Source organism: Peromyscus eremicus, chromosome 1 (assembly GCF_949786415.1).
Source record: "Peromyscus eremicus chromosome 1, PerEre_H2_v1, whole genome shotgun sequence".
Taxonomy (NCBI): Eukaryota; Metazoa; Chordata; class Mammalia; order Rodentia; family Cricetidae; genus Peromyscus; species Peromyscus eremicus.
This window is the reverse complement of record NC_081416.1, coordinates 52,248,387-52,318,644: the sequence shown is the minus strand read 5'-3', so window position 1 is coordinate 52,318,644 and position 70,258 is coordinate 52,248,387. Positions and strand designations below refer to the sequence as shown.

At 47.6% G+C, this 70,258-nt stretch overlaps 2 protein-coding genes across 4 annotated transcripts; both read left to right on the top strand.

Annotated features, from left to right (window-relative positions):
- The first annotated feature begins 33,242 nt into the window (after nucleotides 1-33,242).
- On the top strand, nucleotides 33,243-49,222 carry Slc22a8 (solute carrier family 22 member 8). 2 transcript variants are annotated; one of them, XM_059248589.1, is made up of 10 exons: nucleotides 33,243-33,575; nucleotides 43,250-43,353; nucleotides 43,828-43,982; nucleotides 44,474-44,642; nucleotides 46,400-46,523; nucleotides 46,712-46,827; nucleotides 47,709-47,923; nucleotides 48,249-48,357; nucleotides 48,492-48,695; nucleotides 48,782-49,222. In XM_059248589.1, the coding sequence occupies exons 1-10, from the start codon at nucleotides 33,243-33,245 to the stop codon at nucleotides 48,873-48,875; spliced, it is 1,623 nt and encodes a 540-aa protein (XP_059104572.1). In that variant the 3' UTR covers nucleotides 48,876-49,222. The 2 variants fall into 2 exon arrangements, with proteins under 2 accessions (XP_059104572.1, XP_059104577.1); XM_059248594.1 differs by lacking the exons at nucleotides 46,400-46,523; nucleotides 46,712-46,827.
- A 6,893-nt stretch (nucleotides 49,223-56,115) lies between these two features.
- On the top strand, nucleotides 56,116-64,075 carry Slc22a6 (solute carrier family 22 member 6). Of its 2 annotated transcripts, none has more exons than XM_059248580.1 (10): nucleotides 56,116-56,484; nucleotides 56,835-56,938; nucleotides 57,208-57,362; nucleotides 59,009-59,177; nucleotides 59,635-59,758; nucleotides 59,890-60,005; nucleotides 60,725-60,939; nucleotides 61,080-61,188; nucleotides 63,435-63,506; nucleotides 63,798-64,075. In XM_059248580.1, the coding sequence occupies exons 1-10, from the start codon at nucleotides 56,116-56,118 to the stop codon at nucleotides 63,886-63,888; spliced, it is 1,524 nt and encodes a 507-aa protein (XP_059104563.1). In that variant the 3' UTR covers nucleotides 63,889-64,075. The 2 variants fall into 2 exon arrangements, with proteins under 2 accessions (XP_059104563.1, XP_059104554.1); XM_059248571.1 differs by having other exon boundaries at nucleotides 63,303-63,506.
- Nucleotides 64,076-70,258: the final 6,183 nt, after the last annotated feature.

Below are 70,258 nucleotides of genomic sequence, written 5' to 3'. Positions count from 1 at the left end.
AAGTGAGTTCCAGGAAAGGCGCAAAGCTACACAGAGAAACCTTGTCTCGAAAAACCAAAAAAAAAAAAAAAAAAAAAAAAAAATTTCTTAAAGAAATTGAGGAAAAGACAAACAAAAAAATTAGAAGAAATCAATAAATCTCTTAAAGAAAACCAAGACAAACCAATTAAACAGGTGAAGGAAATAGTTCAAGACCTGAAAATTAAAATATAAGCAATGAAGAAGACACAAACCAAGGGAATGTTGGAAATAGATAATCTGAGTAAATGAACAGAAACTACAGATGCAAGCATAACCATCAGAGCACCAAAGTTAGAAGACAGGATCTCTGGAGTGGAGGATACAATAGAGGAAACAGATTCATCAGTCAAAGAAAACACTAAAGCCAACAAAGTCATAACACAAAACATCCAGGAAATCTGGGACACCATGAAAAGACCAAACCTAAAAATAACAGGGGTAAAAGAAGAGAAGAATACCAACTCAAAGGCACAGAAAATACATACAAAATCATAGAAGAGAACTTTCCCAACTTAAAGAAGGAAATGCCTATGAAGATACAAGAAGCTTACAGAACATCAAATAGACTAGACCCCCCCCAAAAAAAAGTCCCCTTGCCACATAATAATCAAACCACTAAACATACAGAATAAAGAAAGAATATTAAGAGCAGCAAAGGTAAAAGACCAAGTGACTTATAAAGGCAGACCCATCAGAATAACACCCGACTTATCAATGGAGACTCGGCGAGCCATAAAGTCCTACACAGACATAATGCAGACACTAAGAGACCATGAATGCCAGCCTAGACTACTATACCTAGCAAAACTTTCAATGATCATAGATGGAGTGAACAAGACATTCCAAGACAAAACCAGATTTAAACAATATCTATCCACAAGTTCAGCCCTACAAAAAGTACTAGAAGGAAAAATCCAAACTAAGGAAGTTAGATGCACCCAAGAAAACACAGGAAATAGACAACCCCACAGCAGCAAATCCCAAAGAAGGGAAATACACACACACTACTCCCAAAAGATAACAGGAATTAACAATCACTGGTCATTAATATCCCTTAATATCAACAGACTCAATTCACCAAAAAAAGACACAGGCTAACAGAATAGATACAAAAACAGGATACATCCTTTTGCTACATACAAGAAACACATCTCAACTTAAAAGACAGACACTCCCTAAAGTAAAAGGTTGGGAAAATACTTTCCAATCAAATGAACTTAAGAAGCAAGCTGGTGTAGCTATCCTAATATTTAAAAAATAGACTTCAAACTAAAATCAATCGAAAGAGATCGGGAAGGACATTGCATATTCATCACAGGGAAAATCCACCAAGATGAAGTCTCAATTCTGAACATTTATGCCCCAAATACAAAGGGCACCAACATATGTAAAAGAAACATTACTAAAGTTTAAATTGCACACCAAATCATACACACTAATGGTGGGAGACTTCAGCATCCCACTCTCACCAACTGACAGGTCTACAAGACAGAAACTTAACAGAGAAATAAGGGAACTAACAGATGTTATGACTCAAATGAACTTAATATATATATATAGAACATTTCACCCCACCACAAAAGAATATACCTTCTTCTCAGAACCCCATGGAACTTTCTCTAAAATCAACCACATACTTGGTCACAAAGCAAATGTCAACAAAACCGAAAAAATTGGAATAACCTTCTGTATTTTATCAGACCACCATGGTTTAAAGTTAGATTTCAACAACAACAAAATTACAGAAAGCCTACAAACTCATGGAAACTGAATAATGCTCAACTGAATCACCAATGGGTCAAGGAAGAAATAAAGAAAGAAATTAAAGACATCCTAGAAGTCAATGAAAATGAATGTACAACATACCCAAACTTATGGGACACTATGAAAGCAGTACCAAGAGGAAAACTCATAGCACTAAATGCCCACATAAAGAAGTTAGAGAAATCTCACACTGGCAATTTAACAGCACACCTGAAAGCTCTAGAACAAAAAGAAGCAAACTTGCCCAGGCAAAATAGACGCCAGGAAATAATCAAATTGAGGGCTGAAATCAATAAAAAAGAAACAAAGAGAACAATACAAAGAATTAGTAAAACAGAGTTGGTTCTTTGAGAAAATCAACAAGATAGACAAACCCTTATCCAAACTAACAAAAGGCAGAGAGAGAGCATCCAAATTAAAAAAATCAGAAATGAAAAGGGAGAGATAACAACAGACAATGAGGAAATCCAGAGAATCATCAGGTCATATTTCAAAAACCTGTATTCCACAAAATTGGAAAATGTAAAAGACATGAACAATTTTCTGGATAGGTACCACATACCCAAATTAAATCAAGGTCAGATAAACAATTTAAATAGACCTATAACCCTTAAGGAAATAGAAACGGTCATTAAAAGTCTCCCAACCAAAAAAAGCCCAGGACCAGATGGTTTCAGTGCAGAATTCTACCAGAATTTCAAAGAGGAGCTAATAGCAATACTCCTCAAATTGTTCCACACAACAGAAATGGGAAGAACATTGCCTAACTCTTTTTATGAGGCTACAGTTACCCTGATACCCAAACCACACAAAAACACAACAAAGAAAGAGAATTACACGCCAATCTCCCTCATGAACATTGATGCAAAAATTTTCTTTATCCATTCTTCAGTTGAGGGGCACCTAGGTTGTTTCCAGGTTCTTGCTATTATGAATAATGCTAATATGAACATAGTTGAGCATGTGTCCTTGTGGTAAAATTGAGCATTCCATGGGGGGGGGGGTGGCAGAGGGCGAGGAGTGAAGGATGAGAACATAGGGAAATGCGAGGATCAAGCTGGAACAGGGACAGAGTGGGAGGGCAGGGAGGAAGATACCATGATAGATGAGGACATCATGGGAATAGGAAGAGGAAGGGTGCTGGAGAGGCTCTCAGGAATCCACAAGGTTGACCCCACCTTGGTCTGCTGGCAGAGGTCCAGAGGGTGCTTGGACCGGTCTACTCTGGTGACCAGCCTAGCAAATAACCTAGCTGTCATCATAGAGCCTTTGTCCAGTGACAGATGGAGGCAGATACAGAGATCCACGGCCAGGCACCAGGATGAGCTCCGGGAATCCAATTGATGAGAGAGAGGAGAGATACTTCAGGCGAGGGACGTCGAGATCATGATGGGAGGATGTGCAGAGATGACTGGCCACACTAGTGGAAGCCCATGAACTGTGGACTGATGGCTGTGGAGCCCCCATGGGACTGGACTAGGCCCTCTGGACATGGAAGACGGTTGTTTGGCTCGAACTGTTTGGGGGCACCTGGACAGGGGGATCGGGATCTGTCCCTGGTCTATGGGCAGGCTTCTGGAATCCGGTGCCTGTGGTGTGACACCTTGAACAGCCTTGGTGCAGTGGGAAGGGGCTTGGACCTGCCTAGGCTCAGTGTGCTGGGCTCTGCTGACTCCCCATGGGAGACCTCAATTTGGGGTATGTGAGGATGTGGGGTGGTTTGGGAAAGAGGGCTGGGAGGTGGGAGGAGGGAGGAGGGGGTCTGTGGATAGCATGTGGAGTGAGTAGAAAATTTCTTAATAAAGAAAACTGAAAAAAATTGGAAAAAAAGAAAAAAGAAATTGTTCAACATCCTTAGTCTTCAAGGAAATGCAAATCAAAATGACTCTGAGATACCATCTTACACCTGTCAGAATGGCTAAGATAAAAACACTAATGACAACTTGTGTTGGAGAGGATATGTAGTAAGGGGAACACTCCTCCACTGCTGGTGGGAATGCAAACTTGTACAGCCACTTTGGAAATCAGTATGGAGGTTTCTCAGAAAATTGGGAATCTATCTACCTCAAGACCCAGCTATACCACTCTTGGGTATATACCCAAGGAATGCTCAATCATACCACAAGGACACATGCTCAACTATGTTCATAGCAACATTATTCGTGATAGCCAGAACCTAGAAACAACCTAGATGTCCCTCAACCAAAGAATGAATAAAGAAAATGTGGTACATATACACAGTGGAGTATTATTCAGCTGTAAAAAAACAATGACATCATGAAATTTGTAGGCAAATGGATGGAACTAGAAAATATCATCCTGAGGATCTTAGACTCAGAAAGACAAACATGGTATGTACTCACTGATAAGTGGATACTAGATGTAAAGCAAAGGATAACCAGACTACAACCCACAGCTCCAGAGAAGCTAGCTAACAAGGGGGACCCTAAGAGAGACACATGGATCACCCTGGGAAGCATAAGTAGATAAGATTTCCATGAGTAAACTGGGGGTGAGGAGAGAGCAGTGGAGGATAGGGGATGAGGGATGAGAATATAAAGGAACAGGATGGTCGAGCTGGAACAGGGACAGAGTGGGAGAGTAATGAAAGATAGAGGGAGACATTTTGGGATAGGGAGAAATCAGGTGCCAGGGGAGTTCCCAGAAATCCACAAGGATGACCTCAGCTTAGACTACTAGCAATAATGAAGAGGATACCTGAGCTAGCTTACCCTGGTAATCAGATCGGTGAATACCCTAACTGTTATCATAGAGCCTTCATCCAGTAACTGATGGAAGTAGATGCAGAGATCCACAGCCAAGTACCAGGCTGAGCTCCAGGAGTCCAATCAAAGAGAGAGAAGAGGGATTCTATGAGCAAGGGCATCAAGATCATGATGGGGAAACCTACAGAGACAACCAAACCAAACTAGTGGGAACTCATGAACTTTAGACCAACAGCTATGGAGCCTCCATGGGACTGGACTAGGCCCTCAGCATAAGCAAGACTGTTGTGTAGCTTGATCTGCTTAAGGGGCCCCCGGCAATAGGATCAGGATCCATCCCTGGTGCATGAGCAGGCTTTTTGGAGCCCAGTGCCGAAGGTGTGACACCTTGTACAACCTTGGTGCAGGGGTAGGGACTTGGACCTGCCTCAACTGAGTGTACCAGGCTCTCCTGACTCCCCATGGGAGGCCTTACCTTTTCGGAGGAGGAATTGGGGGCTGGGTTGGAATAGGAATGCTGGGGGTTGGAGGAGTGAAGAGAGGGGGATCTGTGGTTGGTATGTAAAATGAATAACAAATTTCTTAATAAGAAGAGAAAAGAAAAAGAAACCCCTCTTTAGGAGTTAAATTACCATCTAAAGAGGTGGAGGTAGCTGAGTTTCCTTGAGTTCCCGTAAAGGAGAGTTACTTCATTCTGCCTAAAAGAAGAGAATGCAACTTCTACCTCAGGCCTGGGTGAGTGGGGATAAAACATTCTTATCTACTCTGAAGATTAAAACATTGCATACCTTTGTGCTGATCTGAGTTGTCTATGGTGTCACCAGGATTGTGGTGTCATCAAGCCCTGAGTTGCTGCCGAGGGCCATTTCTGGGTCCGTGGTCCTGCTACAGCCGGGGTCTGTGATGATGTCCATGGCCTGTGTTAGCGCACGGAACCATGCTGTGCTGAGCCAGCCCCACCCTTCCCTGGTCCTGGGTGGCTGGTCCTACCCTTTGCTGGATATTGCAGTAGGCAAACTGGCCCTACCCCTCAGGGAGAGCTTGCCCCTGCACTCAGGAAAGCCGGCCCACCACTCACCATAGGAGTGTACCTTACCTGGGAAGCACACTAGAGCTGACCCTGTGGCCAGGGATACAAGTGAGCCAGCCCTGGGGGCCTGGAGCAACAGAGCTGACCCTGCCCACCCTCGTCTGCCATGTGGCAGCATGGGTAAAGGAAAGATGCACTCCCCTCCTCTACCCCTTGCTACTTATGGCATGTGAGAGAGCTGGTCCCAGAGTCACAAGAGAGAGAACTAGCCCTGCTCCACACCAGCTACAGCACACAGGAGAGCAGGCCCTGCACTCCGCCTGGGCAGCACACTAGAGCTGACCCTATTGCCTGACCTCCCTGGGCATCAGGCACACACATGATGTACAGACGTACAGGCAGACAAAACACCCATACACACAAAATAATTTTTTAATCTTCAAAAAAGCTGAATGTAAAAATATTCCAAGAATTCATAATCACAAATGAAAAACTTTTACAAAGTATGCAAAAATGGGTGTTAAAACACACAAAAGTGTGAAGGATTGATTTTAGTTGATTTGGGGCCTTTTGTTTGTTTTTTGGGTTTTGATTTTGGTTTGTTTTTGAGGCAAGATCTCACTATGTAACCTTGGCTGGCCTGAAACTCACTATGTAGACCAGGCTGGCCTCAAACTCACAGAGATCCTCCTACCTCTGACCTCTGAGCACTGGGATTAAAAGTGTGTGCCACCACAACTGACAATTTTAGTTCATTTTAAACAAATATATATTTGAGCTTTTGTTCCATTTATTAAGGACATATCAGTCTGTAAGTACTTAGATGCATTTGTTTCCATGTGTGGATATAGAAAAAAAAATGTGCTTCATAGCCTGGAAAGCAGGGAGTATATGGAAAATAGAAAACACAGAGCCCTAACAGTGAACTGGCCCTGGTGGCTTCACAAAGCCACCAAGGAGAAGGGGTAGAAGTCAGCAGTGTTTTCCAAGTAAGTGATTCATCAGCCGTATGTAACAAGGAGACAGCTACCACCCAGACTTCATCCCTCATCTCCTAGCAGATGAAGCTTCCAGTTGGCCCTGGAAGCTAATGAGATGATATAATATAATATAATGAGATGATAATCAGGCAAACAAAGATTCCTAATAATGCAACAGACAAATTCAGCCTAAGCCCACTGATAGGATGTCAGCCAGAGACAATGCTAAGATAATGTCACCAGGGCAGGCATTGAGCTGCCAGCCCCAAACATTGATGTCACCAATTAAGTTTAATTACAAACAAGGGATGTAAAGGTGGCTTGAGTCTGGATCACCTTTGAAGTCACTGCCTTCATTAAAAAAAAAAAAAATCCATTTATAGGTCAGACTATTTAACCGCAGCTGCTTTGATGATTTGGCGCAGAAACTGCCAGGTGATTCCCAGTATCCGGTTTTCATTCTTCTATAACAGATTTTTGGCCGGGGGGGGGGGGGGGGGGGGGGGGGAGTTGGGTTGAGGAGTGCAGTTCTCAGCCTGTCTTGCAGAAAAGCATGGCCTAGGGCTCCCCGGCAGCAGTGTTTTCTGGACAATGAGGTATGAGCATATGTATAGTGTGCAGCCTTCCTCCTCTTCTCCTTCTGAGCCCCAGTGGAAAGGTCTTAACCATCGAGGTACATTGGTTTGGTTTGTTCTGTCATCTCTAGGATACTGCCTTCATCACTGTGGTCCAAAATGACTCACCTTTCAGCCTACACTCCACTCAACTGAAAGAGAAGGTGTAAATGCTCAGATCCCAGGCTTTTCTTTTTTCCTCCCAGATAGTTTTTAGTGATTTATTTTTTATGTCCATTGGTTTCCAGGTGAGGGTGTCAGACCCCCTGGACCTGGAGTTACAGACAGTTGTGAGCTGCCATATGGGTGCTGGGAATTGAACCCAGGTCCTCTGGAAGAGCGGCCAGTGCTCTTAACCACTGAGCCATCTCTCTAGGCCCCCCAAACTTTTCTTTTAAATTTTTATTTTTAATTATTTGTGTACTTGGGAGTGGGTATGCATACAAGTCCAATGCCTGCAGAGGCCAGAAGAGGACACCAGGTTCCCTGGAACTGGAGTTACAGGCAGTTGTGAGCTTCCAGACGTGTGTACTGGGATCTGAACTCAGGTCCTCTGCAAAAGCAACAAACACTCTTAACAACTGAGCCATGTCTCCATTCCCTAAACATTTTTATTTGCTTGGTTGTGTGTGTGTGCTCACGCACACGACACATGCATGCATACCTTGGAGCACATGTAGAGGTCAGAGGACAACTTGCAGGGGTCAAAAGAAAGCTTGGCTGCAGGTGCCTTTAATCCTGCAAACCCGGATGCCAAACTCTGAACACTGTGTTCTACTGCCCTCTGGTGGAATCATCTGCATTTTGCTCATCGTGGGACATCATCTGCCAGACAAGAGTCATGTGTGAAAAGGGCCACCGAAGGAGTCAGCATGAGACAAGAACAATACAAAGAGGCAAAATCTCAATCTTCTCCCCCCCACCCCCACCCCCGCTACAGACTCTCACCATTTCCTTAGGGAAAAGAATTGAAAGTCAATACAGAACTGGGTGCAGAATGACCACAGTTCCTTGTCTAAATGTCTGCATACATCATTTGTATTGTAAACATGTTTGTTGGTTGTAACAGAGTTTCATAAAGCCCAGGGAACTTCCAACTTGCTGTCAGGCTGGTCCTGAACTCTTGATTCTCCGGACTCCACCTCCCAAGGGCTGGGATCACAGGTGTTAGCCAGGTCATGTGGTGCTCAGCTCAAACCCAAAGCCTCATGCGTGCTAGGCAGGCAGCCTACCCACCGAGGTAACCTCCCCAGCCCTGCATTGCAAATCTCTTGACTATGTATCCACAGACACCAGCCAGGGATCTGACACTGAGGTCCAGATCAAGTCTTAACTCTGAAAAAAGAATTGTTATAATGAGACGAGGAAGAGCAAGAGCAGGGGATGGCATAGCAATAACAAATAAGGAACATATCAAAACACAGAGCAGAGCAGAGCCGAAAAGAGACAAATAAGAACAAAGTAAAACAGTGTGTGAGAGAGACTGCCGTAATGACGCTCAGTGTTCAGTACTAACTTTTGAAATAAATAAATACGTCAAACATGAAGGTTGACTGATAAACAGGAACCAGATGTGTGCACAGCTTTCAGTGCTGAGGGAAGCAATTGTGTTGTGTTGTGTTGTTTTGCCACACAACAATGTCTTTTACATTTTACAGGAGATCGACAGTTATTTTCTTAGTCTCTCTATACAGGACAAAAATAGTGTGCTTCTTAACATATTGGAACTTAAAACTGATTACTGCCTAGTGAAGAGAAAATTATCTCCAAAAGCAGGCTGAGCCAGGGGCTGAGTCATCTTCAGACCAGCTATCCCAACCTTCATCCGCTGTCTGCAGTAAATGCCCAGATCAGCAATGCCTCTTGGTCGCAAACCCATGAAAACCAACAAGATTTCCAGGAAAATTCAGTGCTGCGTCTTTCCTGGGTGTTACAGGGAATATACTGGTGCCAAGCACACCTGTCATGGAGCTCCCACGGTGGTTATTCTCAACAATTTGAGAACATCTCACACTGGAGAAACAGAGGCAGAAGAGGCAGATCTCTGTGAGTCTGGGGTCAGCCTCATCCACATGGCAAGTTCCAAGACCTTGTCTCCGAGAAATAACTTAAAATGTATTTTGTGCCTGTAATCCTAGGACTGGACAGGCTGGGTGGGAGGATCGCCGGTTTGAGGATAGCCTGGGTTACGGGGTGAGAATATGGTCAAAATACAGAAAGAGAAAGACAGAGACAGAGAAACCTGACACTTGAAACGAGAAGAGGAAAAAAATAACTGATTCTCCCCTATAATCTCCATAAGGGCCAGCTCCCCACACACACCCAACCTAACTCTTCATCTGAAACGAAGCGTCCTCAGCAAATGTCAGTGTCACCGTAACCTGTTAATGGATATTCAGGAAATATCATTTGCATAAGAGTCTTGTCCCACACATATCCTTTCCAGTCTACTGAGCCAGCCCCCAGCATCCTCGTTGTCACATGACTTTCTTCCCAGCCACAGCTGTTCCAGGACAGTGACACCTTTGGCTCACTTACCCCGTAGAGACCCCACAATTCCATACTTGCCACAGGATGTCGCTGTCGAGCCAGTCCCGCAGGGCTGCGGCTGCGTGACTGCGGAGGCGCTCCTAGCCTCAGCTGGGCACACAACCTGCCCTGGCCTTCCCCAGCACCCAGCACAGTGCAGGAAGTTGTCACCCCCACCCCACCCCCCCACCCTCGCCTTGCTGCACTCTACACACTGGTCCTGTGTTCAATTGGTGGAGCAGCCTCTTGAACTACCCAGAGGGTCAATAGCAGTCTCTGCAAATCCTCTCCTGAGCCTTTGTCCGGGAGTGAACACTTCTCAAGCCCTTTCTAGGGGAGGCTGCCCTGATAACCGCAGGGCGGCTGACCCTTCCCTGGAGGCCACATTAGACATAGGGGCCCATGGGACCTTAGCGAGGCTGGAAGGAAACGGCGCCATTTCTTTCTACAGAAAAGATGACACACAAGCACACATCTCTGGAAGGGGCACACACCATCTGCCAAGGAAATACAAATTAAAGAAAGGCACAGTCTCCTGGCAATCCAGAAAGTATCCTGCAGAAGAGGAAGGGAAAGAAATACCGAATAACCACTAAGCCAGAATGTGCCATTCAGCAAGATACCGAGAGACTGCAAAGAGAAATACTCTCCCCATTTTGTGTAGCCAAGCAGAAAGTTCCCCATTGTATTATACACCTAGATAGATAGATAGATAGATAGATAGATAGATAGATAGATAGATAGATAGATAGATAGATAGACAGACCGATAGACAGACAGACAGACAGACCGATAGATAACAATGAAGACTTAACAACCCTGTCTTCACACAGAGTTCATCCATCCAAGCCTGGTGATAACGGTGGTCACCTGTGTTTAATAATTCAAATGAAAATCCCACTTTCCCTGCTAATAAGACAGCAGGTAGGTAGGAAGGTAGGTCTGCCGTTTTGGAGCCAAGACTAGCTGAAGTTAGGCTAGGTTGCTGTAACAGAAACTGGGCAATAGGGCTCTGGATTCCTTGCTGGTTACATTTCAAATGGATGTTTCAGGGGATCTTGTGAAACATTTCTGGGGAGCAGGGCTGAAGAAGGGCTTGCTTTGCTTCCAAAAGGATTTGCAAACATTTCCCAGAGGCAGGTGATTACCATACTTCTGCCAGGAAGGTTTTAAGGGAGCTGGAAAAGGCTCTTTGCTTCTTTCCAACAGGGACAGTTGAACTGTTTTTTCTCCTTAGGTGTGGTTTGGAACTGCCCCACACAGCCTTGCCCTTCCCTTTCCTGAAGAAGCAGGAACAGCTGCCTGCAGTGAACTCAAGGGGGAAGAGACACCAACCACAGTGCCACTGCTCACTGGAAATCTGTCCCCAAGAAATCCAGGCCTTTGCCAAGCTGGCTAGACTATGCTGGAGGAGAGACAGATATTTAGATATTTAGCTTACTAACGTAGTTTCTGTTTTCACTCAACTTTTTCAAAGAGAGTTTTCAAACATACAAAAAAAATTGAAAGAATACTATAATTGAACATCCATCTGGTCACCACTTAGACCTCAGGATGTCAGCAGTATCCAGAGCACTCACCACTGCACAAGACATGAAGGAACTGGACGAGAGGGAGGATGAAGTGATGGAGATGCAGGTGCACTTTGTGTGTGCGTGTGTCTTTGTGTCTGTCTGTCCCCATCGGTATCCATGTGCATCTTGCCCCATGACCCCCTCAGATATCAAAATCTATGAATGTGCAATATTTAGAGTAACATTTGCATAGAACCCACTCAGCATTATCTTCACCATACTTTAAATCACCTTTGAATTATAATACATAGTGTAATGCAAATACTATGTCAACGTTTTCATTTTTTTGAGAGAGGGTCTCACTGCATACCCTTGACTGGCCTGGCACTCTAAAGGCATAAACCACCATGGCCTATATTCATATTTTTTTAATATAGGATTCTATATGGCCCTGGTAGTCCTGGAACCCACTATATAGAGCAGACTGGCTTCAAACTCATAGGGATCCACCTGCCTCTGCACAACTACACCTGACCCAGTGCAATTTGTTAAAATACATTTAAGTGAGATTAGTACAGTGTTTCTCATGCCATGGGTCACAACTCCTTTAGGGTCAAACAACCCTGTCACAGGGTCACATATCAGCTATTTACGTGATGCATAACAGTAGCAAAATTACAGTTATGAAGTAGTGATGAAAATAATTTTATGGTTGGGATCACCACAACATGAGGGACTGTATTAAATGGTTGCAGCATTAGGAAGGTTGAGAACCACTGAGTTAACAGAATAGAGGCTGCAGAAGCTGCAGGTGCAGAGGGCCAGCTGTCCATAGTTTTGCTGAAGCATTTGAAAGCTAGCCAAAATAAGCCCAACTCAGAAAGACAAATATCAAATGTCTCGTCTCATACATGGATGCTAGACTAAAAAAAGATATGAAAGGAGAAAGGCTATTTGTGAAGAGGAAGGGAAATGGTGGGAAAGTGGAGGTAGGATCTGAGAGGGTACTGAGGGCATGAATGATCAGAATATATTGCAGACATGTATGAAAACGTCATGATGAAAGCATTATGTTGTAAAACTAACATAATTAATTAAATGTAACATAATTTTGTTGTAACAAAACTGGGTGTGGTAGCACATGCCTATAATCTCAGCACTTGGGGAAGCCAAGGGCATCAGGATCTAGTCAAGGCCAACTCCAAAGCCATCTGACCCAGATGGTAAATCCCAACACCTACTCCATCTATGAGCTGCTGGACCTCAAGAAGGAGCCAATGATACAGAACCAGATCCAGAAGCAAGTCATCAGTACCAAAGATGAAAACCTGAAGCATGGCTGTGGTCAAAGAAATCTCTGTGATGGTCTGGTATTTATGGTGCTTCAGAGACCAGAGGCCTTGAGCCAGACCCATGATTCGTGGGAATGAGTATTTGCACGGACAGCTGTGTGGGCAAAAAATATTTGCAATGACATGCTGCAGTTTCCAATGCCACTGTGACAAATAAATTTGTGGTAGAGGGACGGGAAGGATGGAGGAACGGAGCAGTGCCTGCAAGGTGGAGAGAGGCTGAATCGTTTCAACGTCTGAGGCCTGAGCTACTGCTAAGAGGCCGTGTTGATGTCTGTGATCCCTGCTGCCTCTGGGAGCCATGTTTGGATCTGTGGTCCGGCTACAACCCAGGAACGTGTTGATGTCCATGACCAGTGTTACCACCAAAGGCCATGTGAATGTTCATGATCTGTGCTGCCCCCTGAAGCCATCTTGATGTCTGTGGGCCAGGCTGCTGCTGGGGTCCGTGTTGGTGTCCATGACCCATACTGCCACTGGAGACCATGCTGAGATCCATGGCACATGCTAACACCAGAGGCCAGGTAGGTGTCTGTGGTCCATGTTGTTGCCAGATACCATGTGGAAGTCCATGATCCATGTTCCTGCTGACTATAAACTGTAAAGGAAGCTTCTTCTGCAGTCACGTGGATGACTGCAGACTCACAAGTGAGAAAGAGAGACATTGAAGACTTCTGTGAAAACCCCTACGCAAAGTAAGAGCGCCACATAGACAGGAAGCCATTTAAGAGAACTCTTAAAAATTGTGGTAAGGATGCTCTCTACAATAGATGGCTACTGGAAGGGGTGGGGTAGGGAAGGACTCACTTTTCTTTAAGGGGTTGACCACAGGGAGTTTGACCATGCTCCAGTGACTATGTGGACAACACAAATTGAACTTGGTTTTGTTTTTTGTTTTTTTTTTTTTTATCTTTTTTTTGGTGCGGAGGCCACAAGGGCTGGAGGACAGACCTCCCAGGACTGTCCTCCCAGGTAAAGGTGATGGGGTACATTATGTGAAAGTCCCAAATAATCAATAAAATATATTAGGTTAAAATAACATTAATTAATTAATTAATTAATAAAATCAGCCAATTGGAAAACAACAGAAATATAATAAATTCTAGAAGACACTCATTTAAAAAAAGACATTGTGGCATCACTGCTAAAGTCCTCAAGTGTGCACCTCTGAAATAACTGAGCTCTTTAATGGATGGACTCAGAGTTGCTCTAACAGCCGCAGGAATATAGCTGCACTCCTGAAGTGTTTTCAAGGAAGTCAGAAGCAACCGAGCCAACGCAAGTGGGGGATGACTTCCTGCTGTGTGCCCTACAAAGTTCAAGCAGCTAAACAAACCACGTTCATAAAGATAAGATAATGCAGTAAGGACAGCAGCCCTGCAGAAGAAAAAACAGGACAGGTGAGAGAGACGCTGAGGAGGTGAGGCACCAGGAGCTGACTGAGTAGTGAAGGCCCAGGGGAGAGCAGGTGGCATCTGAGCTCACTTGGACGACAGAGAAAACCAGAGAACATGATCCAGAGAGTGGCCTGCGAGGTCAAAACCCGGGAGTCAGAAAAGAGCCTGGAGTGACAGCTTGATAGGAGAGTGTGGGAGAAGGTGCTGGGGGAAGGGGGGGGGGGGTGATGGGACCGGGGGAAGGGGGGAAGGAGGGGGCTTTAAGCAGAAATTGACCTGTCTTAGTTTCTTGGATACCCTGGCTGCCTAGCTGAAAAAGACCTGGGAAACAAAATCCGGTCAAAGTAGATGAACACTTTCAGTAAAGTGGCAGGATGCAAAATTAGCACACAAAAGTCAGTTACCTTCCTGCACACCAACAGCAAGCACGCTATAAAAGAAATCAGAAAAACAATTCCATTCACAATAGCCACAAAGATGAAATAAACTACCTAGGAAAAAGCCTACCCGACGAAAACGAAGACCACTGTGATGGAAGCCTAAAGGTGCTCACAGAAGAAATTGGAAAGGACACCAGAAGGTGTAAAGACCTGCCGTGCTCATGGGTCAGAAAAATTAATATTGTGAACATGCCTGACTTACCAAAGGCCATCCACCGGCTCACTGAAATCTCAGTCAAAATTCCAGGGCCATTCTTCTCAGACATGTAAAAAACAATCTTAGAATTTATACGGAGTCCCAAAAGACCAAACATAGTCAAAGCAACCCTGGATAGCAACAACAAAACCTGTTGGAGGTATCACCATACCTGACTTAGTTATGCTGTGGAGCCGTATAACCAAACGGGATAGTACTGGCATCTAAATAGACATGTAATCAGTAGACTAGAATACACACGGCACCCAGATGAGTCCACACAACTACGCTGCCTGATTTCTGACAGATATGCCAAAAATACATGTTAGAGGGAAAACAGCCTCTTCAAGAAATGGTACTGGAAAACCTGGATATCAGCATGTAAGACAATGAAACTAGAATCTTTCTTCCCACCCTGCACAAAGCCCAATGCCAAGGACTGCAGAGATGGCTCAGTGGTTAAGAGCAATTACTGTTCTTGCAGAGGACCTGGGTTCGCTTCCCAGCACCTTCACAGCACCTCACAACAGTCTGTAACTCCAGTTCCAGAGGGTCTGGTTCCCTTTTCTGGTCTTCACAGGACCAGGAGTGCATGTGATGCACATACATACATGAAGTCAAGCACTCAGACACATAAAAATTTTAAATAAATATATAAATTAAAAATAATTTAAAACCTCAACTCCATATGGAGCATGGACTTCAACAGAAGAAGTTCTAAACTCTGAAGCTCCTAGAGGAGAAGGCAGGAAGCACGCTTCAGCTTGTGGGCAGTGCTAAGGGCTGTCTGAATAGGACTCCAGTGGCACAGGAAATAAGAGCAGCAACCAGCAAGTACGGTCTCCTATAATGAGAAGGAAACTGTCAGCTGAGTGAAGAGGCAGCCTACAGAGTGGAGAAAAACTTTGCCAACTATGTAGCTGATGCAGGACTTGTGTCTTGGAATAAACAAAGACCTCAAAAAACTAAACACCAAGAAAACAACCAACCCAACAGAAAAACAGACAGTGGAACTGAACAGAGAGTTCTCGAAAAAAGTAAAAATGGCTAATAAACACTCTTAGGGCTTTTATTATTTATTTTTTGTGGGGGGGTGTTTTGCCTGCATGTGTGGCTGTGGACCACATGTGTGCTTGATGCCTGCAGAGGCCAGTTGAGGGTGTCTATAGATCCCCTGGAACTGGAGTTAGAGATGGTTGAGAGCCATCACGTGGGTGCTGGGAATGGAACCTGGGTCCTCTGGAAGGCAGCCAGTGCTCTTAACTGCTGAGACATATCTCCAGTCCCTAATAAACACTTTTTTAAAATGTTCAACATACTTGTCCATCAGGAAAATACAGACTAAAACTAAGGTTGCATCTCGCCCCAGTAAGAATGGCCATCTTCAGTAATACAAATGGCAACAAAGGCTGGCACAGATGTGGGGAAAGAAGAAACCTTTATACACTGTTGGTGGGCGTGTAAGTGGGTGCGGCTACTGTGGCAATCAGACTAAAGAGAGGGACACCTTATGACTCAACTTCACCACTCCTAAACAAATACCCAAAGAACTCCACACTCTTCTGCTGAAATACTCATACAATCCATGTCCACTGCTGCTCTATTCACAATAGCTGGAAAAGTGGAAACAGCCTAGAGGGCCATCAACTGAGGAACGGATAGTAAAATTTAGTACATCTTCACAGTGGAATATTACTCAGCTATAAAGGAAAATGAATCATGAAATTTGTAGGTAAATGAATGGAACTAGAAAAGCATTACTCTGAGTGAGGTGACCCAGGCCCAGAAAAAAAAAAAATCACAGCTCTCTCATATGTGGATGCCAGCTCCTCATCTTCTGCTGTGTGCCCTTAACCTGGAGTGCATGTGGAAGCCAGGAAACTGCAGACAGGCCACGGGGGGGGGGGGGGGGGGATAATTAAGTGAAAGTAAAGGGGGAACTACTGGGGGGCAGAGAGGTTCAAGACACAGGTAGGTAGGGGCGGGAAATGAGATGGTAGAAGGCTTAACCAAAAGGAAGGATGCTCGAAAACACCGTATGGAGCCTCCGGTTTTCTATTCCAAGAAACAAAATTCATTAGCAGGAACAGTAGAGCACAGGCAACAGGAAAGGGGGAGACAGGCTTGCTTGAGGTTAAAGGTTTAGGTGGGACTGGGGTTCTGGAAACAGGACAGGGTAGGGTGGGTTAGCCAGACTCAGGATACCTAAAGAACCGTTATGGAGATCCATTAGTTTATAAGCTAGTTTTTAAAATACAATAAATATAAGAGAGTAATTTGAACAGAAGTATCCAGCTGTGGTGGTTTGAAAGAAAATGGCCCCCAAAGGGCATGGCATCATTAGGAGATGTGGCCTTGTTGGAAGAAGTGTGTCCCTGTAGGGGTGGACTTTGAGGACTCTTTTGCTCAAGCTTCCCTCAGTGTGACAGTTAGTCAACTTCCTATTGCCTCTGAGTCAAGATGTAGCACCCTCAGCTCCAGCACCATGTCTCCCTGCACACCACCATGCTCCCCACCATGATGATAATGGACTGAACCTGTGAAACTGTAAGTGAGCCCCCTCAATTAAATGTTTTCATTTATAAGCGTTGCCATGGTCATGGTGTCTCTTCACAGTAATAGAAATCCTGAGACACCAGCATAGGTGGACAACACTTCTCCCGAAGGCATGCGTTTGAAATGTCTCAGTGCCAGGCATAAGATGTCTCCCTATGTGTTACTGTCAGCCAGCCCCAGAGACATCCAGAACATAAGCTATTGTCATTGCTCTTGGCTTCCCAACAGAACTGGATGGCAAGACAAGAATGAAGGTGGGGGGGGACCTCTATTTCTGAAGGTACTGCTCATGTGTGTGGGAAATGTAAACAAATGTACTATCTTTTCTATCAAAGGGTTAAATGAGACAAAACTCCACTTTAAAAACATTGTAAAGAAGCCACTTAGCAAAAATTCAAATTCCTCTGGGTCAGCACTTCTTGAAATCAAAATATATGCTCTAGTTTCATTTCTCCCTAGGAAGTGTGCTGTTCTTATGTTAGAATGTTAGACCCAGCTCAGACTTCTCAGAGTGAGGCATTTGAAATAAAAACCCAGCAGGACCACGACTGGGCGCATGTGCTCACTTAAGTACAGCTAAGCAGTTAGTAAAATGCTTGAGGGCTTGGGTTTGGATCCTGGCACCCATGGATTGTAAAATAAGGGTGCAATGGCATGTATCTGTAACCCCAGCAGCAGGGGGCAGGGAGTGGAGACTAACAGATCCCTAGGCTCACTGGCCAGTCAGCCTAGCTGCTCCAATAGAGACTCTCTCTGTAGGTGGATAGCCGGAGAAAGACACCCGACATTGACCTCTGTCTGGCCGCTGCACATAAAAGTACACATACGCAAACATGCAAAGAGACATAAAGTTGCCCATGATTAAAATGGAAAACTTTATTCTATTTATATTTATTAATTTTAATAACATTTAATTTATTCTTTGACATTTTCATACATTTATATTATATATGTTTTTATCATATCCATCCACCCTTACCACTCTAAAATTCCTGTTAGTGTCCCCCACCCTGCCTCTTTCCCAACCCCATGTGTTCTTTTTAAAAATTTGTAATTAATAACCCCAAGTCCAACTAGTGCTGCCCATATGCTCATGAGGGTTGGGGGGGTCCTCTCCACTGGGGAATGGGCAACCTTCCCGAAGAAAGGAAAGTGACTCTCTCCCTCAGCAGCCACCAACTGCCAACAGCTCCTCTACTGGGGGCGAGACCTCAGGGGCCCTTCCATCCATGCTGGAATTTTGGTTGCCTTAATAGTGTGCAGGTAACCACAGCTGTTATGAGCTCCAGGAATCTGCTATCTGGAGCAGATCCTGTCAAACCAGCACCCTGATTTTTACAGTCCCTGAGTGCTGGGGACCCGAACCCAAGTCCTCGAGCACTTTACTGAGCCCTCTTCCAGCCCTGTTTTGTTTTTTGAGACAATATCTTATGTTTCCTCCTGCCTCCATCTCCTGAGTGCTGAGACCGCAGGCATTCACAGACACCACGCCATATTTGTGAGTACATCTCGGTGGCATTCTGCGTATCCACAGTGCTGGGCAATGCTCACCCATCTCTAGGATGTTGTCATGGGAAACGGAATTCTGAACTTGTTAAGCAATAGCTCTCCTTCCAAGCCCTCTCATCCTGTGAAAACCTCTATTCTAATTCCTGCATGTCTTAATTTTCCTTTTCTAGTGCTTCCTAGACGCAAAATTATAGTTATCTGCCTTTTGTATCTTGTTTCACTAAGAAAAAAGTGTTGAGGGTCCATGAATGTTGTAGTATGTGATGACATTTCCCTCATGTTTAATGCTTAATAAATAATCCAACTGTATACATATATCATAGTATGTTTTTTTTTTCATGCATCTGTTGCTGATGGAGGGCCATGATTTTGCCAAAATGTCTAATTTCAACCCTACGCTAAGCCCGATGCAGTGACTCCTTGAAGCCACCAGAGGGCGCATAGGGACCACCAGGCTGGAGCGCTGTTTGTGGCAGAGGACCAAAAATCTAGTTTTGTGCATATTAAGTAAGGGCAGAATCCCGCACGTGAAAAGGAAGCTGGCCGGGTCTGGACATGGACCAGAGAGGTAACCGATCTTTCAGATCGGTTGATTGGACTCAATTGGAGGAAAGAGGCATGGAGCTCTACCCGAGAGAAGCCACTCATGTAATCCTGATCCAACCCCCCAAAAATGGAAAGACTCCACCGGCCACCCACAGCTTTCCTGCAAGCTGTCCTCCAGTGTGAGCCGCCCACACACAGGGAGCTCGGAGAGAAGGGTGGGGGAGTGAGTCCAGCGAGGCTTGAACTTGGTTCCTGCCTTTCCCCAGCAACCATGCCGCGTCCAACCTGTAGCTCTGATGTTTCACAGATAAGGAAACTGAGACTTGGTGCTGTTACTATGGTGTCCCGAGCAAATGCAAGAGGCAAGGGCTGAATGCCACCACATGCCTCGGGAACTTCTCCAGGACCAGTACCTGGATTTCTCTGTGGTGTGGGTCTTGGGCCTCATTCCCCACTTCATCTGACAGAATGGTATGCGGCCCTTGAGAGCGGTCCACGGGGCCTCTGGTAATGCCACCAGAGCTTGCCTTGGCTGTTTTCTGGCAGCCACCTCACATTGGCCAGAATCTGTACCAGGGTAAAGCCCTCCACTTTCCTCACATATGCTGGTACTGAGACCGCTCTCCCCCACTGCATCCCTACAACTCTCCCCCCACTGCATCCCTGTGCAGCTGGGTCTTTGGATCTGAGTGCAGGAACTGACATTTATCCCTGTCAAATTCATCTTGTTCGTTCATCTGACAAACATTTGTTCAGTGCCCACGCAGTACCAGGTGCTGGTACAGAAATGAGAGACAAGTCCCCTGCCCTTAAGGAGCTCCCACTGACATCAATCACATCAACAACCACCAGTTATTAAAGGGCCTACTCTGTGCCAGGTACACATGGCTAGTATCATAATCACAGTCATCTCATGACCCCTCACTACACTGCACTGTAGGTGGCATTGTCTGTATTTTGCAGAGGGGAAAGCCAAGATTCAGAAAGCTTGTGTGGGCTGGGGAGATGGCTAACTTCTTCAGATGCCTGCTGTGGAAGGATGAGGGCCTGACTTCAGACCCCCGACACCCACAGAAAAAGCAAGGGATAGGTGGATTCCGGAAACTCATTGGCTACCCAGCCTAGCTGAATCTCTGAGCTTCAGGTTCAGTGAGAGACCTTGGCTCAAAAAAAGTAATTAACTAATTAATAAAGGCAGGGATTGGAGAGATGGCTCATCAGTTAAGAGCACTTGTTCTTGCAGAGGACCCGGGTTCAATTCCCAGTACCCATGTGGTAGCTCACAACCATCCATAATAACACGGTGGTTTATAGACACACATAGGGGCAAAACGTTCATACACATAAGTCAATCTAAAACTTTTTTTCAAATAAGTGAAGGTGAAGAGTGATTGAGGAAAGATGCCTGCACCGATCAGCAGTTCTGTCAGATTAACACAAGTAGGAGAGGATCTCGGTTGAGGAAATGCCTCCATGAGACTGGGCTGTAGGCAAGTCTGTTGGGCATTTTCTTGGTTAATGGTTGATTCGGGAAACCTAGTCCACTAGGGGTTGTACCACCCAGGGGCAGGTGGTCCTGAGTTATGTAGAAAAACAGGCTGAACAAGCTATGGAAAGCAAGCCAGTAAGCAGCATCCCTCCACAACCTCTGCTTCAGCTCCTGCCTCCAGGTTCCTGCCTTGACTGCTCTTCAATAATGGACTACACCTGTAAGAAGAAATAAACCTTCTCCTCTCCAAGGTGCTTTCAGTCATGCTGTTTATCACACCAATAGAAAGCAAGCTAAAACCATACACACACACACACACACACACACACACACACACGCGCGCACGCACGCACGCATGCACGCACATGTGACAGGCAGACAGTAGAGATGTAGCTCAGTGGCAAAGCACATGCCTGGAATATGTGAGGCTGTGGCTCAATTGGCTTCTCTGAGAAAGAAAAATGTTAACTGACTTGTGATATTGCTACAAAGTAGCGGCACTCAACCCTCCCATGGCTTTGGATTCTGATTCTCTCCTCCCACTTAGACACCCTCCATCCCAGCTTTGGGTTCTCAGCAAACTCAATCAAGTTTACTTATCGATTTTCATCAACAGTGTTGAAGAAGCAAGGGTGAGCGCAGAGCCCTGAGGTGGAGTGTCAGCCCCTGATACCCTATCTATGGTGACAGACCCTGTGCTTCCAGCTACGAACATTCACTAAACTGGATGCCACACACGACGCTCTTCCACCCTCAGCCCCAGTCTCAGAGTCTCTTCCCTGTGCAAGCAGCTGTCTATCTGGACCCCACTGCCAAGTCCTCCACATGTAGACTCCAAGTTGTTTCTGGCCTTTGCCTTCATCATGGCCAAGTTGCTTCTGCCAGTCCCCCTCACAAGGATGCCCCTCCCTTTCCGGGAGGAGACCTGAGACCCAGGAACAATTGAGTGGGGCTTCTCTGGCTCAGAGCATCTCCCCTAGCATCTGTGGTTTCTTCCCTGTGGTACCATCTGCTTCTGGCACCTCAGCTCATCTTTATCACTCAGCTCCTCTGTCACTGATCTCGCTGAGGGAAACCCACCTTGGAGCAAGCCTGTGCACCAGCCTTGGGCAAAAACAAGGCAGGCTGGGAAAATGCACTATTCGGTGGGGGAGGACACTTGTCAATAAACTCCAAGCTGCCAGTCAGGACCCAAAGGTGCAAAGACACCACAAACCACCTCACAGCACACACAGAAGCACTCACTCTTCTCACAGCCCATCAGAACTGAAGCCACTGTCACGTGCCCGTCTACAGCTGAGGACACTGAGGCCCAGTGAGGGAGATCCAGGACTGAACTCTGCTTCTGCTAAGGCTGCATCCTGGAAACAACCCCAGAGTTTCCAGGCCCCCCAAAAGATGAAAAAAGACTGGATTCTGCTATAGACACACCCCTCAAGCAAAGGAGGTGACTGCGATCTTAAAAAGACTCTCAGGACTTTGTCTAAAAGCCTCCCGGTTAGTCTTAGTCACCAGGGTATGTCCATTAAACACAAAACTAGCAGATTCCTGCCATGAAGCCGAGAAGTGGCATGTGTGACAGCCAGGCCCTGCCTCCACTGCCCTACAGTCCACAGGAGGAAAACCAGTGACAAGTAAGCACGTGACTTCAGGTATCTGAGGACTCTGTAAAGAGCATATTGTAGCACACAGAAAGATGGAGGTAAGGGCTGCACTAGCCAGTGTGGTCTGGAAAGGCCTCTCTGGGGACGTGACATTTGAGGAGCTTAACAGGAGCTAGCCTTGGAACCAGGGAATAGGAAGATGCTGAGGAGTGAGCGCAGTCTAGGGCCAAATGGGTCCACCCCCACTGTGGATGGCATCCCAGAGAGGATATAAGACCTCAGAGAGAATGGAGGCTTGTGGGAAGGTGTCCCTAGGGTGCCTGACACCTGGCCCAGACTCCGTGGTTCCTGTTCCCGCCACTTTCCTTCTGTGAGTTTGTGAGTCACCAAAACAGTGCATATTCCTCATTCTTCTGTCCCGTCTTCAATGCCCCCCCCTTTTTTTTTTTTTAGAAAGCTCAGCCCAGGTGCTGGAGAAGTATTTAACCAGATCATCATTACACCTAACAAGATAAAACTATCCCATGTACAATCACAACTCATTATATATTTAGCCAGATCATAATTATGTTTGACATGCTATAACTATCCCTTGTACAATCACAAACACATGATAAATTTTAGAAAGGGTGGCAATATTCATTGGAGGGCAGTCTTTTAATATCCCAAACTTAAATATATGACAGCCACCGACATTCTCTTTAGTGACGTTACATTACATGATAAAGCAAACAAATATCTGTGCAAATGCACTCTTAACCAATAAGGACAGAAGCACAATTATAATCCTTGTTTCTGCAACTGGTCATGTGGCCTTAGTTGGTATTTATAACTACCTTTCTCTACTACCCATTCTGTATTTCCTCCACCCTCAGCAAGCACCACAGCAGCTCTTGGCTCTTTCCCTGGAGGAGTGACTATACCTTCATTTCTGATGTGTCTACCCTGTGTCATCCTGCCCGGATTAGGCTGTTGTAGTTTCCCATTGGCTTTACCCACAGGACATGGTATCACCAAGAGATGCCCTAAAGGATCTCCTGCACTCCAGACATAAACTTTCTTACCTCCGCTGTAGAGAAGCAATGCAATTTCCCCTGGGTAAGCTGATCAATCACCCTCCTAACACTGTTATTCCTTTCTTAGCCTGTTAGTTTAAGGGCATTAGAAGCCTAAAGTGACCAGGGGGAAGTCTGAGCTTCCGGTTCAAAGGAATGTTTGTTGTGTCTCCTGACAGGAGTGCTCCCCTCTCTGGAACTAAATTTATAGGGCAGCAGAACTTAAGGTCATGGGAACAGGAAGCAAAATTTTCCTAGTGGATCATTGGGGGTGATAGTGAGAGGAACTATATATCCCTTTCACACCTTGATTCCTGGACCTGTGGATCCTGGCACTGCGAGAAACTGTACCATATATTGGACACTGATTCAAAGCATATACCACCCTCTGAAGGACCCTACCCAGACCTCCTGCTACCACCTAATTAGCACTACTTCAAAAGGCCACTCCATCTTTCTATCAGGCCTCTGTTTCAGGACGGTAGGGAATATGGTAAGACCAGTGGGTTCCATGATTGTGGGCCACTGCCTCACTTGTCTATGAAGTGAGTTCCTTGGTCAAAACCAATACTATATGGAATACCATGGCAGTGAATAAGGCTTCTGTAAGTACACAGATAGTGGTTTTGACAGAAGCATTACACGCAGAAAAGGCAAATCCATAAACAGAATAAGTATCAACTCCAATAAGGACAAAGCATTGTCCTTTCCACAGAAGAAGTGGTCCAATGGCATCAACCTGCCACCAGGTCACTGGCTAGTCACCCCAGGTAATGGTGCCACATCTGGGGAGATCAGTGCTGGTTTCTGCTGTTGGCAGATTTGGCACTCAGCAATAGCTGTAGCCAGGTCAGCCTTCTTGAGCAGCAGCTCATGTTGTCAAGCCCAATGCATAACCCCCATGTCTGCCACCACGGTCACGTTCGTGAGCCCACTGGGCAATGGCAGGGATGGTTGGAGAAAGAGGTTACTGTCTACAGAATGGGGCATCCTATCCACTTGGTTATGGAACCCCTTTTCTCCTGGAGTCACCTTTGATGATGAGCATTTACATGGGACACAAATATCTTCACAGCCTTTGTCCATTTAGAGAGATCTCTCCACTTACTTTTTCCCCAGATGTCTTTCTCACCAGTGTAGATGTAACCAGCCATCTTATTAAATAAGAAACACAGAACCAATGCAAAGAAGAAAGCCAAGAGGTCAGAGCTAAGAGCAAAAACCTTACCCTTCCTCCTGCGGTCGTCCTACCTCTCCAAAAGAGAACTACTTCCTGTGTTAAAGTCTTTATATAGACTTTCTGTTCTGCCTTCTCATTGGTGGTAAACCCAACCACATGACCGCCTCATCACTGCCTGTCTGTACAGACCTCCAGGTCTTCTATGGTTGGTATTGAGATTAAAGGCGTGTGTATCCAATGCTGGCTGTATCCCTGAACACACAGAGACTTACCTAGCTCTGCCTACCAAGTGCTGGGATTACAAGCATACGCCACCACCGCCTGGCTTTCCTATGGCTTGCTAATAGCTCTGACCCCCGGGTAACTTTATTTATTAACATACAAATAACATTTTAATACAAATAAAATATCACCATACACCAGTTTTCCAATCATGCTCTTTCCAAGTCCCTGACCATCCAGACAATTCATTTGTTACAGCCCATGAATCTGTTTCATGCCTGGAAACATAACCAGTACCAAAGGTCCATATGAGTCTTGCCACCATAAAATCCACTTTGCTTATGCTGACCATTATGGGTCAGGCCATTATGGACACTGCTTTGTCTGTGCTGCCCATTACAATAACTATGACTACCTTCCCTTTGGCAATTAAGTTCTGCCACCTAGGCTCTGCTGCTTCGAGACCCAAATAAACCCACTGGATTTAATTCATCCAACTGAGCCGCAGCATCTCCAGCCCTAAGGTCTGGCACAAGGAAACGGTCAACAGTAAGGCTCTTCAAATGTGCTGGTGCCCCCTCACCATTTTGCTTCTTGTGGGATTAGTGATGGGCATGTCTTCTGGGCCTTCCCATTGTTATGGTTTAGGTTTTACATGGTGTACCCACTCTGGCATTTGTGGTTTCTCTGAGCCTTAAAATCCCTTTATCAGCATTAAGCCAAGGGTTATCAGGCATCTCCAACTCCTTTTCAGTAGGCCAACAATTGAAACAAACTGTGCGAGCTTCCCTATTAAACCTAGACTCTCCACCCAGAGGGCCCATATCAACAAACTTAACCTGATCCAGTTTTATGTTCCTTCCACCATTATCCCACACCCTTCAAAATCCATTCCCACACATATTCCCCAGACTTCTGCTTGAATGAATTAGCAAACCCATTAAGCTCTTGAGTAGTGTAGTGCACCTCCTCACGGACCACACTTTCCACCTCCCCTCCAGGAGCCTGCTTTACCTGAGTCTGGTTATAGATCTAGAGGCAACTAGGGCCCTGAGGGACATCAGTATTGTCTTGTCTGGTGTTTCCTTCAGAGAAAGTCTTGGCTGATTTAACAGACGATGAGGGATTAATTTCCTCAGTCAAAGGCAGAAAAGGCAATATTTGAGGGGGTAGAGGTGGGAGTTCTTCTTCTGCTGAGGGTGGAGAGACTCCTTCCTCCGGGAGATAAACCCCTGAGAATCTGATATTCAAAGTTCTCAGCTTCAGTAGGGTCCTCCCACCTGTCTCCATCCCACATTGCAGGATCCCATTCTGTACCAATCAATGCCCTAACTTTGGTAACCGGCACCCTCTGAAGCTGGAGCTTGAATTTTTGCTGTAATTCAGCCAACCTTATAATAAGGGCTTCAGTTTGATTTTCTGCAACTTGAGTTCTGTGGCTGCTGTAGAGAAGATTCTCTTCCAGGGCACACTTAGAAACGTTAGACTTTATATGTATCTGGAGCCTGTTGGTTTTATCTCTGAGCTCCTTGTCCTTCACCATATTCTGAGATGCTGGAAGTCAGTTAATTTTTATCACAGAGCTCATTCTTTTCCTCTGTCCAGAGATGCTAGGAGCAACCAACCAGCAGCATCGTTTTCCTTATTTTTCCACAAATGGTCAAAAGTTTTGTATACAGAGTCACCAAATCCATTGCCTCTCACAATTGATGAATCAGGATAATCAAATGCATTTGTTTCCTTAAGTTTGTAAAATAGTTCACACCATGGGCCTTCAGTACTCTCCAAGCTTCTAGGAGAGGCTTCAGTAACTGTAGGTGTTGGCAAATTGGGAAACCTATTCCAGATCCTTTAAAAATTCATTCTTAGACTTCTGTTGCTCTAGAATCATTTTTGGTACCAAAATCTATATTAGCTGGATTGTCTAGAGGAACAGAACTTATAGAATGAATCTAGAGAGAGAGAGATTAAGTGTGTGTGTGTGTGTGTGTGTGTGTGTGTGTGTGTGTGTGTGCAATTTATTGGAATAGTTTACAGGCTTTGGTCCAGCTAGTCCAATAATGGCTGTCTACCAACAGAAGGTCCAAGAATCCAGTAATTGTTCAGTCCGTGAGGCTGGATGTCACAACTGATCTTCAGTGTACACTGAAATCCCAAAGGAATAGGCTCTAACGCCAGTGAAAGAATGGACTTGCCAAGGAGAGCAAGCAGGCAAAGAAAGCAAGCTTCCTTCTTCCATGTCCCTTATATAGGCTGACGCCAGGTATGACCCAGAGTAAAGGTGGATCTTCCCACCTCAAGAGATCTGGATCAAAAGTGGGTCTTCCCACTTAAAATGATTTAATTAAGAAAAAAATCCTCACAAATGTACCCAGCTGGATGGGTTTTAGTTACTTCCAGATGTAGTCAAGTTGACAACCAAGAATAGCCCATCACAGCCAGCAAGGAGGAGGCGCGAGAACAAGTCTAAGGCAGTCCTACCCTTCCCTACCAGGAATCACTTCATGAAGCCTGTGGCCCCCATGGGTGGTAGAAACAGAGAAGGCAAAGGGATTCCAGAAGGTGGGAGGAAGGGTCGCCTACACAATTGGAAAATTTTCACACAAAAAAAGAGTCCAGATTTCAAGCTATTTTTAAAATATCTGAGGATCTGGCAACCCAAAGCCTGCATGTCCCCATGGCAACAGCAGCTGTGTGGAGGAGCAGCAGCTACCCCGCTTCAGACTGGACGTGTGCTTTACAGCTCCTCATGGACACAAGCATACTTGTGTGCACACACACTCTACAGCTCTTTATGGACACACACACTCTCTACAAGCTTATCATGGACAGATGAACACACATGCACACAAACACGCTCACAGACTCCACACTCCATAGCACACACACACACACACACACACACACACACACACACTACAGCTCTTCATGGATCTCTCTCTCTCTCTCTCTCTCTCTCTCTCCCTCTCTTTCTTCCTCTCTCTCTCTCATGAGAATGTTCTTTATCGACACCTCCCCTTATACACACACACACACACACAAACACACACACACACACACACACACTGTCTGTTGTCAACACTTGACCCACCCAATTTACTCACATACCCTCCCTCAGCATTAGAGTCTGCCAACTCTAGCATAAGGCCTTTGATGAGCAGAAAACTGTGCTGGGGAAATTGAGACCGTGGCATTTGTCCCATCACCTTGAAGCTACGTACCCCAGCCTGAGATCTCCTCATTCAGTTCTTTTTGTTGTAGTGATTATTTTTGTTTTGGGTTACTAGTGGTTTTTCTATGTTATTCGTTGTTGGTGACTTTTGAGGAGGATTGGGGGGGGGGGCAGTTGTTGTTTCCGTTTGGTTTGGTCGTCGTTTTTAAGACAAGGTCCAACTGTATACCCCAGACTGGCCTCCTCCTTCTGAGTGCTAGGTGTGCAGCATTGGCACCAGGTCCTTTTCCTCAACTCCTTAGGGTGCTTACCCCTTGTAGAGGGAGTCCCCACTCCCTCCGTCTTCAGGGAGAAACACAGTTTGTGATGTAAACCCGAAGAGGGTGTCTCCCCACATCGCTTTGGAGCTGCCTATGAAGAGCCGTTCCTAGCCACCAGGCTCAAGTTGCAATAACATGATCTCTGTGAATGTAGGTTCAGGAAGGGGCCTATAAACCTGCCCTGTAACACAGCTGAGGCCCAGGCTGCTTAGCTACAGCATGGACTCAGGCAGGAATGGCTGGGCCAGGGTCTATTTATTCCAGTTGACTAGGAAGATCTCAAGAGGCCCACCCACCTCACAGGCCTGCTGGTCTGTGCCCTGGAAGGCAGCACTCCTGCTCTCTAAGAACCTTTTCTGCCTTCTTTAATCCTATGAGAGCTCAGTTCTCCTGAGACCTGTTCTCTCAGGTCTGACCCTAAAATTAAGTCCCATGTCTTTGGTTCTGTGGGCTTACATACTTTATATAAAACCACAACAATCCTACAGCCCCAACTTACAGGTAAAAAAAAAAAAAATTGAGACTTAAACGAGTGATTTATCACTTGCCCAAGTCCAGCTAGTAAATGGTAGAGTCAACATTCATAGCCAGCCCTGTAAAGTCTCCTTCCCTAGAAGACAACTGTAGCCTGGGTCTGTGCAGGAGGGAGGAGTTGGGTTTTAAGGGCAGAGAACATCCTCTTATTCAGGTCTGGCATGAAGACACCCCACACAGACCATCTATTTTCTTGAAGCTGAATTTGGGGTCTCTAACAAGTAAGTGATCAATCCCAAGGCTAAGAGGATCCTACTCAGCCACTAGGGAAATACAGGGCCTGGCCCTAGGAAATTTAGCCTTACCATTCCCACCTATGAACATTCTAAGCAGCCAGGCAGGGATGCACATGCTAAGTTCCTACCTTGAACCCTTGAGAGGGTTCAGAACAGGTAGGCAGCAGCTACTGGCAGCCAGCCTGGTAAAATAACCCTAAGAGGTGAGAGACTCAGATGCTGAACTAAACGAAGCTGGGTGCCACTGAGCCTGACTCAGTCAACTCCAGACTCCTCACAGGGTTCAGGCTTCAGACACTCTCCCTCCCCACTCCTGAAGGACAGAGAAACCCAGGGGTCACCAGATCCTCTGAGACTGTCACAGAGATTCCTGGCCCTGAGGCTAAGGTCACCACCCTAGGTGGAAACAGAGGTTCTGCCCAAATGAATTCATCCATTTCTCCTCCGGCTAATCACAGTCATCCTGCACACACTACTCTCCCCCTCCGACTCTACCTGATGAACTCACTCTATCCAGTCATCAAATCCTGGTGATGGTGTCACCGCCTCCAGACAGCCCGTTTTGATCCAGTCCTCCAGCCTGGTCATCTTTAACATCCTTTGTGCTGTAATTATTTCTTGAATGCCGCTGTCCACTCAGAGAAGCACAGCCATAGTATGGGGCTTCAGATAGAACACATGGCCACAAAAAAGTCGGCGGGACCCTACTTCTCTGTGTTCGAGATTCCCTTTTTCGGCAGCTCCCCTGCCTCAGAGAACTTAAGATTTCGAAAGGTGCCAAAGAAGCTGGAGACGCAGCTGGAGACGCAGCCTGCATTCCTTTGCACTGGGCCTCGACTACCCCCCAAAAGACGAGGGCATGGGACTAGAGGATTTCTTGGACCCTTCTTGGTCAAATTACACATACCCCTGATGAGACCTAACAGATTACAGGGGAACCTGAACTCAGTTTCAGCTTAAAGGAGACTGGAAGAATTTAGAGAAAAATGAAAAGAAGGAAGAAAAGTGGGGGGCTGGGGGGGGGAGAGAGCAAAAACAATTTCCATGTCCCAAATTTAAAATGCATTCAGCATGTAAGATTTCTCAAGTACATAATTTCTTTAAAAAAAAAAATCAATTTGAACACATTGAATTTTAGGATCACAGCAGAGGCAGCCTGGGACAGAAGGTGCCAAGGGAAAGAGTGACTAAGAAAGGTGGCAAGAAAGGTGCTCATTTTGGCTCCCATCACTCTCACACCAACTCTATTATATATATATATATATACTTTATCTAGAGATGTCATGAACCCAATATACCATTAAATGAGAGGTTTCTGGTGTTCTTTTTTTTTTTTTTTCAAAGCCACTTAACTAATGAAGAGAAGAGGCCCAAGGAGAGGTGATTTTTCTCCAAGGTCATACAAGTGTATCATACAACACCCCCCCCCCCAATAGCCTTGATCCAGGGATCAGGAACCCAAGCACATCCGCTGGGGGGTGGGGGTGCTGCCTGGATACAGCGGCCCCTCACTGGGCAGCTGGGCTGTGTATACTCTGGCTCAACCCCAACAGCCTCAGGGAAGTCACCAGGAGCCTTTAAACAACAACCCACTGGGACAGGAACAGACGGACAACCCAGGCCAATTAGGAACCAGAAAAATCTCTAAGAGAGTGAACACCCAGAACAGGGCGGGGGAGCACGGGGCTAGCTGTGTCAGCCCAGCTTGCTGCAAGTCTCACAGTCAAAACCTTCCTAAAACAACCCCTTGGCGGCCTTGGAGCATAATTTAATCTTCCTTTGATGACTCCAGATCTCAGCCTGCCTCAGGCCACTCGGAGAACATCAATAATTGCTGAGTCCAGGTGGTAAGCGAAGAGGAGGGGCTGGAAAAGGGGTCATCAGCTGACCCTGCCCTGTGGTAGAGGGAGGAAGAACTGGCAGGTACTTCAGCAGGAGGATCCCGGCCCTCGCTTGGGGGCTGGATGCCACCTTTAAGAAGGAAGCCCAGGAGGAGAACGGGAGACCTCTAGCAGACAAAACAGTGAACCCCAAGTGGGCCCCTCTCTGGCCCTCCAGAGCAGGTGGGATAGGACATCTCCCAGGGGTCCCAGGAAATAGAAACAGCCAGCCAAAAACAAGCTAGTCGTGATTTAAAAGACACACCAGGTTAAGCCACTTTGCTAAGGAAGAAGCAATACAGCAGTGCCCTGCGGAGTTCATAGACCACTGATTCAAACCAGAAGTGGCAGTGCACACTTGTAATCCCAGCACTCAATGGGAGCCTAAGTGGGGAGAACTGCCGTGAGCTGAAGCCAGCTTGAACTGTGTAGTGAGATCCTGTCTCAAAAGCCTGAAGAGGGGAGGGAGGTGGAAAGAGGACAGGGAGAAAGAAAGAAGAGGAGAGAAGGGGGAAGGGAGAGAGAGAGAGAGAGAGAGAGAGAGAGAGAGAGAGAGAGAGAGAGAGCGCTTAAGGACAGAAATGAGCTTGAAGCCGCACCTCTGACCTACTTCCTGGCTGAGGACCCTAAGCAAGTTACTTAACGTCTCGGTTTCCTGACGATGCCAGGCTAACAGTAGGACTAACATGAGTGTCAACCAAGCTTCAAGTTGGCTGCTAGACCGTGTCTTAGATATAAGTCTGTGGGAGAAAAGACTAGAACATACCACAGAACTCCCTGCCCAGTTGGCTCTTGGGTGAGATTGAATGTACTTATTTGATTTGTGTTGGTTTGTTAGATTTTCTGTTTTATACAAGAAATGCATGTTATTAGATAATTAAACCATACTCAGAGAAATAAACAAAGCCGTAGGGACTGCAGTTGGTCCCCAGAAAGAAGCAGCTGGAAGAAGGCGAGTGAGTCCGTGGGTAGATGGAAGAACGGTCCCTTGTGTCTGAGACTCAGACAAGAATGGCCCTGGCTTTTCCAGGAGGCCAAGGCATGGCATTGCTGAGACCATAAGGACCCGCGCTTGGGACTTTCTGTCTGGGTGTGCTCTAACACTCTCCACGCAGCTACTCAGCAGACACCGGGCAGGAAAGACAGTTGCAGGAATACTGCCTCTCTCACTTCTCAGCTCCAAGTCCTCTGACTAACAACTCAGAGGGGCCCTGGACCCTCAGACCAAAATCCCTTCCCAGATTCCCTCTCAGGAAGGGCGGCCTGGGCCGCTCAGCCTTTTGCCCAGCCAGCAGCCCTCCAGGCCCCGCCACTCTCCGTTCCCCAGCCCCGCCACTCTCCGTTCCCCGTCTCCACCCCCACCAGCCTTGGCTGAGGCAGCCCTTTAGGGAGAGTTGGGCTTGGTGGGTGCACAGCATTCTCGCTGCCGGATGTTAATCCTCCAAACAAAGTCAAACATTAGCCCAGGAGACAGCTTATGCCTTATATAAGGCCCCCTGGGGGAGACGCAAACAGCCTGTTAGAGCTGAGCTGTCCTACCACAGCGGCTGGCTGCCGGACCCTAGGACAGAGCACGGGCCACCACCACATCCACCTCCAGCCCCACTGGATCCAGCCCCAGCCACCAGGTGAGACGGGATTGAAGGCCCCCAAGTCTAGCACCCAAGAACACCCCAAAGCCAGGCCCTGCTTCCTCACTGTGACTAGTCAAACCCCTAGTGCCTTCGGTAACCTGCTTGGACTCTTCTGATACTCCAGCATGGGGGACTCACCCCAGGGAACAGCAAGGAGGCTTTGAACTTGGGGAGGTCCTTTCCAGCCCACACAGAGCAATACAGGAATGTGTATTATTCTTCCCCTCACCCACCTCCAGCCTGTGCAACCAACATCCAAGTCTGGACCCTTGGTTCCTACTATGCGGCCTGTGCAGCCCCATGCATGCATGCACACCTATAACATATAAGCACAGGGCCACATGCCTGCATTCACACAGCCTTCATGCGGCATCTTAAATGTGTGCAAATTGTAGATATCTCTGCGCCCACACATCTGTGTGTGTGTGTGTGTGTGTGTGTGTGTGTGTGTATACACTATTGGTATTTCACATCCCTTCATGCAGCTAGGTATATCCTCATGCATCCACACACCAGAGCCCCCACATCTTTACACATACATACACACAGACATAGCTCCATACACATGCTCACACATGGAACTAGGTACATCTTTGTGCATGTGGTTCTATGTTCCTCCACAGGCCTATATCACACACACACACACACACACACACACACACACACACACACACGCACACACAAACACATCCCTCTTGGCCTGATGCCTTGCCTACAGCTTTGGTTCATCTTGCCTGGTGCCATGACCTTCTCCGAGATTCTGGACCGTGTTGGAAGCATGGGCCCCTTCCAGTACCTGCATGTGACCTTGCTGGCCCTCCCAGTCCTCGGAATAGCCAACCACAACTTGCTACAGATCTTCACAGCCACCACCCCTGCCCACCACTGTCGCCCGCCACCCAACGCCTCAATAGGGCCCTGGGTGCTCCCCTTGAGTCCAAATGGGAAGCCTGAGAAGTGTCTCCGTTTCATGCATCTGCCCAATGCCAGTCTTCCCAATGATACCCAGGCGGCCACTGAGCCATGCTTGAATGGCTGGATCTACAACAGCACCAGAGACACCATTGTGACAGAGGTATGTCTGGCACCCTCAATCCCCCACCTTATCTTAGGTAGTCCCATAGACCCTACAGCACTTGTGGATAGGAAGAGAGGCAGGGGGCCTAGACTTCCCGGGATTGGAGAACAGAGGACTGGGCAAAAAGGAAGGATCCTAGTACTAATGAAGAGGAGCTGAATGGTTTGGTTCCTTCATGCTCAGAGCCCAAGCATTCCTTCAATAATCCATGGGGGCATTGTTCTTTAGCTGGCACAGTACTAAGTTCCAGGGATTCAGAAAATGTACAGTCCCTGCTCCTGGTGGGGTGTTATAACCTTGTTGGATAGCATCAGTGGGCGAAAACACCACATGAAGAAGTGTAAAATAACTTGTTACCTCATGCTATGCCGTGACCTTGGACTGTGACCTACCACCATTGGACTGGTTATAGGGACAGGAAAGGGTGGGCATTGCAGGAAGCCCTTCTAAAGACGCAGCCCTGGAGCTGAGACCGGAACACCAGGCAAGGGTTAACCAGACTAGGAGGGAGAAAAGGAACATTCCATCCTGTGTAAAGCATTGCGTCGGGGGAGGGGGGTGTAGAAAAGGGATTTCACGGAGCAGAGGTTGAAAGACTCCTGAGCAGATCCAGTCACCCACACAGGTACTATGGCTTCACCTCCCAGTCATCCTTCTTGGAGGAACTGATTCTCTCACTAGAGTTAAATCAAACTAGAATTAAAACTAGAGTTTAATCAAATCCTTCAATGAACTGACAGGCAGGAGACTGACAGGAGGAAGAGAGGAAACAGGAATGGTGTTTCCTGAATGTCGACTGATTGCCAGGCATGGTTGGGTGCTTTGCAGATACTGTCTTGTTGCTGCCTAGGGTGAGGCCCTCAGTCCTGGGGAAGAGAAGTGATTGTTCAGTGCAGTGTACACGATCAGTTTCACGGCTGGATTTTAAAGCAAAATGGCCCTAAGTACAAAGTACAAGGGATGAGTTAGCTGTAAATTCCAGGGAGGCTTAATAAAGGGACACCCTGTGAGCCCCACAAGTGCAGGATCCAAACATTGCTTCACTAGAAGACCTTTGCCTTGCAAATACACTCCCAGGTAGCCACTCTGTGAGTCTGGGCTTTCTGAAATCCTAAGGAAGGCAATGTCTTTAGCTCCATTTCACAGATGAGGAATGGAGGCTTAGCCTTGACTTTCTTCTGTAGGTAGAGGTAGGATTTGAATCCAAGACCATCTACACCGTCTATATAATTATTCGTGTAGTTAACAAATATTTATTCTACAGAAAGCATTTGTAATATGCCAGACACTATTCTAAACACCTTGCAAATGTTAACACTTTCGATCACATCCGTTATTTTTCTGCTCTGTGTCAATCATAGCATTCAGATGATATAGCATCAAGTATCCAGAACTTTGGGCACAGTGGTGTTATGATGCAGAATGCTGAGGCCACAGAGTCAAAGAAGACACTAGTCTTCCAGGTGCTTACCTTTAGAAGGTACACAGATGCACGCCCCTAGGGGTCCAGTAGTTTGATGGAATCTGCGTAGATTCACTGCTGTGTCCCCAGCACCTGGAATAATACCTGGCACAGAGGAGGGGCTCTGGGGAGTAAATATTTGTGGAAGGAATAAATAAATGTTCCATAATCTTAAGATTCTGAAAACCCAATGGGGAGGTTTCTAACCAGCACAGGGGCTAGGAGGTCCTATTGGAGTCAGTCACGCTTGCTCTGAATGTAAAAGAGAAGTAAGAGGTAAGGAGTGAGCCCTAATGGGCAGTACACCCCAGATACAAGGCACAGAATGCCAAATGCAAAGTCACAGATGCACAGACTGAAGAACAGACAAGAACAGTGAGGCATGGAGGCTGTTGGACATGGGACAGGAGAGGACAGCAGGATGGCCTGGTGTGGTCACTAAGCTAAATGTGTGGCCTCTGTAACAAGGGAGTAGGAGTCATCAGATGTGGAAGTCTTTAAGAAGGAGTGTGGCAGGCTCAGGTCGCCATCTGAGGAGCCTCACTCTGCAGGATAGAGAGTGGCTTGTAGGGAGAGATTTTGTCTACCAGCAGGGAAAGCTAGTAGGAAGCTGCATAGGACTCTGGGATGGAGGTGACACATAGATGGAATGGTGGGTTTAGAAACTAGAAGAGGATAGGGAATTGGAATCTGAGGACCTGGTGGCTGAACAGATGTGGGAGAAAAGAGCAGATAGGAAATCAAGGACATGCCCATAAGTTTCCCAGCGTGTGAGAGAAGGAGAAAGTGAAGAAAGAAAGCGCTTACAAGGAGTAATGAGTTGGCCTAGTCACGAACATGGTGTGTGAGTGCACAGGTGCCAGATAGATAGAGGTGTGTGCATGGATTCATTTCATCCTCACAGCCCTCGGAGTTTAGCACCTTGATTATCCTGTTTGCAGAGATGAGGAAGTTGGAAAACAGGTCCCTAGTCGAGGCACAACATTCACACAGGGCAGAGTGGAGAATTCAAGTCCCTGAGGTAGGACTCTAGAGACCATGCTCCTTAAGGCTGCACAGAACCTGACCCGTAGTTCATGAGACTGGCTGTCCACCCTTCACCCCACTGAGAGAATTGGGTGGTCTGACTCGTCCACAGATGCCCCACCCCACCCTGCAGGAGCTCCTCCAGGACAGGGACAGTATCTGTCCCACCTTTATCTGTCATCACAGGACTAGGTATGCAGTAGGTGCTTAAACAATGCTAAATACAGGATAAGTTTCTCCTGCAGAGGCACTGCTGACCACTGGGGAACAGCTTCCTCTCCAGGTCATTCCTCAGGTGGGCTTCCGGGAGCCATGCCAAGAGCAGAGGCTACAGGGCCTCATACACAGTCAAGCGTCAGTTCACCTTTGTGCCAGCCAAATTTCTAGTCACCATTACATTCCTTGAGATGATGTGAGTCTGCACAATGCAGAGGATCAGCAGTCCTCAGAGGGGCTGCACCCTTGTCCATGTCAGACCTCATTTAGCTCTACATTAAGCTCTAATTCCCTGGGGACACAGCCATGACAAGCCCACAAGAAGGTTCTCCTACCCTGCCCAGCCACTGAAACATTAATGACCAAACCCAACAACCAGAACAAACACAAACACTGTGGTCTTCTGTTCATTCAGCCATGGCAAATACAAGCTCCATCTGCTTGGGGTGGGTAGAATGGAGTTCTGCCTCCCATGTGATAGAGGCAATCAGGACTTTTCAGAAGGAGCTTTAACGAGGACATTAAGAGGAAACAAAGACCTTTCTTTTATGCCTGGAAAGCTCGGGAGCCTGGGTGCTGATCCCTAGGTTCCCAGGAGTATAACTCACAGCCACATACACTGACTCAGCCCGCAGCCCCCTGGGCCTGGGACCAGCCTCAAGTGAGGAAAGTGCGCCTTTCAAAGGCCCCTGGGCTTCCTCTTGGCTTTGCACCCTCCTGTCCTGATTCCAGGGCCACAAGAAGTTCATGACCTGTACCCCAGGCAGGACCCTTGCAGGGTCCTTGGTCAACCACTTCTGACCTCCCAGTCCTCCTCACCAAATCCCCAGGCTACCCAGGTTCAGGACACTTATCGGTCTGTCTCTCGTGTTCAGTCCCGTTCCTGCTCCACATTCCCACTGGCTGCCCTCAACCCTGCTTCAAGCACTCTCTGCTTCAACCTCTTCCTCAGCCTCCTGAGCAGAGTGGCCCTTCTCTTTTCCTCCTTACCACCTTTCTGCTGTTCCAGGCCAGGCAGGAAGACAAGGCAGAGGTTTCTGTCATTTTCTTCCAGAACCAGCTCCTTGGGGCTTAGTTATGCCACCAGACTGGGAAAAGAAATCCAGTGCAGGACTAGGTTATGGAGAGCAAGAAGGCTGTGTAGAACTCACAGGAGCTGATGGGAATTATAAGCCCAAGCCATACAAGCCCAGGGCGGGAGAGAAGCACCAAGAAACTAATGTCTGGCTTCCTCCAATGAGCACATTACCTTTCCCTCTCTGAGCCTCAACAGTAAAAATATGTATGATAGCCCTGCCCTGTTTATTCATTCATCCAGTATTCATTAAACAAACTCTAAGATGTATTATAACCAACTATTCTGTTAGTTTCTAGGGATAAAAAGCCAAGTGAGATGTCTTCTGCCCTCAGCAAGGCTACAGAATAAAGGAGAGGAAAAACAAAGACATGAGTGGCAAGAAGGCTTCATAGCATGTACCCTGTTGGCAGTAAAAAGAGGCTTCGTAGCATTTGCCCTCCTAGTAGTAAAATCAGAGCTGCAGAGACAAGGGCAACCTTACCTTCACGGGGAGTCAGACTTCTCAGACATTCATCCACCTCACAAGTATGAGTTGACCACCTAGAGGAGCCCCTGACACTCAGAAAAGATTATCAAAGGACAGGCAACACGCCTGAGTAAGGGAATCAAGGAACCATTCGTTTTCACTGACTCAGAGTAAAACCTGATTAAATCCAAGGATTACACCAGCCTCTGGAGCCCCAGTCAAAGAAAGCACAGAAACCACTCCAGATGTCATGAATATTCAAGCCTTCTGGTGCAGGTTTTACCAAGACCTTCTGAGGGCTTTGCACTGGGAGCTTTCCACAGGAGTTCCATCAAAGGCTTCCAGAATGCTCTAAAATCTTGCTCTTTCAGAAACTCGGTATGCCTTTAAAAACACATCCCATTTGCTCCACACCCGTTCCCTCGTCTATTCTCAATCCCTTTCCCATCATTACCTATAAGGCCAATAGACGTTTCACACAAAGCCAAATCACACAGTTTATTCATTTCTAGCAAATTCCCCCAAATCGGGTAGCTTAAAACAACAAAGATTTTATTATCTCACAGATCTGGAGACTAGAAGTCCAAACCCCACAGCATCAGTATGTTCTCCACAAAGGCCCTACAAAGAATCACCCCTGTCTCTTCTAGCTTCAGGTGGCTGCTGACAGCCTTGGCACTGCTTGGCTCCTGGGTCCCCCTCTAAGCTCCGCCTCCATCCTGTCCTGTCTGTGCATGTCTCTACCCTTCCTACCCAGTACGGCCTCACTATAACTCAGCTAATTATACCTAAACAACTTGATTTCCAGTCTAGAAGGCTAGAACTGTGTCTTTTGAGGGGACACAGTCAACTCCTAATGGCTGCAGGTCTCAGACCTGGGCCCTACAGATTATGTTGCTCTGCAGGGTGGTCACAACCCCATTTTTCTCATTGCTTCTCATGAGCTTCGTTACTCATGAAATCTCTGAAAGAAATTTACAGTGTAACTGAAGTTTGCTCTTTTTTTTTTCTTTTTAAAGTTTTAACCACAGAGTACTTCTTTTGAACTTCTAAACATCAGTAAGGGGTGGTACTACTCCAGTGGATGTCATGGTGTAGTTTGAAGCTTTCTCTCCTCACTACATAGAGTTGTGTGCTAGATACTGCCCATCCCACCACACACGCATCTCACAAAGGAGGCAGTTTTCCTCAGAGAATTTGGAATGTAAACCTCTCGTGCAGACGTGGAGGGTGATACAAATTCCATTTTCATCTGCAACGTTTTGGTGCTATAACAAAAGCCTCAGCAATAAGTCATGGCTTGACTATTACTAATAAAGAAGTGTTTCTTCTGTAAGAGTTCTGAAAAAAAAAATAGCATTCCAGACTGATGGTTAGATCTGCAGGGCCATCCAGGGACCCAGACTGACAGCAACTCAGTACTTGCCTCCTGGGGTTGTTGCTATTATCACTATTCCTACCCATAAGAAAAGAGAAAGCATGTACGCCCAGGCCAAGGAGTCCCTCTTAAGCCAACAGGTAGAAATGCCACACATATCTTCCACTTCAGCTTCCTTATCAATAACAACATGGCTCCCCTCAGGTACAGCATCACACAGGGGGTGTGCTTTTTGCTGCAAAGGAAAGAGGTGAAGTAATTTATGTGAGCAGTAGGTCCTTTCTTTAAATTTTCCTGAATGGCTTAAGACGGCATGTCATAAAATACCAGAACTCTCTCTAAACACCTCCCACCCCCATGACCGCCATGCTTCTCTCCCTACACCCTCACTTCCTCCTGTATTCCGTTTCCTCTATTGCTGCCACACCATACCATGTAGATCCCCTTCCCTGTTAGAAATGTCTACCAGGATTACTGGACATGTTGGCTCACCTGGAGCTAGCTGGAAGATCTGGAGTCCTCATCCACCCCCATCCCGCCTCACTTCCAGAAGAGAAAGGTAGAAAAGAACTCCTTGGGCTCTCCCCACACTTTATTTATGAAACACTCTTAGGAGGCATTTCTAGGGAACATTCTTCACTTCATTACACAAGTAATTCAGGATGTCTGGAGCAAAGAATGTGTGCTGGGATTAGCAGGAGATTAGAGCAGACAGGTTGACCAGGCCAAAGCATAGCCAGCCTTATAAACCTCTCAGCAGGGGAGTGAGTGTCCTTACCTAGCCAACAACAGGGAACCAGGGACTATTTAGCAAAATAAAAACCTAAAAGCCAATTTTGTCACTGGGAAAGGAGTGGGGAAGACTTGTCATGCACTTGTCACAGTAACCTGCTCTGAGCCTGTTTCCTCACCTGTAAAACGGGAACATACAACATGGATGTTGTGAGGCTTAAAGAAATTAAAGTATAGAAAAATTTTAACTTATGACAGTGCCTGGTACAGAGAGCCCTCAGCAAACATCAGCTGTTACTGTGCGTTCAGAGGCCAGACGGCGAGGCCTATACTAAGGCAATTGTAATGAAGATAGAGGGCCTGGAGGATAGACTCAGGAGTTAAGAGCACTTGTTGCTCTTACAGGGGACCTGCTTTCTGTTTCTGGCATCTACACGGCAGCTCACAACCATCCATCCATAACTCCAGTCTGAGAGACTCTGACATCCTCATCTGATCTCGTCTGGAGGCACCAGCCACACACGGTGCACTTCAACATATGCAGGCAAAACACTCAATATACACAAAAGAAATAAATCTAAAAAATAGAAAAATCCAGTTTCAAAAACAAATGCAGCTGGGTGTGGTGGCACACTCTTTTAATCCAAGCACTAGGTAGGCAGAAGCAGGCCAGTCTCTGTGAGTTGTTCTATATAATGAGTTCCAGAACAGCCAGAGCTATGTAAAGAACCCCTGTCTCAAATGTGTATATATATATATATGCATATTTTATATATATATATATATTTGAATATATATATTTGAAACTTGAAGATCAAATGACTGTGGGTGGGGTATCTGCAAACACCAGAGCCAACAGAGTTTTGATCTGAGTGAGGCAAGAAGTCCGGTTCAACATGACTCAGTAACTTGTGTTGGTTCAAACTTCTAGAGTCTGATCTCAGGTAGTTTATTTTAGGCATATTTAAGTATAGTACAATTTTGGAAAAGTTTTCGTGACAATTAGCTCAATCTTGTATGCACAATAAAGCTTAAGGCATCACTTTATCAAAACTCTTAGTGATCTCTTCCATAAAAATGGGTTCTAGAGATTGGCTGAGAAACAATGCTCACAATAAGGGTCCAAGGCAGTGGTTCTCAACCTTCCTAATGTTGCAACCCTTTAACGTAGTTCCTCATATTGTGGTGACCCCAACCATAAAATTATTTCATTGCTACTCCATAATGGTAATTTTGCACTGTTATGAATCATAATGTAAATATCTGATATGCAGGATATCTGATATGCAGTCCCACAGGTTGAGACCACTGGTCTAGGGAGAATGAGTAAAATAAGCATAAGAGTCTAGGGGAAGCCAGGTGTGGTGGCATATGCCTTTAATCCCAGCACCTGAGAGGCAGAGGCAGGTGGATCTCTGAGTTCAAGCCCAGCCTGGTCTACAAATCAAGTTCCAGGACAGCCAGGGCTACACAGAGAAACCCTGTCTCAAAAAAGCAAAGGAAAGAAAGGAAGGAAGGAAGGAAGGAAGGAAGGAAGGAAGGAAGGAAGGAAGGAAGGAAAGAAGGAAGGAAGAAAGAAAGGAAGGAAGAAAGAAAGGAAGGAAGGAAGAGAGGGAGGGAGGAAGGAAGGAAGGAAGGAAGGAAGGAAGGAAGGAAGGAAGGAAGGAAGGAAGGTCTGGGGGAATCAGGTGTGGCCTGGCCCTACAGATAGCACAGGTCACCAGACTATTACTTATGTACATTCCCAGCCTTCTAGGTGGAAAACAAATTATACCTGTTTCCCTTTGAAGAGACAACCATGCGTGTTTAACATTCCTGGTTTCCCTAGTGCATATCTGTGAGCACCAAGATATCATGTCCTCTATGGGGCAGAAGAGAGAGGAAAGAGTCAAAAAGAGGACACCAGCATGCTCTCTTATACGTGGGTTTCTTAGGAGTATAGAATCATATTTGTCAGAGGCCATGGATTGAGGAGATTGGTGTGGAGTGGACGCAGGAAAGCTACTCATCAATGGATACACAGCTGTAGGTGAATGGGAAGAATAAGCTTGAGTTCTGTTTGCACGGCAGGGTGATTATAGTCCTCACAATGGATTGAATATCAAAACAGCTGAACGGAGGAACTTTAAATGTATCACCACAAAAAAACATAAAGCAGGAAAAGTTGAGGACAGGTTTCCATAGCACGATTTATTCTTTGCATGAATGTTGAAAACATGGCAGTGTTATCCACACGTGTAATATAATTAGGATTCATCGATTCAAAGCCATGTAAATTTCAAAAATAAAGATTTTTAAAAGCCAGGTCTGCCATTCGGTGTGCAAGGAACCTTACAATGAGTGGAATGACAAGTCCTGTTAAGTCTGGAATGTTCGTGGGCTGTCATCCAGGTAGTGTTTTCCAGTATGCCATGAACTCCAATGGTCTGAAGGCCAGAGGAGAGGCTGGGCTGCAGAAATCGATTTGGGCTCTTGGGCATGAAGAGTAGGTGGCCGTGCCTTGGGGAAAGTGCCTTAGATGAAGGGCAGGATCCAGAGGGAGCCCTGGAGAAGCTAGCAGGATGGGGCGGGGAGAAAGAAGCGGGGAAGGTGGGGGCAAGAAGCAAGAGGAGAGCCAGAAGGAGGGGAGCCCAGGGGTAAGTCAGGTCAGAATGTAGAAGGTCTGTAGTGCGGCGACAGAGAAGCTGTGGGTGGCTTGGTGAGCACAGCTTCCGTGTGTTGGTCAGGGCAGAACTGAGAAATGAGTGAAGAGGGTGCGTGGCAACGAGGATTCTTGTTGAAGAGAACTGAAAAGTTTATAGGGAAGACTGATGGAGAAGAGTTGGGAGAGAAAGAGAGAAGGAGGAGGAGGAGAGAAAGAGAGAAAGGGGAGGGAGGGAGAGAGGGAGAGACCCAAAGAGTAGACCTTAAGAGAAGGAGAGGTGAAGTCAAGGATGCAGGTGGGGGACTAGCCTTGGAAATGTGGGGGAAACGAGGAGGCAGACTGGGAGCTGCAGAGCACAGATGGACTTTCAGTGGAAGAGGCTGAGGACAGAGGTCAATGGGGCAGCTGAGCAGACTCTGTAAACCATACAACAGGTCACACACACTTGAGAAATGCTATCATCAAGCAATCATGGGTCAAAGGCCTAAGGAACCCCGCCCCCCCTCCCCCAGGCAGAAAGAATTGGTGCTTGGGAGCCAAAGACCAGGCTCAGGGAAGCCAAGGCATCTGAGTGCATGCATGCGCGCGCATGTGAAGGTGCAGGCTGAGCATGGCTTGAGGGGACTGGACTGTGTTGAATTGGCATGGCCCTACCTTGCTCTTGTGCAGTGGGACCTGGTGTGCAGCTCCAACAAACTGAAGGAGATGGCCCAGTCGGTCTTCATGGCAGGCATACTGATTGGAGGGCCCGTGTTTGGAGAACTGTCAGACAGGTGAGGCTCGGGAGCACATTCCACATACATCCCCTCCTAACTCTGTTACGCCCATGTACCCCAAAGAAGCAAAAGCTGGGAGAGGTGGGAAGGATGATCCTCCATGGGCAGATACCATTCCCTTGTCCCAAAGTCCTCTCAACCCAGGTTTTTCAGACACAGGATTGTGGTTACACAGTGTAAAGCCAGGGCAGGTGGATTACTTAGAGATACGTGGTCTTTTGACCTCTGCTCGGTCAACTAAGCAGAGGCAGAGGAAATAACTCATTAACTCAATGCTCCTACTGCAAACTTGTTGAAAAACAGCAATTACCAGCAAGGCTCCGTCTGGTGAGAGCGTTATATGCTCCACCTGGTCTTTGAGTGAGGATTGGGGGTTAGCCTTCAGCCCTTTGCCCCAAAGCCTGCAAAGTCACCCAATCTGGCAATCAGACGCGGTGGCTAACCTGGCCCTTCCTCTCTTCTGAGCTGCAGGTTTGGCCGAAAGCCCATCCTGACCTGGAGCTACCTACTGCTGGCAGCCAGTGGCTCAGGCGCTGCCTTCAGCCCCAGCCTCCCCGTCTATATGATCTTCCGATTCCTGTGTGGCTGCAGCATCTCAGGCATTTCTCTGAGCACCGTTATCTTAAGTGAGCCACAGTGGGGGCCCGAGCAGGAAGGCTTTGGGGAGCACCAGCCAAAAGCTGAGAGAGTGGGTTCGATTCAACCAGAGGCCTACCTTTGATTTCTTAAGACCCTTCTGAATTTCCCAACAATCACAAACATAATGACAGCAGCTACGACGCTATAGGACTTGCCTTGGGTCTGAGTACTCTGCTAGGCATATGGTCCTGTTCAGTGCATACGCAGAAGTGAATGATACGTTAGCTGTTGTACAGATGATGAAGTTGAGGTGCAAAGCAAGGGAATTAATTTACTTGCCAGTGGAGAGGCATATTAAGATTGAAGTGGGGCAGAGAGAGGCTCAGACTTGAGTCCTGTGTCCTTGAGTGATGATAATTGAATCCTTTAGATCAGATGAAGTCAGGTAGCTGCTGGGAGGCAGAAGCTGATACCACTTCACAGGGAGGTGCCTGAGGCCTGATGAGACCCTAATCTAGTCCTTGGGCTCCTCTCACAGATGTGGAATGGGTACCCACCTCCATGCGGGCCATCTCATCAACATCAATTGGGTACTGCTACACCATTGGCCAATTCATTCTGTCCGGCCTGGCCTATGTCATACCTCAGTGGCGCTGGCTACAGTTAACTGTGTCTGTTCCCTTCTTCATCTTCTCCCTGTTATCCTGGTACGTGGCCCTCTTCTGTTCTCCTCTCTACCCAATTCCACCATGGACAAATAAGGGATCCATGCCTAATCTAGCTATCCAACTCCATCTGTCCCCAGTTCCCTTGAGCCAGAGTCAAGGAAGGCCCTCCAGGGTGGAGGAGTTACATGTACTGAGGCATGCTGTAAGAGAGATGAGGTGTTGGGGGCACTGGAAGCTACCTGCAGCTGAAGAAGGGGCATGAGTTGAGATGGGCAGGAGGGGGCTGGTCCATCATGAGCACAGAAATCCAGGGTGGCCTCAACTTCACGTGGAAGAGGATGGAAAAGCACAGAAAGTGTCTGTGGGGCTGGCAGGCCTACCCAAATTTCTATCTGGGGGGGGGGGAATGGCCCAGAAATACAGACCCACATGGTGAGGCTGAGGACAGAAGGGAGGGGGCTGTGCAGGCTAGAGGATGCTGGGAGAGAAATCTGAAAGACATTTTGAAGGAAGTATCTACAGCATTGGGAGATTTTCAGATGAAAAGTACAAAAGAATATCCACAGTGGAGCCTCAGCCTGGAAATCTATGAGAACTGAGGTGGTCTGCTAGGAGATGCAGAGAGGCCAGAGATCAACCTGTTGAACCCCAGTTCACACAGGAAGATGAAAAAATCAGCCTGCATAACTCGCTGTTGAAGCCAAGCACTGGAAGTCACAAGCATTCCGAGGGAGACTGTGAAACCATGGAGTAACTATTTATAAATTATGCATAATACCCCGTCCTGGACATTAATTAGTGTTGTCTCTGGTCCTTGTCGCACCTCTGTTTGATGGGAGCGTTATTGTCCCTATCCAAAGATGAGAAAACTCGGGGAAAGTTACAAGGAAAAGCACAGACTCGAGATGGAACTTCAACTTGGAAATGATCACAGAAGTGTCAGAGATGAATAGCAATCTGAAAGGGAGGGGTAGGACTAGAGAGTGGGGGCAGAAACGTGCATAACCTGGGGTGGGAGCAGTCCGAGTCGGGAGAGCAAAGGGTGGTCAGCAGAGTACAGTGAGAGCTCAGTGCCCTTTACCCTGTGGCTTGGGGCAGGCCTCACCCATTCTGAGCCTCAAGGCTCTTCTAGATAAGATGGGGATGGTATTGCTGATTACCCTAAGTTTTGTGGGGCTAACCTACAGGAAGGCTTGCTGAGTGGGAGTCATTGCTGTCATTATTCTCAGGAGACAAGGCTGGAGCCCTGGGCCCGGCCATGAAGCATGAGAGGAACTCCTTCACAGTCTTGGTGAGAGCAGGCTCACAGGACTGTCAAGGTAGAAACGAAGCTCTAAGTCCATGAGCAACAGACTCAAAAAGTTGGGATCAGGGGTCTGAAGCCAGGTATCAGCGTCCACCCTCCAAAGGCCCTAAAGGAATCCAGACCAAGGAAGGTTAGGGAAGTAGAGGCAAATGACCCTCCAGCCGTCCAGCCTCAGGTATACCATCCCCTCCCCAGGCTCCGCCTACCGTAGTCTAGTCCTTGGGGCTCTTAGCTAAGGAATACACCCAACAACAGCCCCCAACCAACCTAGGTTGGGAGCATTAGAAAGCTGTTTTAGAAGTGCGGGGACAGAATGCTGGAATTTGTGCTAACTAGAGGCAGCCCAGATACAAAGATGCCAATGTGAAGTTCCGCAGAAAGTGCACAAGGCCCCTGAGGTTTCTGGGCCTCCTATCCCATGACCCTGGACGCAGACATCTCAAAAGGGACTCTGGAACGGGAACCATTATGTTTTGACTCTGGCCCCCAGGTGGGTACCAGAGTCCATTCGCTGGCTGGTTCTGGCTGGAAAGTTCTCAAAGGCCCTGAAGACGCTCAAGCGGGTGGCCGCCTTCAACGGCAAGCAGGAGGAGGGGGGAAAGCTCACCACTGAGGTAGGTGAGGAGGGATTGCAGTCGGGGCAGGACCGTGTGTCTGCCTCCCTTGCCTCTCTTTCCTTGGCTTACAGCTGTCTTCCATCTGCTCCCCCACTGAATCCTCTGGAAGAACTTAGACTTGAAACCTCCTTCCCTTCCACCAGCTAGGCCCACTAACAGCACCCTTCCTTCTCCTGTGTCCCAAGGAGCTGAAGTTCAACCTGCAGAAGGACATCACCTCAGCCAAGGTCAAATACGGCTTATCTGACTTGCTCCGGGTATCCATCCTGCGCCGTGTGACCTTCTGTCTCTCCCTGGCCTGGTAACCTGCCCACCTCACCCTACCCATGCCCTGCACAGGGTTGATGAACAAGGAGATGTCCATCAGGGCAAAGCCTAGGGTACCTGCAAGAGAAATCAAAGGAATATCTCCTGGGGGCCACCAAGCCCAGCTTCCATCCCAGAAGTCCCATACTCAGCTAAGAGTGTCTGCTTCCCTCTGAGGTCGTACCGCCCCACACAGGGCAAGTGCTCTAGACCCTTCAGTGCACCTCCTGGTGACAGAACTTTCTCCACAGTCAGCCTCTCTGCCCCTGAAGCCTAGCTCTGCCCTCTGGAGCCACACAGAGCAGAGCTGACCCTGCAGGTTGAAGACTTTCAGGAAGCAATTACATATCTCCCAAATTTCCTCTTCTGACTGATCCTACATCTTCCCCAAAGTCCTTTTGTGACCTAGTTGTGAGACCATTTTCCATCCTAGTCTTCCCCAGGATCAAATTTGTCCCACACTTTGCCATAATTCTGAGAGAGGAGGAGGAATTGTGTTCACACGGTTCACAGCTTGACTTTCACCTCTGCCTCTCTGGATGTTCCACTTCTACTGAACAAAAACAGATCATTTCCTGCCTCCTCTAGTCTCTGAGAGTCCCTCCAGTCCTGTTATTCTATGGAGCCAATCTTGGGCACCTTTGCTATGAACACCCTAGACCATGACCATGCAAGACATGACCAATAGATCCTAGCACTTTTCCTTGATTTCAGACACAGTCTCATAAAACTCAACTGTACTCAAGCAGACTATATCAATCAGCTATAGATAACACAATAAGCAAAACTATTTATCATTCTGATAACCCATGGACAGCTATGGGAAGAGATCTTAGCTTGGCTACAGATGCTGATCAGTGCCTCTCTGTCTCTCAGGTTTTCTACTGGTTTTGCCTACTACAGTTTGGCTATGGGGGTAGAAGAGTTTGGAGTCAACATCTACATACTCCAGATCATCTTTGGTGGGGTCGATATCCCAGCCAAGTTCATCACAATCCTCTCCATAAGTTATCTAGGCCGGCGCATCACCCAAGGCTTCCTCCTGCTCCTGGCAGGAGGGGCCGTGTTGGCCCTCATCTTTGTATCTTCAGGTGAGAGGTTAAGGCTACCCTAGGATCTTTTGGAAGACTCTGATACAGGCTGGAAAGTGAATTCCAGCTTTGTTAGCCTTCCTCCAATTCACTGTGCTGGCCTGAAACAGATCCCTGCTTTTTGTGGAGCTCAGGTTACTCTTCTCAAAAACAATCCAATTGGCCAACATGAAAAAGCATTAGGAGTTGCAGATGGGTTTTTACTCACCTTTTCATATGAGCTTCTGGGCAACCAAGCACAGAGGGAGACAAAGTCTGCTAAGGAGTGAAAACATTCAGGTGCTCATGAACACCCAGGCCCGTCCTCCAACCCCTTCCCATGTAGAAATGCCGCTCGTGAGAACAGCCCTGGCTGTATTTGGGAAAGGATGTCTGTCTGGCTCCTTCAGCTGCCTTTTCCTCTACACGAGTGAACTCTACCCCACAGTCCTCAGGTAGGTGATGCACCGGGGTCAGGGGCTAACAGATGGCTGTAGCATCCTCCTCCTGCCCTCTACCCAGGGGTCCCAGGACTGTCCTTTAAAAGCCCTCTGCACAGGCTGCCAATCCCTTCTCTGAACCCTCCCAGGCAAACAGGTATGGGTGTTAGTAACGTGTGGGCTCGAGTGGGAAGTATGATAGCTCCACTGGTGAAAATCACGGGTGAGGTGCGGCCCTTCATCCCTAATGTCATCTTTGGGACCACGGCCCTGTTGGGAGGCAGTGCTGCCTTCTTCCTGCTTGAGACCCTCAACCGGCCCTTGCCTGAGACTATCGAGGACTTGCAAGACTGGTGAGTTCTCTGCCTCTAGCCCCCAGGACTCCCCTTTGAGCAAACAGGCCAGAGCTTCAGGCTTTTCCTAAGCTCTATGTCTCTAGGCACCAGCAAGTCAAGAAAACAAAGCAGGAGCCAGAAGCAGAAAAGGCATCCCAGACAATCCCTCTGAAGACTGGTGGATCGGACCCAAGCTGAGAACAGAATCTTCTCTCCTGCCCTCCAGAGACTGATCCCAAGCAGGACCCTTCCAGGGCTTCTCAAGCACCTTGGGGCTTGGGGGAGACCCTGGGTGGGCCCATACTCTTAGAACAAAGATTTCTGAGAGTTCAGTCAAGGTATCTCCACCATCACCGCCTCCACCGTCACCCACAACCCAGACCTCACCTGTCCAAAGCTCTGACCACAAGGCTTCCCATACTCACCCCTGCACTCATCCTCCCTGCAACCCAGGGCCTGCCCTTCCATCTGCCCTTTCTGTATTGGCCACTTTCCTCCATTGTCCCATCTCCATTTCCCTTGAGATCCCCTAGCAGGTAGTTCTTTCCTCCCCCAAATTCTTTCCTTGGTGGGAAATTTCAATAAACCACAATGAAAGAACTCAGGCCACGTTGCTTGGGAAAGGACATGGGAAAGAGGGCTGGCCACCATGTGGACATGTGAGCACACACATGTCCATCTGTACTACGCAGACATACAGCTATGGGCACTCAGCGGCGTGCAAGCTGGGCTACTGTGAACACGTACATGTATTCTAGTCTGTGCAGCTGTAGCAGACAACCACAGGCTGGATTGTCTAAACAATAGAAATGTATTGCCCATAGCTCTGGAGGCTGGGAAGTTCCACCAAGGTCAAGGTATTCGCGTTCAGTGTCTGGTGAGAACCTTCTTATGGTGTCCCCACAAAGCTGGTTCCCTCTGGCCATTTCTATCTGTGTTAGTCAGCTTTCTATCACCATGACAAAATACCTGAAAAGGTGTAATGTAGGCTCTCAGTTCAAGGTTTTGAGGCACACTCACTAGGTACTGTTGCTTCAGAGCTAAGGGAGAACGTCAAGATAGGAGCACTTCACTCTTCTCCAAGGGTCTGTATTCCCAAGACCTGCTAATCAAATAGTTCCAGAACCCTACACGAGACCCTGCCTTTGTTAGGGTTTTTACTGCTGTGGTAAAACACCATGACCAAAAGCAACTCAGGGAGGAAAGGGTTTATTTCATCTTACAATGTTCAGGTCACACTCCATCACTGTGGGAAATCAGGACAAGAACTCAAGGCAGGGACTGAAGCAGAGGCTATGGAGGAACACTGCTTATTGGCTTATTCTTCCTGGCTTTCTCAGCCTGCTTTCTTATAGAACCTAGGACCACTAGCCCAGAGGTGGCCCCACCCACAGTGGGCTGGACGCTCCCACATCAATCATTAATCCAGAAAACACCCCACAAGTCTGCTTACAGGCTAGTCTTACAGAGGCATTTTCTCAATTAAGGTTCCCTCCTTCAAACTTGTGTTAAGTTGACAAAAAGTGAACCAGAACACTCAGCTTGGATCAACGCCATTCAAGTGCTCCACAGTAGCTATTGGTGACCACATAGGACAACGCCAACACACTCTATGAATTCTCATTATCAAGCACAGAGCTAATGACTACTCTCAAGTATGTATTTAAAGATTTGAGAGGGTGCTTAATAAACATGAAAAGGATTATATTGCACCCTGCCTCCACCTTTCAGTGATTTCTCATGGGGATAGAACTTCAACCTTTGTTCGTACAAGATCCACCAGAATCAGGCCCCAACCCGCCTCGGCAATTTGTTTTTAACACTCCACTTTTACAGGCTAAACTCCAGCTTCGCTCAGTTTCTTTCTGCTCAAAAACTGTTCCAGCCTTTCACTCAGCACTTGAATTTTCCCTGTCTGACTCCCACTACATTTGGCTCATCCACAACTCATCTTGGGGGTCTCAACTTGTGCAATTTCCTCCCAAAGGACTTCTGAGGCTCTAAAGCCTGGGTTAGGTACCCTACTGGTTGTACAATGAATCATGGTCTCAGTTGCATCTTGGTGTAGATTTCTCCAGAAGCAGACCCCAAGACAAGGATTTGATGTAAAGTGGCTTATTGGGGGGGATAGTCAAGAAAATAGAAAGTAGAAGAGTAAGTCTGGGGAAGAAAGCAAGAGCTGGGAGGAGAGGGAGTAAAAGGCAGAAGGATCCCTCTGCTACCCGCTCCAAGCCCCGCCCACACCAGCCTGTCATCCGAGCTCACGGGAAGCGGCCATTTACACTTGGTTTGGATGCAGGAGTCTCCTTTGCCAACCTTTAGATAATTTGGGGCTGGTACACTGACCGCGGAGACCTGTCATTTCCAGTGAGGCTATCAGGCCTTAGAACTTGATGCCTACCGATGGGGCTTCCACCTTGTTTAAGATCAGCTGACAATTGGGCCAGCAACGCCTCCCTTGGTTTCACTAGGTCTCCACCAGACAGGGAAGAACTGGGCTCAGTGCGAATCACTGGCCTCTACCTTCTCCCCACCCATCAGTGATCCAGAAGTCAGGACGGCTCCTGGAACGTCCTAGCCATGACCGTTTCTGCACTGCTCCAGGGTGTTTCTTACAGACACGTAGTGAGGGAAAGGCAAATGCCCAGAAAGCATTTTCTGTTGTTGCCATCGGGATTCACAGAGAAACACCAAACTCCATTCGTCCTCCTCTCCAGTGCTGCTATTCCTCAGCCCTCCCTGTTTCCTCTATTCCTTTCTCTCTGGCCGAAGCAGGGACAACTACTAACTCAGTTAATTGCCACCCAATATGGAGCACCCTCTGGGTCACCTCGAGGGTGAATGATCTCATATCTAGTTTGTGAGGTTTTGCTATTTTGCTGAGACAGGGTCTCACGTAGCCCAGTTTGGCCTCCGATGTGCTGAACAGCCAGCTGAGGATGACCTTGAACTTCCCATCTCCAGCCCCCACCTCCTTAGTGCTAGGATTACTTGTGCGCCAAAGTGCCCCATGTTATGTGGTTCTAGGAATCAAATCCAGAGCTTTCTGCATGCTAGGCAGGGACTTTATCAATGAGCGACATCCCCAGCTCACACTCAGCTTTTAAACAGTGGTTTGGGATGGGTTTATACGGCCTGCTGGTTGGGGTAGCCAGGAACAAGGCACAAGGGTCACTTTGGTTCTGAGATTTCCGGCTTAGATGCTGGCAGGCAGCTGGAGTCTTCTGAACTCTCCAGGTCATTTCAACCCCATGCTTCCAGAACGTGATCTGAGCCAAACTGTCTTCTTTGATCTGTAAATTATTTATTTGAAAGGTGTCACAAAGTAATAAAAATCACATGTAGTCCCACACTTTGAATCCCATTGACTTAACAGACTACAGTTACACCAAGTCAGCACTTAGCCCAGAAAATCTAACCTATTCAACAGCAACTCCCACAGTACAGAGAACAAAGGAGCCAAAGGCGTGGAGTCTGAGACTTGCAGTGTGATCATGGGACACTGGTCCTGTCCAGGCCTCAGTCTTCTTATCCGAATCACAAGTTATTTTCAGCTGAGTGATGGCTCTCAGTTCCAGTGGTTTGTGGTTCTGAAAAGAGAAATACGTCTCTGCCTGTATCCAGATCTCCAAAGCTGACACCCTCCCACTGAGCACAGCCAGAATTGAAGCCACTGATCCATTTAGCACAGAGGCATCCCATCCTGAATTTTCAGTGACCCACAAAGTCAACAAGGGACCATCCCCAGATCTGAAAACCCTGGGATCTTGCCACCGTTCAGTTCCTGAAGTCTCCAGTGGAGCCTTTTATAGACTCCGCCAGGCTTGGGACTTGTCAGGAGCTGCGCTGGCTAGTTTTATGTCAACTTGACACAAGCTGTGGTCATCCAAGAGGAGGGAATCTCTATTAAGAAAATGCCTCTGAATGGGGGGGGGGGGGTTGTGGCGGGGAAGGCTGGAGGGGCAGGAGGAGGGAAGGGGGGATCTGTGATTGGTACGTAAAATGAATAAAAAATTTCTTTATAAAAAAAGAAGAAAATAAAAAACAGAAGAAAAAAAAAAGAAAAGAAAATGCCTCCATGACATGGGGTTGTACACAAGCCTGTAGGGCATTTTCTTAGTTACTGGGTAAGGACCCAGCCCACTGTGGACAGTGCCGCCCCTGGACTGCTTCTGGGTGCTATAAGAAAGCAGAATGAATAAGCCATGAGGAGCAAGCCAGTAAGCCTCAGCCCTCTATGGCCTCTGCATCAACCCTGCCTCCGGGTTCCCGCCCTGTTTCAATTTCTGTCTCGATTTCCTTCCGTGATGGACTGTGATGTGGAAGTATAAAGCAAATCAATCCTTTCTTCCCCAATCTGCTTTGGTCATGGTATTTCATCACAGCAATAGTAACCCTGACTAAGACAGGAGCTAAGAAAGAAGTTCCTACCCAGAGCACGATTAAGCACAAGCTTGGAGAGCGAGGGTACTTGCAAGAGGTCACCCCACTACCCTCAACACTCCACCTACTTCCCTACAAGAGCCCTAAGTCTTGGCAGGGAACTGACCCCACAGCCTCCAGGCTGTTTGTCCAGCTGTCCTGGCCTCCCCAGGCCACAGGTTCTTATATACCTTGGCCTGGAGAATGTATCAGGCATCTGGACACCCATTGAGCCCCAGCTAGAATCAACACATGCTGGGAGGGGGAAGCTGGGATGAATTACAGCCTCCTCTGGGCCTCTTCTCTACATATGAAGTTGGCTCATCTCCAAAACCCCTTTAGCTTGGCAGTGAACACCACCTCTATAGCCACAGTGAAGGGTTCGGCTTTCAGCCATTGTGGCTCCAGGCCTACAATCCCAGCACTTGGGAAGCTGAGATCAGAGAATCATGAGTTTGAAACTAGCCTGGCATGTATAATAAGACCCTGTTGGAGGAAGAGAAGGAAGCCAGATTTGAAGTTAAGACCCTAGTCTAACACCTCATGTGCCTTATGTGCCTGAGGACCTAAGCAGACAATAAACGCCCTCCCAATTGAATGCATATAAGTGCAGTTTGCGTAGCATAGTATCTGGCCTTTTTTTCTGGTGGGAGGTTCTTTAAGACAGGGTCTCACAGTGGTGGCACACACCTTTAATCCCAGCACTTGGAAGGCAGACACAGGAGAAGCCCTGTGAGTTTGAGGCCAGCCTGGTCTACAGAGTCAGTTCCAGGACAGCCAGGGCTACGCAGAAAAAAACTTGTCTTGAGGGGAGAAAAAAAAAACAAAAAAAAACAAAAAACACAGGGTCTCATGTAGTCCAGAGGGCCATCAGACTTACTATGTAGCCAGGACTAAGCTTGAACTACTATCCTCCTGCTCAAGCTGGTTTTGAACTCCTGAGCTTAAGCCCCCTGCTTCAGGTTTCCCAAGAGCTGGGACTATAGGCACAAACCACCATTCTTGGATAAAGGCTTCTCTAAACTCTTGACCTGTATTGGCTCATTTTACCCTCCAGGAACAAAATAAAGGGGACATTAAAACCGTCCCTACCTTGAAAGCAAGGGCACTAGGTACACAGAAGTTTAATAATGTGTTCCTAGTCACACAGCCTGAGAATACAGCAAGAGGACCGACTCTGGAGTTCAACGTTTTACACCAGACGCACCTTGCAAATCAAAGCCATAGAGTAGCAACCTGCCCAGTCTGTGATCCAACCAATCAGATCCAGAGACATCCAGCTAGTGTTCAACACTGCCTCTGATTGTGAGTAACCAAGGCTCAGGAGCCAAAAACTGTTGGAGGAATTCAAGTCAATTTAGCTGACTTGCAGCTAAAAATAAGATAGGTTCATGCTCATTGTTTAAAAAAAATAGAAGAGGTGGATAGAGAAGTGGCTTAATGGTTAAGAGCACTGTCTGTTCTTACACAGGACCCTGGTTCAATTCCCGGCACCTACATAGTGGCTCACAACTGTCTATAATGACAGTTCCTAGGAATCTGACACCCTCTGTGAGTACCAGACATGAATACGGTGCACAGATATACATGCAGGCAAAACATCCATACATATGAAATAAAGTAAGATTTTTTTAGAAATAAAAAACATAGCAATGGGAAAATTTTAATCAAGACAATTAAAGGAGGAAATAGGGGCCAGTGAGATGGCTACACACAAAAAATAATAATAATTAATTAGTTAGTTAATTAGTTAGTTAGTTAGTTAGTTAGTTAAGCTGGCAAGCTGTGGTGGCACGTGCCTTTAATCCCAGTATTCAGGAGGCAGAGGTAGGTGGATCTCTGAGTTCAAGGCCAGCCTGGTCTACAGAGCGAGTTCCAGGACAGCCAGAGTTACACAGAGAAACCCTGTCTCAAAAAAAAGAAAAAAATAAGGTAAACAGTGTGGTGGTATACGTTTGAAATCCCAACACTTGGGAGGTGGAGCCAGGAGGAGTCATTCAAGACAAGCCTTGGCTACATACCGACCCGGAGGCCACCCCAAACTATGTGAGACCCTGTCTTTAAAAACAAATAAAAAAGAAGAATCAAGAATGCGAAAACTAAGATCCCAGAAGAATGATCCTCATTTTGTCTGATTTTGCCCTTGGTCCCCGTGACTTCAGGAGCAACCTTTGACCACCGCTGTTCCTTCCAGTTGCACAAGGCTGTGGTCCTACAAGACGTGAGCTGTCCTTGGAAGGCCAAAGACCAGGGTTACTCAACTTAGCAAATAAGAATATAAGATCCCCAGTCAGATCTACATTTCAAACTAACACATAATTCTGGATATAAACATGGTCTATGCAATATTAGGGATATACTTTTAAAAAATTAATCATCGATCAGAAGTTCAGGTTCAACGGGACTTGCCATATTGTCTCTGGTGTTATTCCTGAAGACAGACTTTGATGTCCATAGAAACCCATCAGGAGGCCACCACATTTCCCAGAGCCCAGACTCCTCAACAGAGGGAGGACAGAAGTTCCCACCTTGTCCCCTTCTGCATCCAGGTGCCCAGATGGCTGCCCCCAGTGAATCCACTCTCCACTCTGTCTCAACCAGCCCCTCCTGCCCTTTATAACCACTTGGAAAAATTCCACTGACACAAGGGATACTCACAGGGTTAATCCTCCTGACACCAAGTCACACTTTAACTCATTGTCTTCAGGCCAAAGATTAAAAGCTGCCTGCATAAGAGTCAGGGCTCCAGCAGACCCTGAAAGCTGAGCTGTCCAGACCCCCGAAGTGAAGAAAAGAGGCGAGGGCAAGGGAGGGCCAGAACCAGGGGAGAGAGAAAGGAGGGGCGGTCCACCAGCTCGCTGTCCCGCCACAGAGCCGGCTCAGTTCCAGTCCAGGAGCCACTCAGCTGCAAAGGCAGCAACAGCCCCACTCCTCAGGCAAAGGGCAGCAGGCAGACAGACAGAGGTCCTAGGACTGGAGGTCTTCAGTCTCTGACCACTCGGCCTGGCCCAGCCCCATGGCCTTCAATGACCTCCTGAAGCAGGTGGGGGGCGTCGGACGCTTCCAGCTGATCCAGGTCACCCTGGTGGTTGTCCCCCTGCTGCTGATGGCTTCCCACAACACCTTGCAGAACTTCACTGCTGCCATCCCTACTCACCACTGCCGCCCACCTGCCAATGCCAACCTCAGCAAAGATGGAGGTCTGGAGGCCTGGCTGCCCCTGGACAAGCAGGGACGACCCGAGTCTTGCCTCCGTTTTACTTCCCCACAGTGGGTACCACCCTTTCACAATGGTACAGAGGCCAATGGCACCGGAGTCACAGAGTCCTGCGTTGATGGCTGGGTCTATGACAACAGCACCTTCCCTTCAACCATCGTAACTGAGGTAAGGATTTGGGGCTCCCTCTCTATGTGACACCACTTCACCTCTCAGACAGACAGTCAGACACAGACACACACACACACACACACACACACAGAGTCAAGTTCCCCGGGGGCCAAGATCTGGAGATGAGATAAAAGCATTCAAGAGGGTGGTATCTGTGGAAGGTGGATGTGGGAGCTGCTGAGTGCTTTAAATGTACTTAGCTCCCAGGAACAGTGAGACAAACAGCAGAGCAAAGTATGACGGAAAGAGGGAGGCATGGGTCCCAGAGGACCTTCCTGGAGGAGGCTGAGGGCCTTCCCCGCGTCTGGGCTCTTCTCTTCCCAACTCTGGCTTACCTCTCCCCACAGTGGGACCTCGTGTGCTCTCACCGGGCCTTCCGCCAGCTGGCCCAGTCCCTGTACATGGTGGGAGTGCTGCTGGGAGCCATGATGTTTGGCTACCTGGCAGACAGGTCAGTCCTGGGTAAGCCAAAGAGCTGGGCTAAGCTGGGGTTGGGGGCCCCTGGCTGGATTCAAGGCAGGGGTGGCTGGTTTAAGTGCAAGACTCAGGATTCTTCTTAGGTCCTCAGAGGACTGCAGCCGGGGGCCTCTCCTGTGTAGCTCAGCCTGCCCCCCCACCCCCACCCCCACCCCCCCACCCCCCACCCCACCCCACCCCACCCCCACCCCCCCCACCCCCGCAGTCCTCAGGCCCCTGACACAAGTCTTCCCTCCCCCCTAGGCTGGGCCGTCGGAAGGTACTGATCTTGAACTACCTGCAGACAGCTGTGTCCGGGACCTGTGCAGCCTATGCACCCAACTACACCGTCTACTGCGTTTTCCGGCTCCTCTCGGGCATGGCTTTGGCTAGCATTGCAATCAACTGCATGACACTAAGTGAGGACTGCTCACCTATGTCCCCTCTCACCACCCGATCCTGCCAGCCTCCTCCTGAAGGTGTCCCTCCTGAGCGCCCATCCCCCCCCCACCCTGCCACCCTCAAGCCAATACCTCCCTTAGATCAGCATTTCCAGTCAATACCACCCTGCCTTCCCCAGCTTGCTCCATCTCGACTCTTACTTATTAGCAAGATTGCAGACTTGTGGTCAGAGCGGCCAAGACAAGCCAGGTACAGGAGGCCTTAGGAGAAGTGAAGACTGTATCCAAAAGAGATCCAAAGGCCGTGAGACAGGCCAGGCATGGTGGCATGTGCCCACAATCAGGAGGCAGAGGTAGGAGGACTGTCCAAAGTATGAAGCCAGATGGAGCTATATAATGAGTTCCAGGCCAGTCTGGGCTAAATAGCAAAGAATGTGGGGATGGAGAGATGTCTCAGTGGGTAAAGACACTTGCCACCAAGACTGACGGCCTGAGTTGATCCCAGGACCGACTATTGCAAGTCATTTGTCCTCTGACTTCCACACACCTGCCATGGCATAAACACAGAGAGGGAGGGGAGGGGGGGAGGGAGGGAGGGAGGGAGGGAGAGAGACAGAGAGAGAATAAATAAACAAATGTGACTGTTTTAAAGGAAACATCCTATCTAGAGATAGAACTGTACTCCCAGCCAGTTTGTTGGTATTGTTTATTTGTTTTGTTCTGATACAGGGTCTTACCATGTGGCCTACAATTCATGACATTCAGCTTCCCCCTCCCTAGTGCTGGAATTACAGGCATATTCCACCACACCCAGATCTCTCTCACTTTTTAAAATTAATATAAAATATCATAATTATTTTAATATTGCGGCTAGTCTAATATTTCTAAACAAGGATAAGCCAGCATCATTTGCACCAAACATACTCAGTGACTGAGGACAGTGTGTTCATGAACCATCAGTGTGCTTCATCTAGTAGATCACACACACACACACACACACACACACACACACACACACACACACACAATTTCCCAGATAATGAATCTCAAGCTGGAGAGAAGAAAAGAAATTTACCTGAAGTCATCTCTCAAGTCCAGGAGGGAATCCAGGGATTCACAATTCCCTAGACAAAAGGAACTAGCTAGGCCTGAGCTGGAGCTGAGACGTGCCTAAGGTTCCAGCTCCAAAGTCAACGTACATATTCAAGTGTATCCCGGCAGCAGAGTCAGAAGCCCGCCAGGAACCTAGCCCAGCCTCTTGAGACCTTAACAGAGTAGTGGTCCTCTTCTGGCCTGGACTGATGCTTCAGGATGGAAAAAGAGTAGTGCTCTGACCACTGAGGGTGGGTCCAGCCCAAGGCCGAGGGAAAGGGAAGTGGTTTCTGCTGAGAACAGACTGAGTAGTCAGAGTAACTCTGCAGGGAAAGGGGATGTAGTCAGGCCCTGGGGGCAGAGCCAAAAAGCAGCAGGAGCATGGAGAAGGCAGTCCCTGGGGCTCCTACTTCCATTCACTGTCTCCGCTCTCCCTACCCTGGCACCCAAACCCACTGAAACATCTTCTACAGAGCTGTGGGAAAGTACACAATTGGGAGAGGGCAGGAGCGGAGTCTCTTTCCACCCAGCAGCCCAGTTACTTGCACCACTCCATTCTAACCCCTTTCCAGATGTGGAATGGATGCCCATCCACACCCGCGCCTATGTGGGCACCTTGATTGGCTATGTCTACAGCCTGGGCCAGTTCATCCTGGCTGGTGTCGCCTATGCTGTGCCCCACTGGCGCCACCTGCAGCTTCTGGTCTCTGTGCCCTTCTTCGCTGCCTTCATATACTCCTGGTACGTGGGATCTGAGGTGGGAAGCAGTGACCCAGAAGCCTACAGGACTACAGGGGACAAGCCAGCTCCCAGAGCAGGGCACAAACCTCCCCAGAAAATTCATCCAAGACAGAAAGCTGACCCCAATCCAGTGCTTCTGTTGAGCAGACTCTGAAGCCAAGGCTGTGGGAGTAGGTTTTGTCACAGAGGGGGGCAACAGTTCTCCAGCACCCCACAGTTTGACCTGCCTGCTGATACTCCTCCTTCCCTACCCAGCACCCAAGAACTAAATTCTGGGTAGGGGATGAGTGATTATCAAAGTGGCCACTACTTTGCGATCCTTAGGGTGATCCTTAAGGGGGTGTTGGCAAGGGCCCTGGTGCCCAAACATAAATAAAACTCTACTGTATACCTCTAACCCAGAAGACTAAAACTGAGACCATGCCAACATCCACCCTCTCTCCATCCCCACTCCCAGGTTCTTCATTGAGTCAGCCCGCTGGTACTCCTCCTCAGGAAGGCTGGACCTCACCCTCCAAGCCCTGCAGAGAGTGGCCCGGATCAATGGGAGACAGGAAGAGGGGGCTAAGCTGAGTATAGAGGTAAGACACCTCTGTCCCTAGATGCTGCCTGAGCTCCAACCCAAATACCAGTACCAAGACCCGGGACTCAGAGGCTGGACCAAGGGCGTTCCCTAGGAGGAGCTCAGGCCGAGTCATGCCTGTCCCGCCAGGTGCTCCAGACCAGCCTGCAGAAGGAACTGATGCTAGGCAAAGGCCAGGCCTCAGCCATGGAGCTGCTGCGCTGTCCTACCCTTCGCCACCTCTTCCTCTGCCTCTCCATGCTGTGGTAGGCTCAAATGGACACACCGGTGGACAAGCAGGCTGATCAAAAGACAAACCGCAGGCTGGGGGAGGGCGTGGATGCAGCGAGTGGAAAAGGCCGGGGAGGGGGAGGGAAAGTCAGCACGTCTGCTGTGAGGAGTAGTAAGGACCCTAAAGAAATAAGAGTCCTCCAGCTCAACCAGTCCCCATGCTAAACTGGTCTCCCAGCTTCTCTCACCAGCCCTGTTCCTGCACAAACCACCTCATTAGGACCAATGGTCTCCGGAGCCCACGGATTTATATTGTGAGGACAGATCAGTGTGCTTTGAAAACCACTCAGAGACTTTACTGCTCTGGTGGTGCCTTGGGGGGAAAGTGGCACAGGCAGAAGAGGACCCACACGTATCCCCGAAACACACTTGGGCCAAAGATGATATAAACCCAAATCTTCCTTTTCTGTGCAGTTTTCCCATTATCTCTCTCATGTGCATCATCACCATGGCAATCCCATGACAGTTAAGTGGGGTGTGGTCAGAAGAACAGTCTTGCCAAAGAATTCTTTGCTGGCAAGTTTAGGTTTACTCTCTGTAGAGGGTTCTACCCCCAAACCTATGCTTTGTGAACCCCTAAACATTCTTAGCAACTAGATGAAAGCAGGATACCCCATGTATTACTGTATTTATGAAAGAGCACCCTTGTTTAAGCCTGTCTAACCAGCCCCACATCCCTCTCCCTCCTTACCAGGTTTGCCACTAGCTTCGCCTACTACGGGCTGGTCATGGACCTGCAAGGCTTTGGGGTCAGCATGTACCTTATCCAGGTGATCTTTGGTGCCGTGGACCTGCCTGCCAAGTTCGTGTGCTTCCTTGTCATCAACTCCCTGGGCCGCCGGCCTGCACAGTTGGCCTCCCTGCTGCTGGCAGGCATCTGCATCCTGGTGAATGGGGTAATACCGAAGGGTGAGCACCTACCAGCGTCTTGGCGCTCAGTCCCACCCACCCTACCCCTTCAGACATAACCCAACTTCTCAGAAGAAAAGAAGCCAGTACCTCCAACCTCAATTCCTATGCTCCCACTCTCCCCATTCCTTTCTCTCTAGACCAGACGATCATCCGCACCTCCCTGGCTGTCCTAGGAAAGGGCTGCCTGGCTGCCTCTTTCAACTGCATCTTCCTGTACACCGGAGAGCTGTACCCCACAGTGATCCGGTGAGTGGGAGCCCAGGGCGCGGAGGGGAGATCTAGGGAAAAAGTACCCTGCACACACTAAAGCCAGAACCCCAGAGCATAGCTCAGTACACACACACACACACAAACACACACACACACACACACACACACACACACACACACACACCAAAAAAAAGAAAAGAAAAGAAAAAAAAGAAAAATAAAAAACAAACATTAATCAGGGCAGGATATATAGGAACCAGGAACCACTCAGTTACACATGTCAGGGTCTGGCTGACAGAGATGTAGCTGCCCAGCCCCCACCTAACCCTAAAGGAGATATAGAAGGAGTCACCATCTAGAACAGGGTAGAGAGCTACGAGCTACATCTCAGAGGCAATGAACTGAAGACTTCAGAACACAAGTTACAAGCTGTGATCATATCTAAACTCCATCTTAAACCAACCAGCACATCTGAAACTAGAAACACAAACATAGATGCAACTTCCCACAAGAACCACTCCTGACAATATACCAACCATAGGAATGAACTCAGCACTTTATAGCGAGATGGGAGAGGCATTAAGAAATAAAATAATAAGTCTACTTTAAGAATCAAATGCAAAATCACATGAAACATCAAAGACCTGAGAGGTCATAGCACTGGTCATCCTCACCTGGGATGAGGCACCTTGGATATATATTATGCCATGCCTTTTACGGGTGTTCTGTGTATCAAGCATCTTCTTAATCTTTTCACAAATATTAACTCACTTATTTCTCATAGCTGATCAAAGTAGGCACTATCATTCTCCTTCTACAAATGTAAAAGCAGACACACAGAAGTTGGGTGACTTCTGCAGGGTCACACAGCTAGCAATGAAGCCTGCACCGGACCCCAATGCAGCTGCCTCCTGGGTCAATGTTTTTAACCTTTCTCTCATAGAGGATGTTCTTGGTTAGCTGGATTCATTTTTAGATATATTTATTTTTATTTTATGTATGAATGTTTTGCCTGCATGTATGTATACATACCATTGCATGCCTAGTACCCACAGAGCACAGAAGTGGACATCAGGTCCCCTACAACTAGAGTTACAGATGGTTATGAGCTGCCATGTGGGTACTGGGAATTGAACCTGGGTCCTCTATGAGAGCGGCCAGTGCTCTTAGCAGCTGAGCCATCTCTCCAGTCCCTCATAGAGAATGAATGTTCTTAACACACAAGCAACATGCAGCTCCAGATTCCTTCCCCTGAGGATCCTAACTAATAGGTCTCTGTGAGATGGAGACAACTATGATTCATAAGGGATGCAGGTGTGCTGGGGTGTAGCTCAGGGGCAGAGCAACCATCTTTTGGGTTTGAGGTCCTGAATTCCATCCCTAGCACAGCCAGAAAGAGAAAAAGAAAACAAAAACATTCCAGATGATGGTAACCTAAGAATCACTGGTCTTACCCAATGGTCTCATGTGTCAGTTGGAAACTAAAGCCCAGAGATGTAAAGTGATTGGCTGAAAGTCACATAGCAGCTTAAGGACGGAGGCAGAACTCAGTTTCAAGTCCCCAGTTCTCTGATGACAGCCCTTCTTGATTTCCCTTTTTTTTTTTGTTGTTTTTTTTTGGGTTTTTTTTGTTGTTGTTGTTTTGGTTTTTTGAGACAGGGTTTCTCTGTGTAGCTTTACGCCTTTCTTGGATCTCGCTCTGTAGACCAGGCTGGCCTCGAACTCACAAAGATCCGCCTGCCTCTGCCTCCCGAGTGCTGGGATTAAAGGCGTGCGCCACCACCGCCCGGCTTTTGGGTTTGGTTTTTTTTTTTTTTTTTTTTTTTTTGGAGCTGAGGATCAAACCCAGGGCCTTGTGCTTGCTAGGCAAGTGCTCTACCACTGAGCTAAATCCCCAACCCCCCTTTTTGTTTTAAAAGTCACCACAATGGCCTGGGGATGCAGGTCAGTAGTAAAGCATCTGGCTAGTGCAAGGTCCTGGCTTTGCTGTCCAGCACAACCAGCAGCAAAACACAAAAATGTGGAATCATTTGCTAGTCAAGTAAGAAAAAGGAAGCACAGGGGTGTCCGGGGCTGTCAGAACTACCCTGCTCCGAATGTGACCACTGGTACCCACACCAGAGCTCTAACCAGCACCCACCTGACCACAGGCAGACAGGCCTGGGCATGGGCAGCACCATGGCCCGGGTGGGCAGCATCGTGAGCCCGCTGGTGAGCATGACTGCCGAGTTCTACCCCTCCATGCCTCTCTTCATCTTCGGGGCTGTCCCTGTGGCTGCCAGTGCTGTCACTACCCTCCTGCCAGAGACCCTGGGCCAGCCACTGCCGGATACAGTGCAGGACCTGAAGAGCAGGTAGGCACCACCGCCCCAGAAAGGATCGGGGTCTTACTCCAGGTCACCCACCCAGGCTGGGATAGCACTGAGGCTCAAACCCAGGACTTCTCTTCCAGATCAGAGTTTTGTCCCTTTGTCCCCTAGTGGAGGATTCTCTCATAATCCTTCTTGGGGCTCTCAGCTCCAGGAAGGAATGGTTGCCATTTGGGGGCCGATAACACGTGGCTAGTCACAGACTAAGCGGGGAGCCGGAACCGTCTCAGACCTGGACAGGAGGCTGCAGCCCCAGATGTCTGCTTTCCTTCCCAGGCGCAAAGGAAAACAGAGGCAAGTGCAGCAGGAACTGCAGAAGCAGATGATGCCACTCCAGGCCTCCATACAAGAGAAGAACGGACTCTGAGGACAGAAGGGGCCTCACACAGCGCTAAAGGGAGTGGGCTTCTACAGGTCCTGCCACCTACCTGAGGAGGGGGAGAGAGTGGAGAGACCAGACCATCCAAGTGTGCAGGCTGCTGTTCAGAGAAATGCCTCCCCAAGGGTCACTTCAGTAGACCCCACCAGGAACAATAATTAACGGTCTGACTGTGTGCAACTTCTTAGATGGAATGTGCTCTTCATCAGCAGTGTTCCAGCTCAGGGTTCACACGGTCTGCCCCTCCCCCAGCTCCATTGCCCTCCACCTCCAGGACTTTACCAAGAATCCCAGATAATTAAAAGACTCTCTTCTCCTACCTTGGTCCTTCTCTCTGTCTTCTCTGCCTCCAGCTCTCCGATCCTAACATTTCTGTTTTAGCTAAATGCCTTATGCCCCCTTCCCTTCCCAGAAATCAGAACCCAATGAGAAACTGAAATGAAAGCAGCCAATCAGGGGCTCTGCTTTGGGCTCTTCTCCCTCTGTAAGAGCAGATGGAAACTTCTAGCAGTAAGAGAGAAAGATGATCATAGGTGATGTCAGGATGCTGCCCTCTGCAAGTTCAGGCTACTAGCCAACCTGATTCTTCCTGTGTTTGCTGAGTTTTCAACCTGCTTGTTTCCTGTGGTCCAGGGACAGTGCTGGAGAGGAAGGACAAGGACGGAACCGTATCGAACAGCCAGGGAGACCCAACACTGAGTGCTAATTACGTGCCAGGCGACGTCTTAAGCAGTTTGAATATATTAACTCAGTTTCTCCTCCCAGTCACTCTCTGGAGGTAGATATTGTTTGAGAATAATTTGGTTTGGTTTCATTTTTTGGTTATTTTGTCAACTTGACACAAGCTAGAGTCATCCAACAGGAAGGAACTTCAATTGAGAAAAGGTCTCCATAAGTGGCCTGCAGGCAAGCCTGTGGAGCATTTTCTTGATTAATGGTTGGTGTGGGAGGGTCCAGACCACTGGGCTGGTGGTCCTGGGTGCTATAACAGAGCAAGGCGGGCAAGCACTGGGGAGCAAGCCAGGAAGCAGTTCTTCCACGACCTCTGCTTCAGCTCCTGCCCTGACTTCCCACAGTGATGGACTGTGACCTGAGAGTCGTAAGATGAAATAAACCCTTTCCTCCCCAAGTGGCTTTTGGTCATGGTATTTTGTCACAGCAATGGAAATACTCAGACAGGGCCTCATGTCCCCCTGGCTGGCCTTAAACTCACTATGTAGCTGAGGATGACCTTGAACCTTGATCCTTCTGCCTCCACCTCCCAAATGCTGGTATTTTAGGGGTGTGCCACAGTGCTCAGATCTGAAGGTGGTACTGTTTTATTCCCACTTCAGCCTCTTTTCAGTCAGTATGTCAATGAATTTGTAGAATTCTCAGCATTTTCTGTGTCCGGAGCAAAATGGAGCACTCCAGAGAACCCTCAACTACCTGGTCCTGGTAGAGTGTTCCCGGTAGAGAGTGCTCCTGGTAGAGTGCTCCCGGTAGAGTGCTCCTCAAAGGCCACATTCTCCGGACTTCACCCTGTCATACCAGCTCCCACACAGGCTTTAGTCCAGTCCAAAGCCCTCCCTTAGATGTTTTTGTCCCCCTCCCCAGAAGTTTCACTGCCCCAGAGAAACGTAGAGGACAGAGGCTTGACCAGAGGAGCTTCCAGGTCCTGTGGTAGGCTGGATAGAGGAACCCACAAAGACACCCACAGCCAAATCCCTGGAACCTTCTATTGTGTTGCCTGAAACAGAAAAGGAATCATGCAGATATGGTTATACTAAGGATTCTGAGATGAGGAAACTAGCCTGAATCATTTGGGTTAGCCCAATGTGACGGCAAGGGCACTCAGAAAGACGGATCAGTGAACAGGAGACCTAACAGCAGAATCAAGAGGTTGGAGTGACTCAAGATGGGACAAAAATAAAAAGCAGTTCAAATCAAGACAGAAGCAATAAGCTTCAATTAATTGCTACTAAATTAAAGTAACTTCTGACCATTTTCAGTCAAATAAATATATTCAGCATTACAAAAAAAAAAAAAAATCAGTGGTGTGAGCCTCCAAGCCAAGGAATGAAACTTCCCAGAGCTGAAATGGGAAGAAAATGGGAAGAAGCCACCCAAAGGAACACAGCCCTGTTGACATGGCAACCTTAGATATCCAGCCTCTATCTATATGAGAATAAATGATTTAAGCATCTATATTTACAATGATTTCTTGCAAACAGCAATAGGAAACTGATATACCTTTTGTAACTTCCTCCAGGAGACCCAGTAGGGATTTATTTTCCCATGTACTATATTTGTTGATGGGGTAGAACTGTAATGCGTAGGTAATGCAAAGGCCCCTACTATCAAATTCACAGCGTTTGCCTTACCCCCCTGGTTCCTGTATATATTTTGGAACTCCTAGACTCCCCTCTGCTAAATCCTCACCTGCCTACTCTTAGCCCCTCAGCCTCCCAGTGCCCCCAGCCCCCCAACCCCCAATCCTCTGCTTAGGTGTTTCAAAGATGTGCAAGAAAAAGTGTTCATCATAGGTACAGGGGCAAAAGAAAAATAGTGCACTGGGGCTGGAGGTGTAGCTCAGCTGATAGCAGGTACGAAGCCCTGAGTTCCAGCCCCAGCACTGAGTAAACCAGGTATGCTGGTGTGTGCCTATAATCCCAGCACTCAAGAGGTAGAGGCAGGAGGAACCAAAGTTTAAAGTCACTCTGGGCTACACAGTGTTTCCGAGGTCAGACTGGTATTCATGATATGTACTGTCTCGGGGGGAGAACAAAAAGAGATAAGCAGGGGGCAGGGAAGGGAAGGGAAGGGAACAGTGCATGGACCTGTGCCCCATTGTGCCTCCTCTTAAGAAAACCCTCAATGATCCCTTAGGGCAGTGGTTCTCAACCCATGGGTCATGACCCCTGAGGGGGGTGTCAAATGACCCTTTCACAGGGGTCGCATATCAGATGTCCTGCATATCAGATATTTACATTATGATTCATAACAGTAGCAAAATCACAGTTATTAAGTAGCAATGAAAATAATTTTATGGTTGGGGGGTCACCACAAGATGAGGAACTGTATTAAAGGGGCCACAGGAAGGTTAAGAACCACTGTTTTAGGGCCATCTCCATGCAGCTCAGATTGTGGTTATGCACCAGCAGCTGAGTCTGTTGCAAACTGATGAAGTGCTGAACTGATGATCTTGAGGCTCAATTCCCTCTACCAGCTCTAACTCACTCTCACCCTGTTTTGCTTAAATCCCTCCTTAAGAGAAGCGTACACCAATGCTATGATGTAAGTCACATCTGTAGAAGCCAAGCCAACTGTAAGGACCCCAGTCAGCTACAGTTTCGATGTAGGTGATGGATGATGCTAGATGTTCAGATGCAATGTCTCAGAGTATGGCAGCCACTAGGGAAAGCAGGAGTTCAGGGGACCAAAACACAACGTAATGGAAAGCTAGAACTACCTCAGTAGTTGGATGTCATTGGTACATAGATTTAACCAGTCCCAAAACCACTTACTGACCTCTACTTGAACTCTCCACTTGCAATTATACAAGGAACTTGGTTGCTCTAAAAGCATTGAAAATGGAAGACAAAAAGGTTCCAACCATCAGGGAGAGCAGGGTCCAAAAAAACTCTTCTACTTGTCAACGACTAGAAAACTGAAGGAAATGTAGTTACAGACACTGGATACTAGGTAGCACCAGGCCATACTTGCTGTGAGAAAGGGAACAAATGACATGAGAGCTCCTCCCCTTCCTGGGAGCAGATTCTGGATCTCAGGACAGAAGCAGGATCCAAACAGAGCCAGGCAATTTCATGAAGTTGAGGAGAAGGACTATCAAAAGAGAAGTTAGGGTGGCCAAGGGAGCTAGTATTTGCAGAAGTGAGAACTATGAAACTTCTAGAGATGAGAGAGGTATGCCCGCACTGGGTTCCACAGGTTTGCAGAGTCTAAAGAAAATTCCTCTCCGTGGAGGTGTAGCTCAGTTGGTAGAAGGCTTATCTACCTCAGCACCACATACAAACCAGGTGTGGTGGTTCACGCCTGTGACCTCAGCACATGAAAGATCAGAAGTTCAAGGTTACCCTCAGTTACATAGAGAACCCAAGGCCAGACTGGGCCACATGAGACTATCTCAAAAAAATAAATTTTAAAAAAAGGGAGGCTGGAGAGATGGCTCAGAGGTTAAGAGCACTGGCTGCTCTTCCTGAGCTCCTGAGTTCAATTCCCAGCAACCACATGGTGGCTCACAACCATCTACAATGAGATCTGGTGCCCTCTTCTGGCCTGCAGGCTGAACACTCACTGTATACATAATTAATAAATAAATCTTTTTTTAAAAAATAATTAATTAATTAATTAATTAATAAGTGAAAATAATTTCTAGGGCCAGTGAGATACCTCAGTAGGTAAAAGCACTTGACACAAAAACCTGACAACATGGATTCTGTCCCTAGAACCCACTATGGAAGTAGTAAACTGACTTCTGAAAGTTATGTTTTGATCTCTATATGCACAGAGAGAGAGAGAGACAGAAAGAGAGAGAGAGAGAGAGAGAGAATAGAATTAAATTTTAAAAGAATTCCTTAGAATTCAGTAAACAGAACTCAGGCACCCCCAATTTAAATATAACCAAAAATACGTAAATACAGGCTTTGCTATAGAAGATACAGGAGTGGGTGGTAAGCATTTGATATGATCAACCTCAATAGTCATGAGGAAAATGTCAGTTCACACCCATACAAACAGCTAACACGTAAAATTCTGGATTCTATGCAGTCACCTTGAGACGCTACAGGATCCTCACCAGCATGGAGACTCTCACCAGATGTGACCTCTTGACTTTGGACTTCTTGCTACTCCATGTGACCAAGATGCAGCCAGAAGGCTGAGGCTCAGCTAGTGAAACCGAGCCACACAGGACTTTGACTCAGGGCACAGTGACGTGAAAATGGAGCCCACCAGAGAACTCCCCCATGGTGAGGGATCCACAGCCAATCTGTAGACCCCAGTGTCTTCACCAGACTAGTTTGTAGATCACACTACTCAAGCTGAGTTTTCTCTATAACTCTCCTAACTATACCCAAAGGACTATCAATAAATTTGTTCCCTCCTTGAAAAATAAATTAAGACTGACCACACCAATGTGCTGAAAAGAAGAAACAGAAATCCAGTTCTGGCAAAAACTTAAGTTTGTAGCCATTTATTAGCAATGGCAACAATAGTGAGCCAGTAAACCTTTGCACTTTGTAAGTTGCCTTACCTCAGGTATTTGTTACAGTGACAGGAAGCTGACTAACATACAGAGTTCCAAAACAGAATACCAAGGACTAGATAGCTTGCTCAACAGAAAAGCACTTTCTCACCGTGCTAGAGGCTGAAAGTCCATTATCAAAGAGTCAGCAGGTTTAAGCCGCTTCCCTTGGCTACCTTCCCAGTGTGTCCTCACATGGCCTCTCCTCTGCACGCACGCATCCCTGATGCTTTCTTTTTATAAGGACATCAGAAGTTTGGATTAGGAGCGTATTCTTTTTTCAATAGAGTATTTTTTATTATTTGACAGTTCCACATGTGTGAACAACTTGTCTTAATCCTATCCACCCCAACTCCCCATTCCCACTCTGCCCAGGCACCCCCAACATGTACCCCTCTCTTTCACTTCCTCAACTTCAGTAAGGAGAGGGTCCCTGGAGGCCTGGCTGCCTCAGACAGGGGATGGCCTGGACCCTGCATCTCCTTCTTCTCTCCTCCAATAGAACACGGAGGCCAGCAGCACTGGAGTCACAAAGCCCTGCATGGGTGTCTGGAACTTCCTTCCCTTCTACCAGCATGGCCGAGGTGAGGAAACCTGGGCCACTCCCCACCCTCTGTGTCCCCATCTCTTTCGTTTCCTTCCCTGGTGCTGCATCAGAGAAACTGACAGAAGAAAGGAAGAGTTTGCTTTGGCTCACAGTTAGAGGGAGACAGTCCATGCCAGCAGGGATGCGGAAGCCTGGGGCAGCTGGCCACATGGCATCTGCAGTCAGGAACCAGAGAGAGATGACTGCCTCTATTCCACTTATTTTCTCCTTTTCATTCAGTCAGGAACCCCAGACCACAGAATAGTGCCACCCAGATTCAGAGGGGGGTCCACAGACACACTAGAAGTTTATCTCCTATGTATTTCTACATGCTGCCAACATGCCCATCAAGATCCCTTGTCGTCGCCCCCCACCCCCACCCCGCTTCCCCGATCTTGCCCTCTCACATACAAACGCAGACTGTGTGACCCTGACTTGAGTTTGTCTGAACGGGGGAAGACCCTGAAGCTATAGTGTTTGCCCAAAACACAGAGCTGGGAGGCTCTTCCTGGGGGACACGCAGTAAT

Coding starts and splice junctions, on each gene's coding strand:
- Slc22a8 (XM_059248589.1), top strand. CDS start 33,243: ATGACCTTCTCCGAGATTCTGGACCGTGTTGGAAGCATGGGCCCCTTC. Junction 43,354..43,827: donor TTTGGAGAACTGTCAGACAG/GTGAGGCTCGGG, acceptor TCTGAGCTGCAG/GTTTGGCCGAAAGCCCATCC. Junction 46,524..46,711: donor GGGGAAAGCTCACCACTGAG/GTAGGTGAGGAG, acceptor CTGTGTCCCAAG/GAGCTGAAGTTCAACCTGCA.
- Slc22a6 (XM_059248571.1), top strand. CDS start 56,116: ATGGCCTTCAATGACCTCCTGAAGCAGGTGGGGGGCGTCGGACGCTTC. Junction 57,363..59,008: donor AATCAACTGCATGACACTAA/GTGAGGACTGCT, acceptor ACCCCTTTCCAG/ATGTGGAATGGATGCCCATC. Junction 60,940..61,079: donor GAATGGGGTAATACCGAAGG/GTGAGCACCTAC, acceptor CTTTCTCTCTAG/ACCAGACGATCATCCGCACC.